This window comes from Drosophila virilis, unplaced genomic scaffold, assembly GCF_030788295.1.
Source record: "Drosophila virilis strain 15010-1051.87 unplaced genomic scaffold, Dvir_AGI_RSII-ME tig00002570, whole genome shotgun sequence".
In the NCBI taxonomy this organism is placed as follows: domain Eukaryota; kingdom Metazoa; phylum Arthropoda; class Insecta; order Diptera; family Drosophilidae; genus Drosophila; species Drosophila virilis.
Window position 1 is genome coordinate 60 of NW_027212939.1, and position 70,127 is coordinate 70,186.

A 70,127-nucleotide genomic window follows, 5' to 3' on the forward strand; every position below is an offset into this window, starting at 1 on the left:
CGGATACTTTATTGGCTGTATTTGATTTAAAGAAATCAGAATACGAAGGAGTATCCCTGACACTGTCTGCGTTCGTAATATACTCAGCGTATGCTAATAATAGTGCACGCTTGTCACTCTTATTCGCTGGCATAGTTGGTGAAATTTGCGCTTAATAGGTCGTTTAATGACCGTATTGGCTTTGGGTGATCCACAGATTCTAGTACCCAACATATCCTCATTTATGGCAGCGATTGTTGCCCACTCGCCTCCAGTTCATTTCTGAAACTTGCATAATTTCAGCTGGCATCATTCCCGCATAATTATTAGGAATTAATTGACTAGCCGATGGAGAGCATCGGCATTATTTTTATTAATTTCCTCCATTCCTGGCTATATGTGACACAGATAATTTCCTGAGTCAGAATTGATTGGGCTATCAGCAAGCATGTTGCTATGAACTTGCGCTCTACAACATGTTGCTGTAGCCCCATACTGTCGCTCTCAACATTTTGTTCGCAGCTCGAGACGAACATGTTGCCATGATCGCTCTCACTACGTTCATAGCTGCTGCTGCTGCTGAATTTGCTCGTGTTCGATGCCGCTCTGCTGCCGACACTCAAAACGCTCGATTGGCGCTCTCTGCCGACGCAAGCGCGACGCGACTGAGCCGTAGAGAGCATTGGCGCTCTCTTGTGCTTCGGCTTCGGCTTTCTTCCGTTTCAGCTGGTTTGGTGTTGTTGCTGCTGCTTGGGTAGCTGGTGCCGTGGCTGGTGTTGAGCTGTAAGCTGCTGCTGCTGATGCTGCAGCTGCAGCTGTATTGGTGCGCCAATGGCGACATTTTCAGCAACAGGTGCCGGGGTATGGGGGGGGGCTATAGCTTTTGTAGCTTTGGATGCAGCAATGGCCGCCGGCTTGGACGCCGCCTTTTCGCGCATTGTTTTCCTTATTTACTTGTCTATGTACTTGCCCTTTTTGCCTTATGTACATATCATTATGTATATATTTATGAGTTTTTTGGCGTAGTTTCCCTCGCTGTCGTCAGGTATCTCGTCTGTGATGGCTTCTTTTGTTAATAGATATTAACAATATGTTGCTGCTCTGCTATATATAAGTATATATACAGCACACAAGTTAGGTTTTATATATTTGGTTTTATTTATTTATTTTATTTTATTGTTTAGCATTTAAAAATGCTGATTGGCCGTATTTAATTTGTTAGAATACTTGATTTTATTAGTTTTTCACTTTTTCTCTCCATTGTGGCTTTATTTAATATTTTTTTTTTTTTTTTAGATTTATTTTTAGCATTTAAAAATGCTGATTGGCAGTTTATTTGTTTAAACTTTATTATTTAAATTGTTTGGCACAAGCATTTTATTTTATTTATTTTATTTTATTTAATTTAATTTTAATTTACTGGCAGAAATAAAGGCACTTGTAAAACTTTTTAGTTGTTCGTCTGGTTGGCCGACCGGGCGCTGTCCGCAAACACGTCCGCTCGCCACGACCGCCACAGAGAGATTTTTATTGTTGCTCATTTCTACATATAGTTTTGCAAACAGAAATTTTAGAACATTTATGGGAGCACTTAAAACTATGCAACGATCTCCAGTTTGCAAGGTGGAGAGGGACATGACGGGGGAGATACATTTAACATTTAATCTCGACTGACCTACATTTAAACATAACATAACATAACAGACTCTGTTCGATTAACATTATTGTCGTAGGTCAGTTCGCTGGGGGAAATTTATGCACGATCAGCTGGCAATGCTGTCGTGTGAATGGCAAGAATAACATAAGTATCAATTGGGCACGCTAAGTACATGTGAGTAGTTGAAAATTTTAAATGTAACAATTTTATGGCTAAATAATCTAATTAATTAATTTATTTTATATCGCACCGCCTTACGATGCGCTGGCCGTCTGCCTCTGGCCTTGCGGTGGACAATTGGCCTCCACCTGGTACCTGGCCGGCTTATTGTCGCATAAATTTGCAATTTGCATTGCGTGATGGCTGCCGCTACAATCTGCTGGAAGTTGCATCGCTTTGGAAGGGCATAACTTCAGCTGCTGGAGCGGGTGACTGGCAATGAGCAACACCATCCACACACCCAGGATCCATGGATAGCGGATCGCCGTGTTATCGCGCCTGTTTTTGCCCGAGGGCGGAGTGATATGCAGCCTGCGCTGCATCATTTTTGCACGTACGGGTGGCGCTGTGTCTGGCCACTCGGCGTCGAGTGGATGACGTTTCGCCGGCTTCCGTGTGTGCTGAGCAGGCCGCTGACGCATTCGCTGGTCCATTTGTGCAGGTAAGTGAATAAATGGCATTTTTTGCAATTTGCATTTTTTAACATTTCTGTTTTTATTGCAGGTACGGCGTCTGCTGGGCTGGATAGATGGCCTCTGGGTAGTCATCCTTCGCCTGCATCTTCGTCGCCGCTCCAATTTGGCAGTTTGTGCCATTTTCAGCTGGATTAGGTGGCATTTATTTGCCGTAGTGACCACCGTCAATTGGTGCGTGTTGTGCAGCTGCGTGTCCGGCTGGGCATTCTGCTCAATTTGGGGTCGCTGCGTCTGGCCAAGGGAGGCCGTTTTGACCACAATGTCCCATTGCTGGAGAAGCTGCTGCCCCTTAAGGACTGGATGATCAATAAGGGGCTGCTTTTTAGTGCCAAGGGAGTCCAGTGAGGACGCCGTCGACTGATGCTGTTGTGTCTGCCTGTACTCAGGTACAGATTGTGCATTTTGAGGCTCGCGCTTGAGCCCGTAGGTGGGCGTGGCGGCTGTCGTCGGCTGCTGTTGCACGTTCGGCTGCAGATTTGGCGGGCGTTGCTGGTGACCATAGGAGGCATTGGAGGCTCCTATTGACCATCGCTGCTGTGCTTGCTGCCCCCATAGACGAGGCTGCAGATTTTGCGGCTGCTGCTGGTGCCCAAATGAGGGCGTGGTGGATGCCGTCGGCTGTTGCTGCGTGCTCAGCTGTCCCCATAGGACGGACCGAGGATTTTGCGGCTGCTCCTGGTGTCCATAGGCGGCACTGGAGGCTCGTATTGACCTTTGCTGCTGGCTTCTGCTGCTCCCATAGGAGGGGCTGCAGATTTTGCGGCTGCTGCTGGTGACCATAGGCGGCACTGGAGGCTCCTATTGACCATCGCTGCTGTTCTTGCTGCTCCCATGGACGAGGCTGCAGATTTTGCGGCTGCTGCTGGTGCCCAAATGAGGGCGTGGTGGATGCCGTCGGCTGTTGCTGCATGCTCGGCTGTCCCCATAGCACGGACTGAGGATTTTGCGGCTGCTGCTGGTATCCATAGGAGGCATTGGAGGCTCCTATAGACCACCGCTGCTGTGCTTGCTGCCCCCATAGACGAGGCTGCAGATTTTGCGGCTGCTGCTGGTGCCCAGAGGAGGGCGTGGTGGGTGCCGTCGGCTGTTGCTGCATGCTCGGCTGTCCCCATAGCACGGACTGAGGATTTTGCGGCTGCTGCTGGTGACCATAGGCGGCACTGGAGGCTCCAATTGACCATCGCTGCTGTTCTTGCTGCTCCCATAGGAGAGGCTGCGGATTTTGCGGCTGCTGCTGGTGACCATAGGCGGCACTGGAGGCTCCAATTGACCATCGCTGCTGTTCTTGCTGCTCCCATAGGGGAGGCTGCGGATTTTGCGGCTGCTGCTGGTGACCATAGGCGGCACTGGAGGCTCCTATTGACCATCGCTGCTGGTTCTGCTGCTCCCATAGGAGAGGCTGCGGATTTTGCGGCTGCTGCTGGTGCCCAAATAAGGGCGTGGTGGATGCCGTCGGCTGCTGTTTCGCCGAATGGAGTTGCTGGTGCTGTGGATGCCCTTCAGGCCGCTGGATAGGCCAATATTGGGTAAGTGAAGTCTGGAATGTATTCAGATTTGAATTAGAGTTTATGTCCGTGGTCGAGTCCGAATTTGTCAGTTTGTATTGTTCTGTCCGACAGTGCTCGCTGTCAGTTAGTGGTTGCTTGGCTTCGTAATTATTACCTAGTTGCATCATACCCTGCAACAGGTTCTCAAGCATAAGTTTTTCGTGCGGGTCCGTATTATCTACGTCCCGTACAAGTTTTTTCTCCAAGACGTTGAAGATATGTTCGACTAGTGGGTCAGCTGGCTGCAGATTGTCAATTTCTAGGTCATCAGTCAGTTGATTTTGTTGCACATTGTGCATGAGTGTCTGTTGAGTAGTTGGTAGTTGAACTTTGTTATCTTTTGGTGTCCATTCTAAGTTGGACACCTGAGTAGACTGCCAATTAGTTTTGGGCACGCTATATTTATTTTTACTACGCGCTATAGGTGCGCGTAGCAGCGTGTGCCCTCTATATTGTTTGACATATGATTTGCCTTTTTGGCTACGGCTGCGTGGGGGAGTATCATGTTGATTATGAGTAAATAATTCATTTAAAAATTCGATTGCATCCTCAGAGTTGAAATTAAATTCAAACTCCAAGGCTGCTTGCATATCATTATATATATGATTGTTTATTTCGTCGATAGATTCTGTATATTCTAGATAGCGTTTTTTAATATTCGCCTTATTAGTGGGCTGGCCGATAGCCAGTTGTTGATCATTGGCATAATTGCCGATGTTTGCAAAGTTAAACGCAGGTAGCCGATTACCTTGTTTTAAGGGATAGGTTGCGGCTCTGCCTGTTTCTAAATTAGTGACTGTTTGTTTGTTCCGAGAGTTTTTTGTGTACTCCCTCACTCGCTGGCCGTTTATCATAGTGTCTCTTGTATTACTCATTTCGAGTATCATTGGCGTCTGAGGAGCTACTAGCCGTTAAACTAGCTAGCGTCCTAGTGGCTGTTCCGTGCAATTTGGTTGCAGGATATGCATTAATTTTATTTTTGGCCACTATTTTCAAAAGTAGTTCAACTACTTGGTCCAATTTCGTGGTCATTTGCATAATTGCAGCCATGTTGCTATTTAAAGCATCAATGGCTGCATTATTGACCGGCTCTTGGCTTTCTTTTTGTTGCCGTTGCTTATTTTTCTGTTGCTTTTGCTGCTGCTGCTGCTGATGATGACTAGCGCCTGTTGTGTTTGAAGCATTCGCTGCTCCCGATTGATTTTTCTGGCGCTCTTCCTCTTGTTCCATCTGAAGTTTCTTCTGGGACTTTAGGAGGTGTTGCATGGCCGGATTATGCATCCGACCAGTATTGACTCGCCCGCTGGTCACCTGACTATAAGTCATCGTCGAGTTGGCAATGTTGCTTTGCATCTTCTGGTTCTTCTGCTGCTGATGTTGTTCACGGTCCTGGTTGGACACCACGTTTTGCGTTCCATGTTGACGCTTATTGACTGATGGCTGCTTGTGCTCGTGCTGGATGGGCATGACTCGTGCCCGGTTTGCTGATAGCCTAGCTCGCTCATCTTTAAAAGCTTTGCAGCCTTTATAATTGGCTACATGCTGGCCCTGACAATTGGCGCACTTTGAAGGCTCGCCTCTTGTCTTGGAGCATGTCGTGGTCGGGTGTCCTTGTCCGCATTTAAGGCATACAAATGGTCGTCGGCAATAGTTTTTACTATGCCCGTATGCCTGGCAACGGTGGCACTGAACAGGATCAGTGCGCTTCCGCTGCCTCTCCACTTTGATTTCCTGGCTGCCAAGTTGTTTCAGTTCCAGTATCTTAGTGTTGTTCTCAGTTTTTCACTAGCTCAATTTCGAACGTATTGATCGGTTTGGCAGTGAAGCGTTGTTTTATCACGCCCACATACCTAACCTCATGCCCCATTCTTCGCAATTCTATGCGTACCCAGTCGCATGGAGTAGTGTGGTGTAAATGGCGAATAATGATTCTAAATCCGCGCTCATTGCGCATTTGATGGGTGTGCCGGTGAACATTAGAGGCATCAAGCAACGCAATTGTTGCATTGTATGCCTCAATGTCCGCACATTGCACTCTCACACCACCTGTCTGCGTACTTTTAGTAGCAAACTTATTAGCACCCACATTATTTGAGATATCTTTGATAATTCTTTGAATATCATCAATATTGGGCAGGTATATGGTGGGCACCTTGACCCGTTGAGCTAGATTCAGCTGCATTGTCTGACCAGAGATCATATTTGGATTGCAATCTGTTGCCTCATCTTCAACTTCCATGATGTCAATGTCATCACTGTCCTCGTTGTTGTTGTCGTTAGCAACGAATGTAGCATTGTTAGTTTTGCCAACATTCGTGCCATTATTTGACTGCGTGCTCTTTCTAGCTTTGGCTGCTGGTATATTATTGTCGCTTGACAGATTGTCGGATACTTTATTGGCTGTATTTGATTTAAAGAAATCAGAATACGAAGGAGTATCCCTGACACTGTCTGCGTTCGTAATATACTCAGCGTATGCTAATAATAGTGCACGCTTGTCACTCTTATTCGCTGGCATAGTTGGTGAGAATTTGCGCTTAATAGGTCGTTTAATGACCGTATTGGCTTTGGGTGATCCACAGATTCTAGTACCCAACATATCCTCATTTATTGGCAGCGATTGTTGCCCACTCGCCTCTAGTTCATTTTCTGAAACTTGCATAATTTCAGCTGGCATCATTCCCGCATAATTATTAGGAATTAATTGGCTAGCCGATGGAGCAGCATCGGCATTATTTTTATTAATTTCCTCCATTTCCTGGCTATGTGTGACACAGATAATTTCTGAGTCAGAATTGGTTGGGCTATCAGCAAGCATGTTGCTATGAACTTGCGCTCTAACAACATGTTGCTGTAGCCCCATACTGTCGCTCTCAACATTTTGTTCGCAGCTCGAGACGAACATGTTGCCATGATCGCTCTCACTACGTTCATAGCTGCTGCTGCTGCTGAATTTGCTCGTGTTCGATGCCGCTCTGCTGCCGACACTCAAACGCTCGATTGGCGCTTCTGCCGACGCAAGCGCCGACAGCGACTGAGCCGTAGAGAGCATTGGCGCTCTCTTGTGCTTCGGCTTCGGCTTTCTCCGTTTCAGCTGGCGTTGATGTTGTTGCTGCTGCTTGGGTAGCTGGTGCCGTTGCTGGTGTTGAGCTGTAAGCTGCTGCTGCTGATGCTGCAGCTGCAGCTGTATTGGTGCGCCAATGGCGACATTTTCAGCAACAGGTGCCGGGGTATGGGGGGGGGCTATAGCTTTTGTAGCTTTGGATGCAGCAATGGCCGCCGGCTTGGACGCCGCCTTTTCGCGCATTTTTTTCCTTATTTACTTGTCTATGTACTTGCCCTTTTTGCCTTATATACATATCATTATGTATATATTTATGAGTTTTTTTTTGGCGTAGTTTTCCCTCGCTGTCGTCAGGTATCTCGTCTGTGATGGCTTCTTTTGTTAATAGAATTAACAATATGTTGCTGCTCTGCTGTATATAAGTATATATACAGCACACAAGTTAGGTTTTATATATTTAATTTTATTTATTTATTTTATTTTATTGTTTAGCATTTAAAAATGCTGATTGGCCGTATTTAATTTGTTAGAATACTTTATTTTATTAGTTTTTGACTTTTTCTCTCCATTGTGGCTTTTATTTAAATTTTTTTTTTTTTGAATTTATTTTTAGCATTTAAAAATGCTGATTGGCAGTTTATTTGTTTAAACTTTATTATTTAAATTGTTTGGCACAAGCATTTTATTTTATTTATTTTATTTTATTTAATTTAATTTTAATTTACTGGCAGAAATAAAGGCACTTGTAAAACTTTTTAGTTGTTCGTCTGGTTGGCCGACCGGGCGCTGTCCGCAAACACGTCCGCTCGCCACGACCGCCACAGAGAGGTTTTTATTGTTGCTCATTTCTACATATAGTTTTGCAAACAGAAATTTTAGAACATTTATGGGAGCACTTAAAACTATGCAACGATCTCCAGTTTGCAAGGTGGAGAGCGACATGACGGGGGAGATACATTTAACATTTAATCTCGACTGACCTACATTTGGACATAACATAACATAACAGACTCTGTTCGATTAACATTATTGTCGTAGGTCAGTTCGCTGGGGGAAATTTCTGCACGATCAGCTGGCAATGCTGTCGTGTGAATGGCAAGAATAACATAAGTATCAATTGGGCACGCTAAGTACATGTGAGTGGACAAAAATTTAAATTTTAACAATTTTATGGCTAAATAATCTAATTGATTAATTTATTTTATATCGCACCGCCTTACGATGCGCTGGCCGCCTGCCTCTGGCCTTGCGGTGGACAATTGGCCTCCACCTGGTACCTGGCCGGCTTATTGTCGCATAAATTTGCAATTTGCATTGCGTGATGGCTGCCGCTACATCTGCTGGAAGTTGCATCGCTATGGAAGGGCATGACTTCAGCTGCTGGAGCGGATGACTGGCAATGAGCAACACCATCCACACACCCAGGATGCATGGATAGCGGATCGCCGTGTTATCGCGCCTGTTTTTGCCCGAGGGCGGAGTGATATGCAGCCTGCGCTGCATCATTTTTGCACGTACGGGTGGCGCTGTGTCTGGCCACTCGGCGTCGAGTGGATGACGTTTCGCCGGCTTCCGTTTGTGCTGAGCAGGCCGCTGACGCGTTCGCTGGTCCATTTGTGCAGGTAAGTGGATACATGGCATTTTTTGGAATTTGCATTTTTTAACATTTCTGTTTTTATTGCAGGTACGGCGTCTGCTGGGCTGGATAGATGGCGTCTGGGTAGTCATCCTACGCCTGCATCTTCGTCGCCGCTCCAATTTGGCAGTTTGTGCCATTTTCAGCTGGATTTGGTGGCATTTATTTGCCGTAGTGACCACCGTCGTGCGGTGCGTGTTGTGCAGATGCATGCCCGGCTGGGCATTCTGCTCAATTTGGAGTCGCTGCGTCTGGCCAAGGGAGGCCGTTTTGACCACAATGTCCCATTGCTGGAGAAGCTGCTGCCCCTTAAGGACTGGATGATCAATAAGGGGCTGCTTTTTAGTGCCAAGGGAGTCCAGTGAAGACGCCGTCGACTGATGCTGTTGTGTCTGCCTGTACTCAGGTACAGATTGTGCATTTTGAGCCTCGTGCTTGAGCCCGAAGGTGGGCGTGGCGGCTGCCGTCGGCTGCTGTTGCACGTTCGGCTGCAGATTTGGCGGGCGTTGCTGGTGACCATAGGAGGCATTGGAGGCTCCTATTGACCATCGCTGCTGTGCTTGCTGCCCCCATAGACGAGGCTGCAGATTTTGCGGCTGCTGCTGGTGCCCAGATGAGGGCGTGGTGGATGCCGTCGGCTGTTGCTGCGTGCTCAGCTGTCCCCATAGGACGGACCGAGGATTTTGCAGCTGCTCCTGGTGTCCATAGGCGGCACTGGAGGCTCCAGTTGACCATCGCTGCTGGTTCTGCTGCCCCCATAGACGAGGCTGCGGATTATGCAGCTGCTGCTGGTGACCATAGGCGGCACTGGAGGCTCCTATTGACCAGCGCTGCTGGTTCTGCTGCCCCCATAGGAGAGGCTGCGGATTTAGCGGCTGCTGCTGGTGCCCAGAGGAGGGCATGATGGATGCCATCGGCTGTAGCTGCGGGAGCTGTTGCTCCATTGGAGAAGGCTGCAGGTGAGGCAATTGTGTTTGTAGCTGCTGTTGCTGGCCAAATGAATCCGGTATGTCCACCGTCGACCATAGCTTCTGTAGCTGCTCTGGTACGTAGGCGTGCAGTTGGATTGGCGGATATGGCTGACAGTCTGTAGAGGCTGTCTTGGTGACCGTCAATCGATTTTTTTGAGGCTGCACGACTATGTATTGGTGCAGCTGTATTGGCTGATTCTTCTGTTGGCCCATGGAGTCCGTTTGGGCCACCATAGACCATTGTCGCTGCAGCTGGTGTCCCCAAAGGTCAGGCTGCTGCAATTTCTGGTCATTTTTGGCCAATGTCGACCACTGTTGCTGGTTCTGATGCCCCCAGATGGCAGTTTGCTGGACTAGTGGATGATGTTGCAGCCCGATGCTCATATTATGCTCAGCAGAGAGCTGCTTATGCTGCTGATGCTGAGCCCGGTGCATGGGCTGGCATATGTATTGGAGTTGGAGATGCTTCTGCTGCTGCCATGTAGGCGGCGGAGTGGGCTGATCTCTAGTGGGATTGTTCTGCAATTTAATAAAATTTTGTATATTATAACAGTCCGTGTTTGTGTCCAGTGTTGTCAGTTTGTTTGTTATTGTCTGTTTGAGGTGAGTAAGTGTTGGTGGCTGCGGTACTTTGTCAGTCAGCAGTTTGTGTTGCACAGAGTGCATTGATGTCTGTTGGGTAAAAGGTAATTGTACTACTTTTGAATTATTTTCAGATGGCAACTCTAAGTTATCCATCTGAGTAACATGCTTGGAATTTTTGGGCACGCTGTGTTTGTTTTTACTACGCGCTATTGATGCGCGTAGCAGCGTGTGCCCTCTGTAATATTTAGCATTTGAGTTGCCTTTTTGGCTACGGCTGAGTGGAGGAGAAACATATTCAGTAGAATACTCTAGTAAGTAATTTGTAGTTTCGATAGCATCCTTGGTGCTAAAATTAAAATAGCTTTCCAAGGCTGCTTGAATGTCATGACTGACGCATTTGCTTAGTAAACAGATAGCTTCTGGGTCCGATAATAGGCATTTTATTATAGTCGCCTTATCTATAGTACGGCTGAAAGCCATTTTTGAGTATATGAATTTTTCGCTGATTTTATCAATATTGAATGCAGTTATCCGATTTGGAGTAAATCTGCTATATTCTGAATTTTTAATGAATTGTATGTTTCGAGAGTTTGTTGTAATCTCCTTCACTCTATGGCCGTATCTCAGCATATTACTTTTTTTACTCATTTCGAGTATCATTGGCGTCTGAGGAGCTACTAGCCGTTAAACTAGCTAGCGTCCTAGTGGCTGTTCCGTGCAATTTGGTTGCAGGATATGCATTAATTTTATTTTTGGCCACTATTTTCAAAAGTAGTTCAACTACTTGGTCCAATTTCGTGGTCATTTGCATAATTGCAGCCATGTTGCTATTTAAAGCATCAATGGCTGCATTATTGACCGGCACTTGGCTTTCTTTTTGTTGCCGTTGCTTATTTTTCTGTTGCTTTTGCTGCTGCTGATGCTGCTGGTGATGTCTAGCGCCTGTTGTGTTTGAAGCATTCGCTGCTCCTGTTTGATTTTTCTGGCGCTCTTCCTCTTGTTCCATCTGAAGCTTCTTCTGGAACTTGAGTAGGTGTTGCATGGCCGGATTATGCATCCGACCAGTATTGACTCGCCCGCTGGTCACCTGACTATAAGTCATCGTCGAGTTGGCAATGTTGCTTTGCATCTTCTGGTTCTTCTGCTGCTGATGTTGTTCACGGTCCTGGTTGGACACCACGTTTTGCGTTCCATGTTGACGCTTATTGACTGATGGCTGCTTGCGCTCGTGCTGGATGGGCATGACTCGTGCCCGGTTTGCTGATAGCCTAGCTCGCTCATCTTTAAAAGCTTTGCAGCCTTTATAATTGGCTACATGCTGGCCCTGACAATTGGCGCACTTTGGAGGCGCTCCTCTTGTCTTGGAGCATGTCGTGGTCGGGTGTCCTTGTCCGCATTTAAGGCATACAAATGGTCGTCGGCAATAGTTTTTACTATGCCCGTATGCCTGGCAACGGTGGCACTGAACAGGATCAGTGCGCTTCCGCTGCCTCTCCACTTTGATTTCCTGGCTGCCAAGTTGTTTCAGTTCCAGTATCTTAGTGTTGTTCTCGTTTTTCACTAGCTCAATTTCGAACGTATTGATCGGTTTGGCAGTGAAGCGTTGTTTTATCACGCCCACATACCTAACCTCATGCCCCAATCTTCGCAATTCCATGCGTACCCAGTCGCATGGAGTAGTGTGGTGTAAATGGCGAATAATGATTCTAAATCCGCGCTCATTGCGCATTTGATGGGTGTGCCGGTGAACATTAGAGGCATCAAGCAACGCAATTGTTGCATTGTATGCCTCAATGTCCGCACATTGCACTCTCACACCACCTGTCTGCGTACTTTTAGTAGCAAACTTATTAGCACCCACATTATTTGAGATATCTTTGATAATTCTTTGAATATCATCAATATTGGGCAGGTATATGGTGGGCACCTTGACCCGTTGAGCTAGATTCAGCTGCATTGTCTGACCAGAGATCATATTTGGATTGCAATCTGTTGCCTCATCTTCAACTTCCATGATGTCAATGTCATCACTGTCCTCGTTGTTGTTGTCGTTAGCAACGAATGTAGCATTGTTAGTTTTGCCAACATTCGTGCCATTATTTGTCTGCGTGCTCTTTCTAGCTTTAGCTGCTGGTATATTATTGTCGCTTGACAGATTGTCGGATACTTTATTGGCTGTATTTGATTTAAAGAAATCAGAATACGAAGGAGTATCCCTGACACTGTCTGCGTTCGTAATATACTCAGCGTATGCTAATAATAGTGCACGCTTGTCACTCTTATTCGCTGGCATAGTTGGTGAAATTTTGCGCTTAATAGGTCGTTTAATGACCGTATTGGCTTTGGGTGATCCACAGATTCTAGTACCCAACATATCCTCATTTATTGGCAGCGATTGTTGCCCACTCGCCTCCAGTTCATTTTCTGAAACTTGCATAATTTCAGCTGGCATCATTCCCGCATAATTATTAGGAATTAATTGACTAGCCGATGGAGTAGCATCGGCATTATTTTTATTAATTTCCTCCATTTCCTGGCTATATGTGACACAGATAATTTCTGAGTCAGAATTGATTGGGCTATCAGCAAGCATGTTGCTATGAACTTGCGCTCTAACAACATGTTGCTGTAGCCCCATACTGTCGCTCTCAACATTTTGTTCGCAGCTCGAGACGAACATGTTGCCATGATCGCTCTCACTACGTTCATAGCTGCTGCTGCTGCTGAATTTGCTCGTGTTCGATGCCGCTCTGCTGCCGACACTCAAACGCTCGATTGGCGCTTCTGCCGACGCAAGCGCCGACAGCGACTGAGCCGTAGAGAGCATTGGCGCTCTCTTGTGCTTCGGCTTCGGCTTTCTCCGTTTCAGCTGGTGTTGGTGTTGTTGCTGCTGCTTGGGTAGCTGGTGCCGTTGCTGGTGTTGAGCTGTAAGCTGCTGCTGCTGATGCTGCAGCTGCAGCTGTATTGGTGCGCCAATGGCGACATTTTCAGCAACAGGTGCCGGGGTATGGGGGGGGGCTATAGCTTTTGTAGCTTTGGATGCAGCAATGGCCGCCGGCTTGGACGCCGCCTTTTCGCGCATTTTTTTCCTTATTTACTTGTCTATGTACTTGCCCTTTTTGCCTTATATACATATCATTATGTATATATTTATGAGTTTTTTTTGGCGTAGTTTTCCCTCGCTGTCGTCAGGTATCTCGTCTGTGATGGCTTCTTTTGTTAATAGTATTAACAATATGTTGCTGCTCTGCTGTATATAAGTATATATACAGCACACAAGTTAGGTTTTATATATTTGGTTTTATTTATTTATTTTATTTTATTGTTTAGCATTTAAAAATGCTGATTGGCCGTATTTAATTTGTTAGAATACTTGATTTTATTAGTTTTTCACTTTTTCTCTCCATTGTGGCTTTAATTTAATAATTTTTTTTTTTTTTTTTTAGTTTATTTTTAGCATTTAAAAATGCTGATTGGCAGTTTATTTGTTTAAACTTTATTATTTAAATTGTTTGGCACAAGCATTTTATTTTATTTATTTTATTTTATTTAATTTAATTTTAATTTACTGGCAGAAATAAAGGCACTTGTAAAACTTTTTAGTTGTTCGTCTGGTTGGCCGACCGGGCGCTGTCCGCAAACACGTCCGCTCGCCACGACCGCCACAGAGAGATTTTTATTGTTGCTCATTTCTACATATAGTTTTGCAAACAGAAATTTTAGAACATTTATGGGAGCACTTAAAACTATGCAACGATCTCCAGTTTGCAAGGTGGAGAGGGACATGACGGGGGAGATACATTTAACATTTAATCTCGACTGACCTACATTTAAACATAACATAACATAACAGACTCTGTTCGATTAACATTATTGTCGTAGGTCAGTTCGCTGGGGGAAATTTATGCACGATCAGCTGGCAATGCTGTCGTGTGAATGGCAAGAATAACATAAGTATCAATTGGGCACGCTAAGTACATGTGAGTAGTTGAAAATTTTAAATGTAACAATTTTATGGCTAAATAATCTAATTAATTAATTTATTTTATATCGCACCGCCTTACGATGCGCTGGCCGTCTGCCTCTGGCCTTGCGGTGGACAATTGGCCTCCACCTGGTACCTGGCCGGCTTATTGTCGCATAAATTTGCAATTTGCATTGCGTGATGGCTGCCGCTACATCTGCTGGAAGTTGCATCGCTTTGGAAGGGCATAACTTCAGCTGCTGGAGCGGGTGACTGGCAATGAGCAACACCATCCACACACCCAGGATCCATGGATAGCGGATCGCCGTGTTATCGCGCCTGTTTTTGCCCGAGGGCGGAGTGATATGCAGCCTGCGCTGCATCATTTTTGCACGTACGGGTGGCGCTGTGTCTGGCCACTCGGCGTCGAGTGGATGACGTTTCGCCGGCTTCCGTGTGTGCTGAGCAGGCCGCTGACGCATTCGCTGGTCCATTTGTGCAGGTAAGTGAATAAATGGCATTTTTTGCAATTTGCATTTTTTAACATTTCTGTTTTTATTGCAGGTACGGCGTCTGCTGGGCTGGATAGATGGCCTCTGGGTAGTCATCCTTCGCCTGCATCTTCGTCGCCGCTCCAATTTGGCAGTTTGTGCCATTTTCAGCTGGATTAGGTGGCATTTATTTGCCGTAGTGACCACCGTCAATTGGTGCGTGTTGTGCAGCTGCGTGTCCGGCTGGGCATTCTGCTCAATTTGGGGTCGCTGCGTCTGGCCAAGGGAGGCCGTTTTGACCACAATGTCCCATTGCTGGAGAAGCTGCTGCCCCTTAAGGACTGGATGATCAATAAGGGGCTGCTTTTTAGTGCCAAGGGAGTCCAGTGAGGACGCCGTCGACTGATGCTGTTGTGTCTGCCTGTACTCAGGTACAGATTGTGCATTTTGAGGCTCGCGCTTGAGCCCGTAGGTGGGCGTGGCGGCTGTCGTCGGCTGCTGTTGCACGTTCGGCTGCAGATTTGGCGGGCGTTGCTGGTGACCATAGGAGGCATTGGAGGCTCCTATTGACCATCGCTGCTGTGCTTGCTGCCCCCATAGACGAGGCTGCAGATTTTGCGGCTGCTGCTGGTGCCCAAATGAGGGCGTGGTGGATGCCGTCGGCTGTTGCTGCGTGCTCAGCTGTCCCCATAGGACGGACCGAGGATTTTGCGGCTGCTCCTGGTGTCCATAGGCGGCACTGGAGGCTCGTATTGACCTTTGCTGCTGGTTCTGCTGCTCCCATAGGAGGGGCTGCAGATTTTGCGGCTGCTGCTGGTGACCATAGGCGGCACTGGAGGCTCCTATTGACCATCGCTGCTGTTCTTGCTGCTCCCATGGACGAGGCTGCAGATTTTGCGGCTGCTGCTGGTGCCCAAATGAGGGCGTGGTGGATGCCGTCGGCTGTTGCTGCATGCTCGGCTGTCCCCATAGCACGGACTGAGGATTTTGCGGCTGCTGCTGGTATCCATAGGAGGCATTGGAGGCTCCTATAGACCACCGCTGCTGTGCTTGCTGCCCCCATAGACGAGGCTGCAGATTTTGCGGCTGCTGCTGGTGCCCAGAGGAGGGCGTGGTGGGTGCCGTCGGCTGTTGCTGCATGCTCGGCTGTCCCCATAGCACGGACTGAGGATTTTGCGGCTGCTGCTGGTGACCATAGGCGGCACTGGAGGCTCCAATTGACCATCGCTGCTGTTCTTGCTGCTCCCATAGGAGAGGCTGCGGATTTTGCGGCTGCTGCTGGTGACCATAGGCGGCACTGGAGGCTCCAATTGACCATCGCTGCTGTTCTTGCTGCTCCCATAGGGGAGGCTGCGGATTTTGCGGCTGCTGCTGGTGACCATAGGCGGCACTGGAGGCTCCTATTGACCATCGCTGCTGGTTCTGCTGCTCCCATAGGAGAGGCTGCGGATTTTGCGGCTGCTGCTGGTGCCCAAATAAGGGCGTGGTGGATGCCGTCGGCTGCTGTTTCGCCGAATGGAGTTGCTGGTGCTGTGGATGCCCTTCAGGCCGCTGGATAGGCCAATATTGGGTAAGTGAAGTCTGGAATGTATTCAGATTTGAATTAGAGTTTATGTCCGTGGTCGAGTCCGAATTTGTCAGTTTGTATTGTTCTGTCCGACAGTGCTCGCTGTCAGTTAGTGGTTGCTTGGCTTCGTAATTATTACCTAGTTGCATCATACCCTGCAACAGGTTCTCAAGCATAAGTTTTTCGTGCGGGTCCGTATTATCTACGTCCCGTACAAGTTTTTTCTCCAAGACGTTGAAGATATGTTCGACTAGTGGGTCAGCTGGCTGCAGATTGTCAATTTCTAGGTCATCAGTCAGTTGATTTTGTTGCACATTGTGCATGAGTGTCTGCTGAGTAGTTGGTAGTTGAACTTTGTTATCTTTTGGTGTCCATTCTAAGTTGGACACCTGAGTAGACTGCCAATTAGTTTTGGGCACGCTATATTTATTTTTACTACGCGCTATAGGTGCGCGTAGCAGCGTGTGCCCTCTATATTGTTTGACATATGATTTGCCTTTTTGGCTACGGCTGCGTGGGGGAGTATCATGTTGATTATGAGTAAATAATTCATTTAAAAATTCGATTGCATCCTCAGAGTTGAAATTAAATTCAAACTCCAAGGCTGCTTGCATATCATTATATATATGATTGTTTATTTCGTCGATAGATTCTGTATATTCTAGATAGCGTTTTTTAATATTCGCCTTATTAGTGGGCTGGCCGATAGCCAGTTGTTGATCATTGGCATAATTGCCGATGTTTGCAAAGTTAAACGCAGGTAGCCGATTACCTTGTTTTAAGGGATAGGTTGCGGCTCTGCCTGTTTCTAAATTAGTGACTGTTTGTTTGTTCCGAGAGTTTTTTGTGTACTCCCTCACTCGCTGGCCGTTTATCATAGTGTCTCTTGTATTACTCATTTCGAGTATCATTGGCGTCTGAGGAGCTACTAGCCGTTAAACTAGCTAGCGTCCTAGTGGCTGTTCCGTGCAATTTGGTTGCAGGATATGCATTAATTTTATTTTTGGCCACTATTTTCAAAAGTAGTTCAACTACTTGGTCCAATTTCGTGGTCATTTGCATAATTGCAGCCATGTTGCTATTTAAAGCATCAATGGCTGCATTATTGACCGGCTCTTGGCTTTCTTTTTGTTGCCGTTGCTTATTTTTCTGTTGCTTTTGCTGCTGCTGCTGCTGATGATGACTAGCGCCTGTTGTGTTTGAAGCATTCGCTGCTCCCGATTGATTTTTCTGGCGCTCTTCCTCTTGTTCCATCTGAAGTTTCTTCTGGAACTTTAGGAGGTGTTGCATGGCCGGATTATGCATCCGACCAGTATTGACTCGCCCGCTGGTCACCTGACTATAAGTCATCGTCGAGTTGGCAATGTTGCTTTGCATCTTCTGGTTCTTCTGCTGCTGATGTTGTTCACGGTCCTGGTTGGACACCACGTTTTGCGTTCCATGTTGACGCTTATTGACTGATGGCTGCTTGTGCTCGTGCTGGATGGGCATGACTCGTGCCCGGTTTGCTGATAGCCTAGCTCGCTCATCTTTAAAAGCTTTGCAGCCTTTATAATTGGCTACATGCTGGCCCTGACAATTGGCGCACTTTGAAGGCTCGCCTCTTGTCTTGGAGCATGTCGTGGTCGGGTGTCCTTGTCCGCATTTAAGGCATACAAATGGTCGTCGGCAATAGTTTTTACTATGCCCGTATGCCTGGCAACGGTGGCACTGAACAGGATCAGTGCGCTTCCGCTGCCTCTCCACTTTGATTTCCTGGCTGCCAAGTTGTTTCAGTTCCAGTATCTTAGTGTTGTTCTCGTTTTTCACTAGCTCAATTTCGAACGTATTGATCGGTTTGGCAGTGAAGCGTTGTTTTATCACGCCCACATACCTAACCTCATGCCCCATTCTTCGCAATTCTATGCGTACCCAGTCGCATGGAGTAGTGTGGTGTAAATGGCGAATAATGATTCTAAATCCGCGCTCATTGCGCATTTGATGGGTGTGCCGGTGAACATTAGAGGCATCAAGCAACGCAATTGTTGCATTGTATGCCTCAATGTCCGCACATTGCACTCTCACACCACCTGTCTGCGTACTTTTAGTAGCAAACTTATTAGCACCCACATTATTTGAGATATCTTTGATAATTCTTTGAATATCATCAATATTGGGCAGGTATATGGTGGGCACCTTGACCCGTTGAGCTAGATTCAGCTGCATTGTCTGACCAGAGATCATATTTGGATTGCAATCTGTTGCCTCATCTTCAACTTCCATGATGTCAATGTCATCACTGTCCTCGTTGTTGTTGTCGTTAGCAACGAATGTAGCATTGTTAGTTTTGCCAACATTCGTGCCATTATTTGACTGCGTGCTCTTTCTAGCTTTGGCTGCTGGTATATTATTGTCGCTTGACAGATTGTCGGATACTTTATTGGCTGTATTTGATTTAAAGAAATCAGAATACGAAGGAGTATCCCTGACACTGTCTGCGTTCGTAATATACTCAGCGTATGCTAATAATAGTGCACGCTTGTCACTCTTATTCGCTGGCATAGTTGGTGAGAATTTGCGCTTAATAGGTCGTTTAATGACCGTATTGGCTTTGGGTGATCCACAGATTCTAGTACCCAACATATCCTCATTTATTGGCAGCGATTGTTGCCCACTCGCCTCTAGTTCATTTTCTGAAACTTGCATAATTTCAGCTGGCATCATTCCCGCATAATTATTAGGAATTAATTGGCTAGCCGATGGAGCAGCATCGGCATTATTTTTATTAATTTCCTCCATTTCCTGGCTATGTGTGACACAGATAATTTCTGAGTCAGAATTGGTTGGGCTATCAGCAAGCATGTTGCTATGAACTTGCGCTCTAACAACATGTTGCTGTAGCCCCATACTGTCGCTCTCAACATTTTGTTCGCAGCTCGAGACGAACATGTTGCCATGATCGCTCTCACTACGTTCATAGCTGCTGCTGCTGCTGAATTTGCTCGTGTTCGATGCCGCTCTGCTGCCGACACTCAAACGCTCGATTGGCGCTTCTGCCGACGCAAGCGCCGACAGCGACTGAGCCGTAGAGAGCATTGGCGCTCTCTTGTGCTTCGGCTTCGGCTTTCTCCGTTTCAGCTGGCGTTGATGTTGTTGCTGCTGCTTGGGTAGCTGGTGCCGTTGCTGGTGTTGAGCTGTAAGCTGCTGCTGCTGATGCTGCAGCTGCAGCTGTATTGGTGCGCCAATGGCGACATTTTCAGCAACAGGTGCCGGGGTATGGGGGGGGGCTATAGCTTTTGTAGCTTTGGATGCAGCAATGGCCGCCGGCTTGGACGCCGCCTTTTCGCGCATTTTTTTCCTTATTTACTTGTCTATGTACTTGCCCTTTTTGCCTTATGTACATATCATTATGTATATATTTATAAGTTCTTTGGCGTAGTTTTTCCCTCGCTGTCGTCAGGTATCTCGTCTGTGATGGCTTCTTTTGTTAATAGAATTAACAATATGTTGCTGCTCTGCTATATATAAGTATATATACAGCACACAAGTTAGGTTTTATATATTTAATTTTATTTATTTATTTTATTTTATTGTTTAGCATTTAAAAATGCTGATTGGCCGTATTTAATTTGTTAGAATACTTTATTTTATTAGTTTTTGACTTTTTCTCTCCATTGTGGCTTTTATTTAAATTTTTTTTTTTTGAATTTATTTTTAGCATTTAAAAATGCTGATTGGCAGTTTATTTGTTTAAACTTTATTATTTAAATTGTTTGGCACAAGCATTTTATTTTATTTATTTTATTTTATTTAATTTAATTTTAATTTACTGGCAGAAATAAAGACACTTGTAAAAGTTTTTTTTTAGTTGTTCGTCTGGTTGGCCGACCGGGCGCTGTCCGCAAACACGTCCGCTCGCCACGACCGCCACAGAGAGATTTTTATTGTTGCTCATTTCTACATATAGTTTTGCAAACAGAAATTTTAGAACATTTATGGGAGCACTTAAAACTATGCAACGATCTCCAGTTTGCAAGGTGGAGAGCGACATGACGGGGGAGATACATTTAACATTTAATCTCGACTGACCTACATTTGGACATAACATAACATAACAGACTCTGTTCGATTAACATTATTGTCGTAGGTCAGTTCGCTGGGGGAAATTTCTGCACGATCAGCTGGCAATGCTGTCGTGTGAATGGCAAGAATAACATAAGTATCAATTGGGCACGCTAAGTACATGTGAGTGGACAAAAATTTAAATTTTAACAATTTTATGGCTAAATAATCTAATTGATTAATTTATTTTATATCGCACCGCCTTACGATGCGCTGGCCGCCTGCCTCTGGCCTTGCGGTGGACAATTGGCCTCCACCTGGTACCTGGCCGGCTTATTGTCGCATAAATTTGCAATTTGCATTGCGTGATGGCTGCCGCTACATCTGCTGGAAGTTGCATCGCTATGGAAGGGCATGACTTCAGCTGCTGGAGCGGATGACTGGCAATGAGCAACACCATCCACACACCCAGGATCCATGGATAGCGGATCGCCGTGTTATCGCGCCTGTTTTTGCCCGAGGGCGGAGTGATATGCAGCCTGCGCTGCATCATTTTTGCACGTACGGGTGGCGCTGTGTCTGGCCACTCGGCGTCGAGTGGATGACGTTTCGCCGGCTTCCGTGTGTGCTGAGCAGGCCGCTGACGCATTCGCTGGTCCATTTGTGCAGGTAAGTGGATACATGGCATTTTTTGCAATTTGCATTTTTTAACTTTTCTGTTTTTATTGCAGGTACGGCGTCTGCTGGGCTGGATAGATGGCCTCTGGGTAGTCATCCTACGCCTGCATCTTCGTCGCCGCTCCAATTTGGCAGTTTGTGCCATTTTCAGCTGGATTTGGTGGCATTTATTTGCCGTAGTGACCACCGTCGTGCGGTGCGTGTTGTGCAGATGCGTGTCCGGCTGGGCATTCTGCTCAATTTGGAGTCGCTGCGTCTGGCCAAGGGAGGCCGTTTTGACCACAATGTCCCATTGCTGGAGAAGCTGCTGCCCCTTAAGGACTGGATGATCAATAAGGGGCTGCTTTTTAGTGTCAAGGGAGTCCAGTGAGGACGCCGTCGACTGATGCTGTTGTGTCTGCCTGTACTCAGGTACAGTTTGTGCAATTTGCAGCTTGTGCATGTGCCCGTAGGTGGGCGTGGCGGCTGCCGTCGGCTGCTGTTGCACGTTCGGCTGTTCTCGCAGGACAGGCTGCAGATTTAGCGGGCGTTGCTGGTGGCCATAGGAGGCTCCTATCAACCATCGCTGCTGTGCTTGCTGCCCCATAAGGACAGGCTGCGGATTTAGCGGGCGTTGCAGGTGCCCAAATAAGGGCGTGGTGGATGCCGTCGGCTGTTGCTGCATGCTCGGCTGTCCCCATAGCACTGACTGAGGATTTTGCGACTGCTCCTGGTATCCATAGGCGGCACTGGAGGCTCCTATTGACCTTTGCTGCTGGTTCTGCTGCTCCCATAGGAGAGGCTGCGGATTTTGCGGCTGCTGCTGATGCCCAAATAAGGGCGTGGTGGATGCCGTCGGCTGCTGCTTCGCCGAATGGAGTTGCTGGTGCTGTGGATGCCCTTCAGGCCGCTGGATAGGCCAATATTGGGTAAGTGAAGTCTGGAATGTATTCAGATTTGAATTAGAGTTTATGTCCGTGGTCGAGTCCGAATTTGTCAGTTTGTATTGTTCTGTCCGACAGTGCTCGCTGTCAGTTAGTGGTTGCTTGGCTTCGTAATTATTACCTAGTTGCATCATACCCTGCAACAGGTTCTCAAGCATAAGTTTTTCGTGCGGGTCCGTATTATCTACGTCCCGTACAAGTTTTTTCTCCAAGACGTTGAAGATATGTTCGACTAGTGGGTCAGCTGGCTGCAGATTGTCAATTTCTAGGTCATCAGTCAGTTGATTTTGTTGCACATTGTGCATGAGTGTCTGTTGAGTAGTTGGCAGTTGAACTTTGTTATCTTTTGGTGTCCATTCTAAGTTGGACACCTGAGTAGACTGCCAATTAGTTTTGGGCACGCTATATTTATTTTTACTACGCGCTATAGGTGCGCGTAGCAGCGTGTGCCCTCTATATTGTTTGACATATGATTTGCCTTTTTGGCTACGGCTGCGTGGGGGAGTATCATGTTGATTATGATTAAATAATTCATTTAAAAATTCGATTGCATCCTCAGAGTTGAAGTTAAATTCAAACTCCAAGGCTGCTTGCATATCATTATATATATGATTGTTTATTTCGTCGATAGATTCTGTATATTCTAGATAGCGTTTTTTAATATTCGCCTTATTAGTGGGCTGGCCGATAGCCAGTTGTTGATCATTGGCATAATTGCCGATGTTTGCAAAGTTAAACGCAGGTAGCCGATTACCTTGTTTTAAGGGATAGGTTGCGGCTCTGCCTGTTTCTAAATTAGTGACTGTTTGTTTGTTCCGAGAGCTTTTTGTGTACTCCCTCACTCGCTGGCCGTTTATCATAGTGTCTCTTGTATTACTCATTTCGAGTATCATTGGCGTCTGAGGAGCTACTAGCCGTTAAGCTAGCTAGCGTCCTAGTGGCTGTTCCGTGCAATTTGGTTGCAGGATATGCATTGATATTATTTTTGGCCACTATTTTCAAAAGTAGTTCAACTACTTGGTCCAATTTCGTGGTCATTTGCATAATTGCAGCCATGTTGCTATTTAAAGCATCAATGGCTGCATTATTGACCGGCTCTTGGCTTTCTTTTTGTTGCCGTTGCTTATTTTTCTGTTGCTTTTGCTGCTGCTGATGCTGCTGGTGATGTCTAGCGCCTGTTGTGTTTGAAGCATTCGCTGCTCCTGTTTGATTTTTCTGGCGCTCTTCCTCTTGTTCCATCTGAAGCTTCTTCTGGAACTTGAGTAGGTGTTGCATGGCCGGATTATGCATCCGACCAGTATTGACTCGCCCGCTGGTCACCTGACTATAAGTCATCGTCGAGTTGGCAATGTTGCTTTGCATCTTCTGGTTCTTCTGCTGCTGATGTTGTTCACGGTCCTGGTTGGACACCACGTTTTGCGTTCCATGTTGACGCTTATTGACTGATGGCTGCTTGCGCTCGTGCTGGATGGGCATGACTCGTGCCCGGTTTGCTGATAGCCTAGCTCGCTCATCTTTAAAAGCTTTGCAGCCTTTATAATTGGCTACATGCTGGCCCTGACAATTGGCGCACTTTGAAGGCTCGCCTCTTGTCTTGGAGCATGTCGTGGTCGGGTGTCCTTGTCCGCATTTAAGGCATACAAATGGTCGTCGGCAATAGTTTTTACTATGCCCGTATGCCTGGCAACGGTGGCACTGAACAGGATCAGTGCGCTTCCGCTGCCTCTCCACTTTGATTTCCTGGCTGCCAAGTTGTTTCAGTTCCAGTATCTTAGTGTTGTTCTCGTTTTTCACTAGCTCAATTTCAAACGTATTGATCGGTTTGGCAGTGAAGCGTTGTTTTATCACGCCCACATACCTAACCTCATGCCCCAATCTTCGCAATTCCATGCGTACCCAGTCGCATGGAGTTGTGTGGTGTAAATGGCGAATAATGATTCTAAATCCGCGCTCATTGCGCATTTGATGGGTGTGCCGGTGAACATTAGAGGCATCAAGCAACGCAATTGTTGCATTGTATGCCTCAATGTCCGCACATTGCACTCTCACACCACCTGTCTGCGTACTTTTAGTAGCAAACTTATTAGCACCCACATTATTTGAGATATCTTTGATAATTCTTTGAATATCATCAATATTGGGCAGGTATATGGTGGGCACCTTGACCCGTTGAGCTAGATTCAGCTGCATTGTCTGACCAGAGATCATATTTGGATTGCAATCTGTTGCCTCATCTTCAACTTCCATGATGTCAATGTCATCACTGTCCTCGTTGTTGTTGTCGTTAGCAACGAATGTAGCATTGTTAGTTTTGCCAACATTCGTGCCATTATTTGTCTGCGTGCTCTTTCTAGCTTTAGCTGCTGGTATATTATTGTCGCTTGACAGATTGTCGGATACTTTATTGGCTGTATTTGATTTAAAGAAATCAGAATACGAAGGAGTATCCCTGACACTGTCTGCGTTCGTAATATACTCAGCGTATGCTAATAATAGTGCACGCTTGTCACTCTTATTCGCTGGCATAGTTGGTGAAATTTTGCGCTTAATAGGTCGTTTAATGACCGTATTGGCTTTGGGTGATCCACAGATTCTAGTACCCAACATATCCTCATTTATTGGCAGCGATTGTTGCCCACTCGCCTCCAGTTCATTTTCTGAAACTTGCATAATTTCAGCTGGCATCATTCCCGCATAATTATTAGGAATTAATTGACTAGCCGATGGAGTAGCATCGGCATTATTTTTATTAATTTCCTCCATTTCCTGGCTATATGTGACACAGATAATTTCTGAGTCAGAATTGATTGGGCTATCAGCAAGCATGTTGCTATGAACTTGCGCTCTAACAACATGTTGCTGTAGCCCCATACTGTCGCTCTCAACATTTTGTTCGCAGCTCGAGACGAACATGTTGCCATGATCGCTCTCACTACGTTCATAGCTGCTGCTGCTGCTGAATTTGCTCGTGTTCGATGCCGCTCTGCTGCCGACACTCAAACGCTCGATTGGCGCTTCTGCCGACGCAAGCGCCGACAGCGACTGAGCCGTAGAGAGCATTGGCGCTCTCTTGTGCTTCGGCTTCGGCTTTCTCCGTTTCAGCTGGTGTTGGTGTTGTTGCTGCTGCTTGGGTAGCTGGTGCCGTTGCTGGTGTTGAGCTGTAAGCTGCTGCTGCTGATGCTGCAGCTGCAGCTGTATTGGTGCGCCAATGGCGACATTTTCAGCAACAGGTGCCGGGGTATGGGGGGGGGCTATAGCTTTTGTAGCTTTGGATGCAGCAATGGCCGCCGGCTTGGACGCCGCCTTTTCGCGCATTTTTTTCCTTATTTACTTGTCTATGTACTTGCCCTTTTTGCCTTATATACATATCATTATGTATATATTTATGAGTTTTTTTGGCGTAGTTTTCCCTCGCTGTCGTCAGGTATCTCGTCTGTGATGGCTTCTTTTGTTAATAGTATTAACAATATGTTGCTGCTCTGCTGTATATAAGTATATATACAGCACACAAGTTAGGTTTTATATATTTGGTTTTATTTATTTATTTTATTTTATTGTTTAGCATTTAAAAATGCTGATTGGCCGTATTTAATTTGTTAGAATACTTGATTTTATTAGTTTTTCACTTTTTCTCTCCATTGTGGCTTTAATTTAATAATTTTTTTTTTTTTTTTTTAGTTTATTTTTAGCATTTAAAAATGCTGATTGGCAGTTTATTTGTTTAAACTTTATTATTTAAATTGTTTGGCACAAGCATTTTATTTTATTTATTTTATTTATTTAATTTAATTTTAATTTACTGGCAGAAATAAAGGCACTTGTAAAACTTTTTAGTTGTTCGTCTGGTTGGCCGACCGGGCGCTGTCCGCAAACACGTCCGCTCGCCACGACCGCCACAGAGAGATTTTTATTGTTGCTCATTTCTACATATAGTTTTGCAAACAGAAATTTTAGAACATTTATGGGAGCACTTAAAACTATGCAACGATCTCCAGTTTGCAAGGTGGAGAGGGACATGACGGGGGAGATACATTTAACATTTAATCTCGACTGACCTACATTTAAACATAACATAACATAACAGACTCTGTTCGATTAACATTATTGTCGTAGGTCAGTTCGCTGGGGGAAATTTATGCACGATCAGCTGGCAATGCTGTCGTGTGAATGGCAAGAATAACATAAGTATCAATTGGGCACGCTAAGTACATGTGAGTAGTTGAAAATTTTAAATGTAACAATTTTATGGCTAAATAATCTAATTAATTAATTTATTTTATATCGCACCGCCTTACGATGCGCTGGCCGTCTGCCTCTGGCCTTGCGGTGGACAATTGGCCTCCACCTGGTACCTGGCCGGCTTATTGTCGCATAAATTTGCAATTTGCATTGCGTGATGGCTGCCGCTACATCTGCTGGAAGTTGCATCGCTTTGGAAGGGCATAACTTCAGCTGCTGGAGCGGGTGACTGGCAATGAGCAACACCATCCACACACCCAGGATCCATGGATAGCGGATCGCCGTGTTATCGCGCCTGTTTTTGCCCGAGGGCGGAGTGATATGCAGCCTGCGCTGCATCATTTTTGCACGTACGGGTGGCGCTGTGTCTGGCCACTCGGCGTCGAGTGGATGACGTTTCGCCGGCTTCCGTGTGTGCTGAGCAGGCCGCTGACGCATTCGCTGGTCCATTTGTGCAGGTAAGTGAATAAATGGCATTTTTTGCAATTTGCATTTTTTAACATTTCTGTTTTTATTGCAGGTACGGCGTCTGCTGGGCTGGATAGATGGCCTCTGGGTAGTCATCCTTCGCCTGCATCTTCGTCGCCGCTCCAATTTGGCAGTTTGTGCCATTTTCAGCTGGATTAGGTGGCATTTATTTGCCGTAGTGACCACCGTCAATTGGTGCGTGTTGTGCAGCTGCGTGTCCGGCTGGGCATTCTGCTCAATTTGGGGTCGCTGCGTCTGGCCAAGGGAGGCCGTTTTGACCACAATGTCCCATTGCTGGAGAAGCTGCTGCCCCTTAAGGACTGGATGATCAATAAGGGGCTGCTTTTTAGTGCCAAGGGAGTCCAGTGAGGACGCCGTCGACTGATGCTGTTGTGTCTGCCTGTACTCAGGTACAGATTGTGCATTTTGAGGCTCGCGCTTGAGCCCGTAGGTGGGCGTGGCGGCTGTCGTCGGCTGCTGTTGCACGTTCGGCTGCAGATTTGGCGGGCGTTGCTGGTGACCATAGGAGGCATTGGAGGCTCCTATTGACCATCGCTGCTGTGCTTGCTGCCCCCATAGACGAGGCTGCAGATTTTGCGGCTGCTGCTGGTGCCCAAATGAGGGCGTGGTGGATGCCGTCGGCTGTTGCTGCGTGCTCAGCTGTCCCCATAGGACGGACCGAGGATTTTGCGGCTGCTCCTGGTGTCCATAGGCGGCACTGGAGGCTCGTATTGACCTTTGCTGCTGGTTCTGCTGCTCCCATAGGAGGGGCTGCAGATTTTGCGGCTGCTGCTGGTGACCATAGGCGGCACTGGAGGCTCCTATTGACCATCGCTGCTGTTCTTGCTGCTCCCATGGACGAGGCTGCAGATTTTGCGGCTGCTGCTGGTGCCCAAATGAGGGCGTGGTGGATGCCGTCGGCTGTTGCTGCATGCTCGGCTGTCCCCATAGCACGGACTGAGGATTTTGCGGCTGCTGCTGGTATCCATAGGAGGCATTGGAGGCTCCTATAGACCACCGCTGCTGTGCTTGCTGCCCCCATAGACGAGGCTGCAGATTTTGCGGCTGCTGCTGGTGCCCAGAGGAGGGCGTGGTGGGTGCCGTCGGCTGTTGCTGCATGCTCGGCTGTCCCCATAGCACGGACTGAGGATTTTGCGGCTGCTGCTGGTGACCATAGGCGGCACTGGAGGCTCCAATTGACCATCGCTGCTGTTCTTGCTGCTCCCATAGGAGAGGCTGCGGATTTTGCGGCTGCTGCTGGTGACCATAGGCGGCACTGGAGGCTCCAATTGACCATCGCTGCTGTTCTTGCTGCTCCCATAGGGGAGGCTGCGGATTTTGCGGCTGCTGCTGGTGACCATAGGCGGCACTGGAGGCTCCTATTGACCATCGCTGCTGGTTCTGCTGCTCCCATAGGAGAGGCTGCGGATTTTGCGGCTGCTGCTGGTGCCCAAATAAGGGCGTGGTGGATGCCGTCGGCTGCTGTTTCGCCGAATGGAGTTGCTGGTGCTGTGGATGCCCTTCAGGCCGCTGGATAGGCCAATATTGGGTAAGTGAAGTCTGGAATGTATTCAGATTTGAATTAGAGTTTATGTCCGTGGTCGAGTCCGAATTTGTCAGTTTGTATTGTTCTGTCCGACAGTGCTCGCTGTCAGTTAGTGGTTGCTTGGCTTCGTAATTATTACCTAGTTGCATCATACCCTGCAACAGGTTCTCAAGCATAAGTTTTTCGTGCGGGTCCGTATTATCTACGTCCCGTACAAGTTTTTTTCTCCAAGACGTTGAAGATATGTTCGACTAGTGGGTCAGCTGGCTGCAGATTGTCAATTTCTAGGTCATCAGTCAGTTGATTTTGTTGCACATTGTGCATGAGTGTCTGTTGAGTAGTTGGTAGTTGAACTTTGTTATCTTTTGGTGTCCATTCTAAGTTGGACACCTGAGTAGACTGCCAATTAGTTTTGGGCACGCTATATTTATTTTTACTACGCGCTATAGGTGCGCGTAGCAGCGTGTGCCCTCTATATTGTTTGACATATGATTTGCCTTTTTGGCTACGGCTGCGTGGGGGAGTATCATGTTGATTATGAGTAAATAATTCATTTAAAAATTCGATTGCATCCTCAGAGTTGAAATTAAATTCAAACTCCAAGGCTGCTTGCATATCATTATATATATGATTGTTTATTTCGTCGATAGATTCTGTATATTCTAGATAGCGTTTTTTAATATTCGCCTTATTAGTGGGCTGGCCGATAGCCAGTTGTTGATCATTGGCATAATTGCCGATGTTTGCAAAGTTAAACGCAGGTAGCCGATTACCTTGTTTTAAGGGATAGGTTGCGGCTCTGCCTGTTTCTAAATTAGTGACTGTTTGTTTGTTCCGAGAGTTTTTTGTGTACTCCCTCACTCGCTGGCCGTTTATCATAGTGTCTCTTGTATTACTCATTTCGAGTATCATTGGCGTCTGAGGAGCTACTAGCCGTTAAACTAGCTAGCGTCCTAGTGGCTGTTCCGTGCAATTTGGTTGCAGGATATGCATTAATTTTATTTTTGGCCACTATTTTCAAAAGTAGTTCAACTACTTGGTCCAATTTCGTGGTCATTTGCATAATTGCAGCCATGTTGCTATTTAAAGCATCAATGGCTGCATTATTGACCGGCTCTTGGCTTTCTTTTTGTTGCCGTTGCTTATTTTTCTGTTGCTTTTGCTGCTGCTGCTGCTGATGATGACTAGCGCCTGTTGTGTTTGAAGCATTCGCTGCTCCCGATTGATTTTTCTGGCGCTCTTCCTCTTGTTCCATCTGAAGTTTCTTCTGGACTTTAGGAGGTGTTGCATGGCCGGATTATGCATCCGACCAGTATTGACTCGCCCGCTGGTCACCTGACTATAAGTCATCGTCGAGTTGGCAATGTTGCTTTGCATCTTCTGGTTCTTCTGCTGCTGATGTTGTTCACGGTCCTGGTTGGACACCACGTTTTGCGTTCCATGTTGACGCTTATTGACTGATGGCTGCTTGTGCTCGTGCTGGATGGGCATGACTCGTGCCCGGTTTGCTGATAGCCTAGCTCGCTCATCTTTAAAAGCTTTGCAGCCTTTATAATTGGCTACATGCTGGCCCTGACAATTGGCGCACTTTGAAGGCTCGCCTCTTGTCTTGGAGCATGTCGTGGTCGGGTGTCCTTGTCCGCATTTAAGGCATACAAATGGTCGTCGGCAATAGTTTTTACTATGCCCGTATGCCTGGCAACGGTGGCACTGAACAGGATCAGTGCGCTTCCGCTGCCTCTCCACTTTGATTTCCTGGCTGCCAAGTTGTTTCAGTTCCAGTATCTTAGTGTTGTTCTCGTTTTTCACTAGCTCAATTTCGAACGTATTGATCGGTTTGGCAGTGAAGCGTTGTTTTATCACGCCCACATACCTAACCTCATGCCCCATTCTTCGCAATTCTATGCGTACCCAGTCGCATGGAGTAGTGTGGTGTAAATGGCGAATAATGATTCTAAATCCGCGCTCATTGCGCATTTGATGGGTGTGCCGGTGAACATTAGAGGCATCAAGCAACGCAATTGTTGCATTGTATGCCTCAATGTCCGCACATTGCACTCTCACACCACCTGTCTGCGTACTTTTAGTAGCAAACTTATTAGCACCCACATTATTTGAGATATCTTTGATAATTCTTTGAATATCATCAATATTGGGCAGGTATATGGTGGGCACCTTGACCCGTTGAGCTAGATTCAGCTGCATTGTCTGACCAGAGATCATATTTGGATTGCAATCTGTTGCCTCATCTTCAACTTCCATGATGTCAATGTCATCACTGTCCTCGTTGTTGTTGTCGTTAGCAACGAATGTAGCATTGTTAGTTTTGCCAACATTCGTGCCATTATTTGACTGCGTGCTCTTTCTAGCTTTGGCTGCTGGTATATTATTGTCGCTTGACAGATTGTCGGATACTTTATTGGCTGTATTTGATTTAAAGAAATCAGAATACGAAGGAGTATCCCTGACACTGTCTGCGTTCGTAATATACTCAGCGTATGCTAATAATAGTGCACGCTTGTCACTCTTATTCGCTGGCATAGTTGGTGAGAATTTGCGCTTAATAGGTCGTTTAATGACCGTATTGGCTTTGGGTGATCCACAGATTCTAGTACCCAACATATCCTCATTTATTGGCAGCGATTGTTGCCCACTCGCCTCTAGTTCATTTTCTGAAACTTGCATAATTTCAGCTGGCATCATTCCCGCATAATTATTAGGAATTAATTGGCTAGCCGATGGAGCAGCATCGGCATTATTTTTATTAATTTCCTCCATTTCCTGGCTATGTGTGACACAGATAATTTCTGAGTCAGAATTGGTTGGGCTATCAGCAAGCATGTTGCTATGAACTTGCGCTCTAACAACATGTTGCTGTAGCCCCATACTGTCGCTCTCAACATTTTGTTCGCAGCTCGAGACGAACATGTTGCCATGATCGCTCTCACTACGTTCATAGCTGCTGCTGCTGCTGAATTTGCTCGTGTTCGATGCCGCTCTGCTGCCGACACTCAAACGCTCGATTGGCGCTTCTGCCGACGCAAGCGCCGACAGCGACTGAGCCGTAGAGAGCATTGGCGCTCTCTTGTGCTTCGGCTTCGGCTTTCTCCGTTTCAGCTGGCGTTGATGTTGTTGCTGCTGCTTGGGTAGCTGGTGCCGTTGCTGGTGTTGAGCTGTAAGCTGCTGCTGCTGATGCTGCAGCTGCAGCTGTATTGGTGCGCCAATGGCGACATTTTCAGCAACAGGTGCCGGGGTATGGGGGGGGGCTATAGCTTTTGTAGCTTTGGATGCAGCAATGGCCGCCGGCTTGGACGCCGCCTTTTCGCGCATTTTTTTCCTTATTTACTTGTCTATGTACTTGCCCTTTTTGCCTTATGTACATATCATTATGTATATATTTATAAGTTCTTTGGCGTAGTTTTTCCCTCGCTGTCGTCAGGTATCTCGTCTGTGATGGCTTCTTTTGTTAATAGAATTAACAATATGTTGCTGCTCTGCTATATATAAGTATATATACAGCACACAAGTTAGGTTTTATATATTTAATTTTATTTATTTATTTTATTTTATTGTTTAGCATTTAAAAATGCTGATTGGCCGTATTTAATTTGTTAGAATACTTTATTTTATTAGTTTTTGACTTTTTCTCTCCATTGTGGCTTTTATTTAAATTTTTTTTTTTTTGAATTTATTTTTAGCATTTAAAAATGCTGATTGGCAGTTTATTTGTTTAAACTTTATTATTTAAATTGTTTGGCACAAGCATTTTATTTTATTTATTTTATTTTATTTAATTTAATTTTAATTTACTGGCAGAAATAAAGACACTTGTAAAAGTTTTTTTTTAGTTGTTCGTCTGGTTGGCCGACCGGGCGCTGTCCGCAAACACGTCCGCTCGCCACGACCGCCACAGAGAGATTTTTATTGTTGCTCATTTCTACATATAGTTTTGCAAACAGAAATTTTAGAACATTTATGGGAGCACTTAAAACTATGCAACGATCTCCAGTTTGCAAGGTGGAGAGCGACATGACGGGGGAGATACATTTAACATTTAATCTCGACTGACCTACATTTGGACATAACATAACATAACAGACTCTGTTCGATTAACATTATTGTCGTAGGTCAGTTCGCTGGGGGAAATTTCTGCACGATCAGCTGGCAATGCTGTCGTGTGAATGGCAAGAATAACATAAGTATCAATTGGGCACGCTAAGTACATGTGAGTGGACAAAAATTTAAATTTTAACAATTTTATGGCTAAATAATCTAATTGATTAATTTATTTTATATCGCACCGCCTTACGATGCGCTGGCCGCCTGCCTCTGGCCTTGCGGTGGACAATTGGCCTCCACCTGGTACCTGGCCGGCTTATTGTCGCATAAATTTGCAATTTGCATTGCGTGATGGCTGCCGCTACATCTGCTGGAAGTTGCATCGCTATGGAAGGGCATGACTTCAGCTGCTGGAGCGGATGACTGGCAATGAGCAACACCATCCACACACCCAGGATCCATGGATAGCGGATCGCCGTGTTATCGCGCCTGTTTTTGCCCGAGGGCGGAGTGATATGCAGCCTGCGCTGCATCATTTTTGCACGTACGGGTGGCGCTGTGTCTGGCCACTCGGCGTCGAGTGGATGACGTTTCGCCGGCTTCCGTGTGTGCTGAGCAGGCCGCTGACGCATTCGCTGGTCCATTTGTGCAGGTAAGTGGATACATGGCATTTTTTGCAATTTGCATTTTTTAACATTTCTGTTTTTATTGCAGGTACGGCGTCTGCTGGGCTGGATAGATGGCCTCTGGGTAGTCATCCTACGCCTGCATCTTCGTCGCCGCTCCAATTTGGCAGTTTGTGCCATTTTCAGCTGGATTTGGTGGCATTTATTTGCCGTAGTGACCACCGTCGTGCGGTGCGTGTTGTGCAGATGCGTGTCCGGCTGGGCATTCTGCTCAATTTGGAGTCGCTGCGTCTGGCCAAGGGAGGCCGTTTTGACCACAATGTCCCATTGCTGGAGAAGCTGCTGCCCCTTAAGGACTGGATGATCAATAAGGGGCTGCTTTTTAGTGCCAAGGGAGTCCAGTGAGGACGCCGTCGACTGATGCTGTTGTGTCTGCCTGTACTCAGGTACAGATTTGTGCAATTTTGCAGCTTGTGCATGTAGCCCGTAGGTGGGCGTGGCGGCTGCCGTCGGCTGCTGTTGCACGTTCGGCTGTTCTCGCAGGACAGGCTGCAGATTTAGCGGGCGTTGCTGGTGACCATAGGAGGCATTGGAGGCTCCTATTGACCATCGCTGCTGTGCTTGCTGCCCCCATAGACGAGGCTGCAGATTTTGCGGCTGCTGCTGGTGCCCAAATGAGGGCGTGGTGGATGCCGTCGGCTGTTGCTGCGTGCTCAGCTGTCCCCATAGGACGGACCGAGGATTTTGCGGCTGCTCCTGGTGTCCATAGGCGGCACTGGAGGCTCGTATTGACCTTTGCTGCTGGTTCTGCTGCTCCCATAGGAGGGGCTGCAGATTTTGCGGCTGCTGCTGGTGACCATAGGCGGCACTGGAGGCTCCTATTGACCATCGCTGCTGTTCTTGCTGCTCCCATGGACGAGGCTGCAGATTTTGCGGCTGCTGCTGGTGCCCAAATGAGGGCGTGGTGGATGCCGTCGGCTGTTGCTGCATGCTCGGCTGTCCCCATAGCACGGACTGAGGATTTTGCGGCTGCTGCTGGTATCCATAGGAGGCATTGGAGGCTCCTATAGACCACCGCTGCTGTGCTTGCTGCCCCCATAGACGAGGCTGCAGATTTTGCGGCTGCTGCTGGTGCCCAGAGGAGGGCGTGGTGGGTGCCGTCGGCTGTTGCTGCATGCTCGGCTGTCCCCATAGCACGGACTGAGGATTTTGCGGCTGCTGCTGGTGACCATAGGCGGCACTGGAGGCTCCAATTGACCATCGCTGCTGTTCTTGCTGCTCCCATAGGAGAGGCTGCGGATTTTGCGGCTGCTGCTGGTGACCATAGGCGGCACTGGAGGCTCCAATTGACCATCGCTGCTGTTCTTGCTGCTCCCATAGGGGAGGCTGCGGATTTTGCGGCTGCTGCTGGTGACCATAGGCGGCACTGGAGGCTCCTATTGACCATCGCTGCTGGTTCTGCTGCTCCCATAGGAGAGGCTGCGGATTTTGCGGCTGCTGCTGGTGCCCAAATAAGGGCGTGGTGGATGCCGTCGGCTGCTGTTTCGCCGAATGGAGTTGCTGGTGCTGTGGATGCCCTTCAGGCCGCTGGATAGGCCAATATTGGGTAAGTGAAGTCTGGAATGTATTCAGATTTGAATTAGAGTTTATGTCCGTGGTCGAGTCCGAATTTGTCAGTTTGTATTGTTCTGTCCGACAGTGCTCGCTGTCAGTTAGTGGTTGCTTGGCTTCGTAATTATTACCTAGTTGCATCATACCCTGCAACAGGTTCTCAAGCATAAGTTTTTCGTGCGGGTCCGTATTATCTACGTCCCGTACAAGTTTTTTCTCCAAGACGTTGAAGATATGTTCGACTAGTGGGTCAGCTGGCTGCAGATTGTCAATTTCTAGGTCATCAGTCAGTTGATTTTGTTGCACATTGTGCATGAGTGTCTGTTGAGTAGTTGGTAGTTGAACTTTGTTATCTTTTGGTGTCCATTCTAAGTTGGACACCTGAGTAGACTGCCAATTAGTTTTGGGCACGCTATATTTATTTTTACTACGCGCTATAGGTGCGCGTAGCAGCGTGTGCCCTCTATATTGTTTGACATATGATTTGCCTTTTTGGCTACGGCTGCGTGGGGGAGTATCATGTTGATTATGAGTAAATAATTCATTTAAAAATTCGATTGCATCCTCAGAGTTGAAGTTAAATTCAAACTCCAAGGCTGCTTGCATATCATTATATATATGATTGTTTATTTCGTCGATAGATTCTGTATATTCTAGATAGCGTTTTTTAATATTCGCCTTATTAGTGGGCTGGCCGATAGCCAGTTGTTGATCATTGGCATAATTGCCGATGTTTGCAAAGTTAAACGCAGGTAGCCGATTACCTTGTTTTAAGGGATAGGTTGCGGCTCTGCCTGTTTCTAAATTAGTGACTGTTTGTTTGTTCCGAGAGCTTTTTGTGTACTCCCTCACTCGCTGGCCGTTTATCATAGTGTCTCTTGTATTACTCATTTCGAGTATCATTGGCGTCTGAGGAGCTACTAGCCGTTAAACTAGCTAGCGTCCTAGTGGCTGTTCCGTGCAATTTGGTTGCAGGATATGCATTGATATTATTTTTGGCCACTATTTTCAAAAGTAGTTCAACTACTTGGTCCAATTTCGTGGTCATTTGCATAATTGCAGCCATGTTGCTATTTAAAGCATCAATGGCTGCATTATTGACCGGCTCTTGGCTTTCTTTTTGTTGCCGTTGCTTATTTTTCTGTTGCTTTTGCTGCTGCTGCTGCTGATGATGACTAGCGCCTGTTGTGTTTGAAGCATTCGCTGCTCCCGATTGATTTTTCTGGCGCTCTTCCTCTTGTTCCATCTGAAGTTTCTTCTGGGACTTTAGGAGGTGTTGCATGGCCGGATTATGCATCCGACCAGTATTGACTCGCCCGCTGGTCACCTGACTATAAGTCATCGTCGAGTTGGCAATGTTGCTTTGCATCTTCTGGTTCTTCTGCTGCTGATGTTGTTCACGGTCCTGGTTGGACACCACGTTTTGCGTTCCATGTTGACGCTTATTGACTGATGGCTGCTTGTGCTCGTGCTGGATGGGCATGACTCGTGCCCGGTTTGCTGATAGCCTAGCTCGCTCATCTTTAAAAGCTTTGCAGCCTTTATAATTGGCTACATGCTGGCCCTGACAATTGGCGCACTTTGAAGGCTCGCCTCTTGTCTTGGAGCATGTCGTGGTCGGGTGTCCTTGTCCGCATTTAAGGCATACAAATGGTCGTCGGCAATAGTTTTTACTATGCCCGTATGCCTGGCAACGGTGGCACTGAACAGGATCAGTGCGCTTCCGCTGCCTCTCCACTTTGATTTCCTGGCTGCCAAGTTGTTTCAGTTCCAGTATCTTAGTGTTGTTCTCGTTTTTCACTAGCTCAATTTCGAACGTATTGATCGGTTTGGCAGTGAAGCGTTGTTTTATCACGCCCACATACCTAACCTCATGCCCCATTCTTCGCAATTCTATGCGTACCCAGTCGCATGGAGTAGTGTGGTGTAAATGGCGAATAATGATTCTAAATCCGCGCTCATTGCGCATTTGATGGGTGTGCCGGTGAACATTAGAGGCATCAAGCAACGCAATTGTTGCATTGTATGCCTCAATGTCCGCACATTGCACTCTCACACCACCTGTCTGCGTACTTTTAGTAGCAAACTTATTAGCACCCACATTATTTGAGATATCTTTGATAATTCTTTGAATATCATCAATATTGGGCAGGTATATGGTGGGCACCTTGACCCGTTGAGCTAGATTCAGCTGCATTGTCTGACCAGAGATCATATTTGGATTGCAATCTGTTGCCTCATCTTCAACTTCCATGATGTCAATGTCATCACTGTCCTCGTTGTTGTTGTCGTTAGCAACGAATGTAGCATTGTTAGTTTTGCCAACATTCGTGCCATTATTTGACTGCGTGCTCTTTCTAGCTTTGGCTGCTGGTATATTATTGTCGCTTGACAGATTGTCGGATACTTTATTGGCTGTATTTGATTTAAAGAAATCAGAATACGAAGGAGTATCCCTGACACTGTCTGCGTTCGTAATATACTCAGCGTATGCTAATAATAGTGCACGCTTGTCACTCTTATTCGCTGGCATAGTTGGTGAGAATTTGCGCTTAATAGGTCGTTTAATGACCGTATTGGCTTTGGGTGATCCACAGATTCTAGTACCCAACATATCCTCATTTATTGGCAGCGATTGTTGCCCACTCGCCTCTAGTTCATTTTCTGAAACTTGCATAATTTCAGCTGGCATCATTCCCGCATAATTATTAGGAATTAATTGGCTAGCCGATGGAGCAGCATCGGCATTATTTTTATTAATTTCCTCCATTTCCTGGCTATGTGTGACACAGATAATTTCTGAGTCAGAATTGGTTGGGCTATCAGCAAGCATGTTGCTATGAACTTGCGCTCTAACAACATGTTGCTGTAGCCCCATACTGTCGCTCTCAACATTTTGTTCGCAGCTCGAGACGAACATGTTGCCATGATCGCTCTCACTACGTTCATAGCTGCTGCTGCTGCTGAATTTGCTCGTGTTCGATGCCGCTCTGCTGCCGACACTCAAACGCTCGATTGGCGCTTCTGCCGACGCAAGCGCCGACAGCGACTGAGCCGTAGAGAGCATTGGCGCTCTCTTGTGCTTCGGCTTCGGCTTTCTCCGTTTCAGCTGGCGTTGATGTTGTTGCTGCTGCTTGGGTAGCTGGTGCCGTTGCTGGTGTTGAGCTGTAAGCTGCTGCTGCTGATGCTGCAGCTGCAGCTGTATTGGTGCGCCAATGGCGACATTTTCAGCAACAGGTGCCGGGGTATGGGGGGGGGCTATAGCTTTTGTAGCTTTGGATGCAGCAATGGCCGCCGGCTTGGACGCCGCCTTTTCGCGCATTTTTTTCCTTATTTACTTGTCTATGTACTTGCCCTTTTTGCCTTATATACATATCATTATGTATATATTTATGAGTTTTTTTGGCGTAGTTTTTCCCTCGCTGTCGTCAGGTATCTCGTCTGTGATGGCTTCTTTTGTTAATAGAATTAACAATATGTTGCTGCTCTGCTATATATAAGTATATATACAGCACACAAGTTAGGTTTTATATATTTAATTTTATTTATTTATTTTATTTTATTGTTTAGCATTTAAAAATGCTGATTGGCCGTATTTAATTTGCTAGAATACTTTATTTTATTAGTTTTTGACTTTTTCTCTCCATTGTGGCTTTTATTTAAAATTTTTTTTGAGATTATTTTTAGCATTTAAAAATGCTGATTGGCAGTTTATTTGTTTAAACTTTATTATTTTAATTGTTTGGCACAAGCATTTTATTTTATTTAATTTTTATTGAATTTAATTTTAATTTACTGGCAGAAATAAAGACACTTGTAAAAGTTTTTTTTTAGTTGTTCGTCTGGTTGGCCGACCGGGCGCTGTCCGCAAACACGTCCGCTCGCCACGACCGCCACAGAGAGATTTTTATTGTTGCTCATTTCTACATATAGTTTTGCAAACAGAAATTTTAGAACATTTATGGGAGCACTTAAAACTATGCAACGATCTCCAGTTTGCAAGGTGGAGAGCGACATGACGGGGGAGATACATTTAACATTTAATCTCGACTGACCTACATTTGGACATAACATAACATAACAGACTCTGTTCGATTAACATTATTGTCGTAGGTCAGTTCGCTGGGGGAAATTTCTGCACGATCAGCTGGCAATGCTGTCGTGTGAATGGCAAGAATAACATAAGTATCAATTGGGCACGCTAAGTACATGTGAGTGGACAAAAATTTAAATTTTAACAATTTTATGGCTAAATAATCTAATTGATTAATTTATTTTATATCGCACCGCCTTACGATGCGCTGGCCGCCTGCCTCTGGCCTTGCGGTGGACAATTGGCCTCCACCTGGTACCTGGCCGGCTTATTGTCGCATAAATTTGCAATTTGCATTGCGTGATGGCTGCCGCTACATCTGCTGGAAGTTGCATCGCTATGGAAGGGCATGACTTCAGCTGCTGGAGCGGATGACTGGCAATGAGCAACACCATCCACACACCCAGGATGCATGGATAGCGGATCGCCGTGTTATCGCGCCTGTTTTTGCCCGAGGGCGGAGTGATATGCAGCCTGCGCTGCATCATTTTTGCACGTACGGGTGGCGCTGTGTCTGGCCACTCGGCGTCGAGTGGATGACGTTTCGCCGGCTTCCGTTTGTGCTGAGCAGGCCGCTGACGCGTTCGCTGGTCCATTTGTGCAGGTAAGTGGATACATGGCATTTTTTGGAATTTGCATTTTTTAACATTTCTGTTTTTATTGCAGGTACGGCGTCTGCTGGGCTGGATAGATGGCGTCTGGGTAGTCATCCTACGCCTGCATCTTCGTCGCCGCTCCAATTTGGCAGTTTGTGCCATTTTCAGCTGGATTTGGTGGCATTTATTTGCCGTAGTGACCACCGTCGTGCGGTGCGTGTTGTGCAGATGCATGCCCGGCTGGGCATTCTGCTCAATTTGGAGTCGCTGCGTCTGGCCAAGGGAGGCCGTTTTGACCACAATGTCCCATTGCTGGAGAAGCTGCTGCCCCTTAAGGACTGGATGATCAATAAGGGGCTGCTTTTTAGTGCCAAGGGAGTCCAGTGAAGACGCCGTCGACTGATGCTGTTGTGTCTGCCTGTACTCAGGTACAGATTGTGCATTTTGAGCCTCGTGCTTGAGCCCGAAGGTGGGCGTGGCGGCTGCCGTCGGCTGCTGTTGCACGTTCGGCTGCAGATTTGGCGGGCGTTGCTGGTGACCATAGGAGGCATTGGAGGCTCCTATTGACCATCGCTGCTGTGCTTGCTGCCCCCATAGACGAGGCTGCAGATTTTGCGGCTGCTGCTGGTGCCCAGATGAGGGCGTGGTGGATGCCGTCGGCTGTTGCTGCGTGCTCAGCTGTCCCCATAGGACGGACCGAGGATTTTGCAGCTGCTCCTGGTGTCCATAGGCGGCACTGGAGGCTCCAGTTGACCATCGCTGCTGGTTCTGCTGCCCCCATAGACGAGGCTGCGGATTATGCAGCTGCTGCTGGTGACCATAGGCGGCACTGGAGGCTCCTATTGACCAGCGCTGCTGGTTCTGCTGCCCCCATAGGAGAGGCTGCGGATTTAGCGGCTGCTGCTGGTGCCCAGAGGAGGGCATGATGGATGCCATCGGCTGTAGCTGCGGGAGCTGTTGCTCCATTGGAGAAGGCTGCAGGTGAGGCAATTGTGTTTGTAGCTGCTGTTGCTGGCCAAATGAATCCGGTATGTCCACCGTCGACCATAGCTTCTGTAGCTGCTCTGGTACGTAGGCGTGCAGTTGGATTGGCGGATATGGCTGACAGTCTGTAGAGGCTGTCTTGGTGACCGTCAATCGATTTTTTTGAGGCTGCACGACTATGTATTGGTGCAGCTGTATTGGCTGATTCTTCTGTTGGCCCATGGAGTCCGTTTGGGCCACCATAGACCATTGTCGCTGCAGCTGGTGTCCCCAAAGGTCAGGCTGCTGCAATTTCTGGTCATTTTTGGCCAATGTCGACCACTGTTGCTGGTTCTGATGCCCCCAGATGGCAGTTTGCTGGACTAGTGGATGATGTTGCAGCCCGATGCTCATATTATGCTCAGCAGAGAGCTGCTTATGCTGCTGATGCTGAGCCCGGTGCATGGGCTGGCATATGTATTGGAGTTGGAGATGCTTCTGCTGCTGCCATGTAGGCGGCGGAGTGGGCTGATCTCTAGTGGGATTGTTCTGCAATTTAATAAAATTTTGTATATTATAACAGTCCGTGTTTGTGTCCAGTGTTGTCAGTTTGTTTGTTATTGTCTGTTTGAGGTGAGTAAGTGTTGGTGGCTGCGGTACTTTGTCAGTCAGCAGTTTGTGTTGCACAGAGTGCATTGATGTCTGTTGGGTAAAAGGTAATTGTACTACTTTTGAATTATTTTCAGATGGCAACTCTAAGTTATCCATCTGAGTAACATGCTTGGAATTTTTGGGCACGCTGTGTTTGTTTTTACTACGCGCTATTGATGCGCGTAGCAGCGTGTGCCCTCTGTAATATTTAGCATTTGAGTTGCCTTTTTGGCTACGGCTGAGTGGAGGAGAAACATATTCAGTAGAATACTCTAGTAAGTAATTTGTAGTTTCGATAGCATCCTTGGTGCTAAAATTAAAATAGCTTTCCAAGGCTGCTTGAATGTCATGACTGACGCATTTGCTTAGTAAACAGATAGCTTCTGGGTCCGATAATAGGCATTTTGTTATAGTCGCCTTATCTATAGTACGGCTGAAAGCCATTTTTGAGTATATGAATTTTTCGCTGATTTTATCAATATTGAATGCAGTTATCCGATTTGGAGTAAATCTGCTATATTCTGAATTTTTAATGAATTGTATGTTTCGAGAGTTTGTTGTAATCTCCTTCACTCTATGGCCGTATCTCAGCATATTACTTTTTTTACTCATTTCGAGTATCATTGGCGTCTGAGGAGCTACTAGCCGTTAAACTAGCTAGCGTCCTAGTGGCTGTTCCGTGCAATTTGGTTGCAGGATATGCATTAATTTTATTTTTGGCCACTATTTTCAAAAGTAGTTCAACTACTTGGTCCAATTTCGTGGTCATTTGCATAATTGCAGCCATGTTGCTATTTAAAGCATCAATGGCTGCATTATTGACCGGCACTTGGCTTTCTTTTTGTTGCCGTTGCTTATTTTTCTGTTGCTTTTGCTGCTGCTGATGCTGCTGGTGATGTCTAGCGCCTGTTGTGTTTGAAGCATTCGCTGCTCCTGTTTGATTTTTCTGGCGCTCTTCCTCTTGTTCCATCTGAAGCTTCTTCTGGAACTTGAGTAGGTGTTGCATGGCCGGATTATGCATCCGACCAGTATTGACTCGCCCGCTGGTCACCTGACTATAAGTCATCGTCGAGTTGGCAATGTTGCTTTGCATCTTCTGGTTCTTCTGCTGCTGATGTTGTTCACGGTCCTGGTTGGACACCACGTTTTGCGTTCCATGTTGACGCTTATTGACTGATGGCTGCTTGCGCTCGTGCTGGATGGGCATGACTCGTGCCCGGTTTGCTGATAGCCTAGCTCGCTCATCTTTAAAAGCTTTGCAGCCTTTATAATTGGCTACATGCTGGCCCTGACAATTGGCGCACTTTGGAGGCGCTCCTCTTGTCTTGGAGCATGTCGTGGTCGGGTGTCCTTGTCCGCATTTAAGGCATACAAATGGTCGTCGGCAATAGTTTTTACTATGCCCGTATGCCTGGCAACGGTGGCACTGAACAGGATCAGTGCGCTTCCGCTGCCTCTCCACTTTGATTTCCTGGCTGCCAAGTTGTTTCAGTTCCAGTATCTTAGTGTTGTTCTCGTTTTTCACTAGCTCAATTTCGAACGTATTGATCGGTTTGGCAGTGAAGCGTTGTTTTATCACGCCCACATACCTAACCTCATGCCCCAATCTTCGCAATTCCATGCGTACCCAGTCGCATGGAGTAGTGTGGTGTAAATGGCGAATAATGATTCTAAATCCGCGCTCATTGCGCATTTGATGGGTGTGCCGGTGAACATTAGAGGCATCAAGCAACGCAATTGTTGCATTGTATGCCTCAATGTCCGCACATTGCACTCTCACACCACCTGTCTGCGTACTTTTAGTAGCAAACTTATTAGCACCCACATTATTTGAGATATCTTTGATAATTCTTTGAATATCATCAATATTGGGCAGGTATATGGTGGGCACCTTGACCCGTTGAGCTAGATTCAGCTGCATTGTCTGACCAGAGATCATATTTGGATTGCAATCTGTTGCCTCATCTTCAACTTCCATGATGTCAATGTCATCACTGTCCTCGTTGTTGTTGTCGTTAGCAACGAATGTAGCATTGTTAGTTTTGCCAACATTCGTGCCATTATTTGTCTGCGTGCTCTTTCTAGCTTTAGCTGCTGGTATATTATTGTCGCTTGACAGATTGTCGGATACTTTATTGGCTGTATTTGATTTAAAGAAATCAGAATACGAAGGAGTATCCCTGACACTGTCTGCGTTCGTAATATACTCAGCGTATGCTAATAATAGTGCACGCTTGTCACTCTTATTCGCTGGCATAGTTGGTGAAATTTTGCGCTTAATAGGTCGTTTAATGACCGTATTGGCTTTGGGTGATCCACAGATTCTAGTACCCAACATATCCTCATTTATTGGCAGCGATTGTTGCCCACTCGCCTCCAGTTCATTTTCTGAAACTTGCATAATTTCAGCTGGCATCATTCCCGCATAATTATTAGGAATTAATTGACTAGCCGATGGAGTAGCATCGGCATTATTTTTATTAATTTCCTCCATTTCCTGGCTATATGTGACACAGATAATTTCTGAGTCAGAATTGATTGGGCTATCAGCAAGCATGTTGCTATGAACTTGCGCTCTAACAACATGTTGCTGTAGCCCCATACTGTCGCTCTCAACATTTTGTTCGCAGCTCGAGACGAACATGTTGCCATGATCGCTCTCACTACGTTCATAGCTGCTGCTGCTGCTGAATTTGCTCGTGTTCGATGCCGCTCTGCTGCCGACACTCAAACGCTCGATTGGCGCTTCTGCCGACGCAAGCGCCGACAGCGACTGAGCCGTAGAGAGCATTGGCGCTCTCTTGTGCTTCGGCTTCGGCTTTCTCCGTTTCAGCTGGTGTTGGTGTTGTTGCTGCTGCTTGGGTAGCTGGTGCCGTTGCTGGTGTTGAGCTGTAAGCTGCTGCTGCTGATGCTGCAGCTGCAGCTGTATTGGTGCGCCAATGGCGACATTTTCAGCAACAGGTGCCGGGGTATGGGGGGGGGGCTATAGCTTTTGTAGCTTTGGATGCAGCAATGGCCGCCGGCTTGGACGCCGCCTTTTCGCGCATTTTTTTCCTTATTTACTTGTCTATGTACTTGCCCTTTTTGCCTTATATACATATCATTATGTATATATTTATGAGTTTTTTTTGGCGTAGTTTTCCCTCGCTGTCGTCAGGTATCTCGTCTGTGATGGCTTCTTTTGTTAATAGTATTAACAATATGTTGCTGCTCTGCTGTATATAAGTATATATACAGCACACAAGTTAGGTTTTATATATTTGGTTTTATTTATTTATTTTATTTTATTGTTTAGCATTTAAAAATGCTGATTGGCCGTATTTAATTTGTTAGAATACTTGATTTTATTAGTTTTTCACTTTTTCTCTCCATTGTGGCTTTAATTTAATAATTTTTTTTTTTTTTTTTTTAGTTTATTTTTAGCATTTAAAAATGCTGATTGGCAGTTTATTTGTTTAAACTTTATTATTTAAATTGTTTGGCACAAGCATTTTATTTTATTTATTTTATTTTATTTAATTTAATTTTAATTTACTGGCAGAAATAAAGGCACTTGTAAAACTTTTTAGTTGTTCGTCTGGTTGGCCGACCGGGCGCTGTCCGCAAACACGTCCGCTCGCCACGACCGCCACAGAGAGATTTTTATTGTTGCTCATTTCTACATATAGTTTTGCAAACAGAAATTTTAGAACATTTATGGGAGCACTTAAAACTATGCAACGATCTCCAGTTTGCAAGGTGGAGAGGGACATGACGGGGGAGATACATTTAACATTTAATCTCGACTGACCTACATTTAAACATAACATAACATAACAGACTCTGTTCGATTAACATTATTGTCGTAGGTCAGTTCGCTGGGGGAAATTTATGCACGATCAGCTGGCAATGCTGTCGTGTGAATGGCAAGAATAACATAAGTATCAATTGGGCACGCTAAGTACATGTGAGTAGTTGAAAATTTTAAATGTAACAATTTTATGGCTAAATAATCTAATTAATTAATTTATTTTATATCGCACCGCCTTACGATGCGCTGGCCGTCTGCCTCTGGCCTTGCGGTGGACAATTGGCCTCCACCTGGTACCTGGCCGGCTTATTGTCGCATAAATTTGCAATTTGCATTGCGTGATGGCTGCCGCTACATCTGCTGGAAGTTGCATCGCTTTGGAAGGGCATAACTTCAGCTGCTGGAGCGGGTGACTGGCAATGAGCAACACCATCCACACACCCAGGATCCATGGATAGCGGATCGCCGTGTTATCGCGCCTGTTTTTGCCCGAGGGCGGAGTGATATGCAGCCTGCGCTGCATCATTTTTGCACGTACGGGTGGCGCTGTGTCTGGCCACTCGGCGTCGAGTGGATGACGTTTCGCCGGCTTCCGTGTGTGCTGAGCAGGCCGCTGACGCATTCGCTGGTCCATTTGTGCAGGTAAGTGAATAAATGGCATTTTTTGCAATTTGCATTTTTTAACATTTCTGTTTTTATTGCAGGTACGGCGTCTGCTGGGCTGGATAGATGGCCTCTGGGTAGTCATCCTTCGCCTGCATCTTCGTCGCCGCTCCAATTTGGCAGTTTGTGCCATTTTCAGCTGGATTAGGTGGCATTTATTTGCCGTAGTGACCACCGTCAATTGGTGCGTGTTGTGCAGCTGCGTGTCCGGCTGGGCATTCTGCTCAATTTGGGGTCGCTGCGTCTGGCCAAGGGAGGCCGTTTTGACCACAATGTCCCATTGCTGGAGAAGCTGCTGCCCCTTAAGGACTGGATGATCAATAAGGGGCTGCTTTTTAGTGCCAAGGGAGTCCAGTGAGGACGCCGTCGACTGATGCTGTTGTGTCTGCCTGTACTCAGGTACAGATTGTGCATTTTGAGGCTCGCGCTTGAGCCCGTAGGTGGGCGTGGCGGCTGTCGTCGGCTGCTGTTGCACGTTCGGCTGCAGATTTGGCGGGCGTTGCTGGTGACCATAGGAGGCATTGGAGGCTCCTATTGACCATCGCTGCTGTGCTTGCTGCCCCCATAGACGAGGCTGCAGATTTTGCGGCTGCTGCTGGTGCCCAAATGAGGGCGTGGTGGATGCCGTCGGCTGTTGCTGCGTGCTCAGCTGTCCCCATAGGACGGACCGAGGATTTTGCGGCTGCTCCTGGTGTCCATAGGCGGCACTGGAGGCTCGTATTGACCTTTGCTGCTGGTTCTGCTGCTCCCATAGGAGGGGCTGCAGATTTTGCGGCTGCTGCTGGTGACCATAGGCGGCACTGGAGGCTCCTATTGACCATCGCTGCTGTTCTTGCTGCTCCCATGGACGAGGCTGCAGATTTTGCGGCTGCTGCTGGTGCCCAAATGAGGGCGTGGTGGATGCCGTCGGCTGTTGCTGCATGCTCGGCTGTCCCCATAGCACGGACTGAGGATTTTGCGGCTGCTGCTGGTATCCATAGGAGGCATTGGAGGCTCCTATAGACCACCGCTGCTGTGCTTGCTGCCCCCATAGACGAGGCTGCAGATTTTGCGGCTGCTGCTGGTGCCCAGAGGAGGGCGTGGTGGGTGCCGTCGGCTGTTGCTGCATGCTCGGCTGTCCCCATAGCACGGACTGAGGATTTTGCGGCTGCTGCTGGTGACCATAGGCGGCACTGGAGGCTCCAATTGACCATCGCTGCTGTTCTTGCTGCTCCCATAGGAGAGGCTGCGGATTTTGCGGCTGCTGCTGGTGACCATAGGCGGCACTGGAGGCTCCAATTGACCATCGCTGCTGTTCTTGCTGCTCCCATAGGGGAGGCTGCGGATTTTGCGGCTGCTGCTGGTGACCATAGGCGGCACTGGAGGCTCCTATTGACCATCGCTGCTGGTTCTGCTGCTCCCATAGGAGAGGCTGCGGATTTTGCGGCTGCTGCTGGTGCCCAAATAAGGGCGTGGTGGATGCCGTCGGCTGCTGTTTCGCCGAATGGAGTTGCTGGTGCTGTGGATGCCCTTCAGGCCGCTGGATAGGCCAATATTGGGTAAGTGAAGTCTGGAATGTATTCAGATTTGAATTAGAGTTTATGTCCGTGGTCGAGTCCGAATTTGTCAGTTTGTATTGTTCTGTCCGACAGTGCTCGCTGTCAGTTAGTGGTTGCTTGGCTTCGTAATTATTACCTAGTTGCATCATACCCTGCAACAGGTTCTCAAGCATAAGTTTTTCGTGCGGGTCCGTATTATCTACGTCCCGTACAAGTTTTTTCTCCAAGACGTTGAAGATATGTTCGACTAGTGGGTCAGCTGGCTGCAGATTGTCAATTTCTAGGTCATCAGTCAGTTGATTTTGTTGCACATTGTGCATGAGTGTCTGTTGAGTAGTTGGTAGTTGAACTTTGTTATCTTTTGGTGTCCATTCTAAGTTGGACACCTGAGTAGACTGCCAATTAGTTTTGGGCACGCTATATTTATTTTTACTACGCGCTATAGGTGCGCGTAGCAGCGTGTGCCCTCTATATTGTTTGACATATGATTTGCCTTTTTGGCTACGGCTGCGTGGGGGAGTATCATGTTGATTATGAGTAAATAATTCATTTAAAAATTCGATTGCATCCTCAGAGTTGAAATTAAATTCAAACTCCAAGGCTGCTTGCATATCATTATATATATGATTGTTTATTTCGTCGATAGATTCTGTATATTCTAGATAGCGTTTTTTAATATTCGCCTTATTAGTGGGCTGGCCGATAGCCAGTTGTTGATCATTGGCATAATTGCCGATGTTTGCAAAGTTAAACGCAGGTAGCCGATTACCTTGTTTTAAGGGATAGGTTGCGGCTCTGCCTGTTTCTAAATTAGTGACTGTTTGTTTGTTCCGAGAGTTTTTTGTGTACTCCCTCACTCGCTGGCCGTTTATCATAGTGTCTCTTGTATTACTCATTTCGAGTATCATTGGCGTCTGAGGAGCTACTAGCCGTTAAACTAGCTAGCGTCCTAGTGGCTGTTCCGTGCAATTTGGTTGCAGGATATGCATTAATTTTATTTTTGGCCACTATTTTCAAAAGTAGTTCAACTACTTGGTCCAATTTCGTGGTCATTTGCATAATTGCAGCCATGTTGCTATTTAAAGCATCAATGGCTGCATTATTGACCGGCTCTTGGCTTTCTTTTTGTTGCCGTTGCTTATTTTTCTGTTGCTTTTGCTGCTGCTGCTGCTGATGATGACTAGCGCCTGTTGTGTTTGAAGCATTCGCTGCTCCCGATTGATTTTTCTGGCGCTCTTCCTCTTGTTCCATCTGAAGTTTCTTCTGGGACTTTAGGAGGTGTTGCATGGCCGGATTATGCATCCGACCAGTATTGACTCGCCCGCTGGTCACCTGACTATAAGTCATCGTCGAGTTGGCAATGTTGCTTTGCATCTTCTGGTTCTTCTGCTGCTGATGTTGTTCACGGTCCTGGTTGGACACCACGTTTTGCGTTCCATGTTGACGCTTATTGACTGATGGCTGCTTGTGCTCGTGCTGGATGGGCATGACTCGTGCCCGGTTTGCTGATAGCCTAGCTCGCTCATCTTTAAAAGCTTTGCAGCCTTTATAATTGGCTACATGCTGGCCCTGACAATTGGCGCACTTTGAAGGCTCGCCTCTTGTCTTGGAGCATGTCGTGGTCGGGTGTCCTTGTCCGCATTTAAGGCATACAAATGGTCGTCGGCAATAGTTTTTACTATGCCCGTATGCCTGGCAACGGTGGCACTGAACAGGATCAGTGCGCTTCCGCTGCCTCTCCACTTTGATTTCCTGGCTGCCAAGTTGTTTCAGTTCCAGTATCTTAGTGTTGTTCTCGTTTTTCACTAGCTCAATTTCGAACGTATTGATCGGTTTGGCAGTGAAGCGTTGTTTTATCACGCCCACATACCTAACCTCATGCCCCATTCTTCGCAATTCTATGCGTACCCAGTCGCATGGAGTAGTGTGGTGTAAATGGCGAATAATGATTCTAAATCCGCGCTCATTGCGCATTTGATGGGTGTGCCGGTGAACATTAGAGGCATCAAGCAACGCAATTGTTGCATTGTATGCCTCAATGTCCGCACATTGCACTCTCACACCACCTGTCTGCGTACTTTTAGTAGCAAACTTATTAGCACCCACATTATTTGAGATATCTTTGATAATTCTTTGAATATCATCAATATTGGGCAGGTATATGGTGGGCACCTTGACCCGTTGAGCTAGATTCAGCTGCATTGTCTGACCAGAGATCATATTTGGATTGCAATCTGTTGCCTCATCTTCAACTTCCATGATGTCAATGTCATCACTGTCCTCGTTGTTGTTGTCGTTAGCAACGAATGTAGCATTGTTAGTTTTGCCAACATTCGTGCCATTATTTGACTGCGTGCTCTTTCTAGCTTTGGCTGCTGGTATATTATTGTCGCTTGACAGATTGTCGGATACTTTATTGGCTGTATTTGATTTAAAGAAATCAGAATACGAAGGAGTATCCCTGACACTGTCTGCGTTCGTAATATACTCAGCGTATGCTAATAATAGTGCACGCTTGTCACTCTTATTCGCTGGCATAGTTGGTGAGAATTTGCGCTTAATAGGTCGTTTAATGACCGTATTGGCTTTGGGTGATCCACAGATTCTAGTACCCAACATATCCTCATTTATTGGCAGCGATTGTTGCCCACTCGCCTCTAGTTCATTTTCTGAAACTTGCATAATTTCAGCTGGCATCATTCCCGCATAATTATTAGGAATTAATTGGCTAGCCGATGGAGCAGCATCGGCATTATTTTTATTAATTTCCTCCATTTCCTGGCTATGTGTGACACAGATAATTTCTGAGTCAGAATTGGTTGGGCTATCAGCAAGCATGTTGCTATGAACTTGCGCTCTAACAACATGTTGCTGTAGCCCCATACTGTCGCTCTCAACATTTTGTTCGCAGCTCGAGACGAACATGTTGCCATGATCGCTCTCACTACGTTCATAGCTGCTGCTGCTGCTGAATTTGCTCGTGTTCGATGCCGCTCTGCTGCCGACACTCAAACGCTCGATTGGCGCTTCTGCCGACGCAAGCGCCGACAGCGACTGAGCCGTAGAGAGCATTGGCGCTCTCTTGTGCTTCGGCTTCGGCTTTCTCCGTTTCAGCTGGCGTTGATGTTGTTGCTGCTGCTTGGGTAGCTGGTGCCGTTGCTGGTGTTGAGCTGTAAGCTGCTGCTGCTGATGCTGCAGCTGCAGCTGTATTGGTGCGCCAATGGCGACATTTTCAGCAACAGGTGCCGGGGTATGGGGGGGGGCTATAGCTTTTGTAGCTTTGGATGCAGCAATGGCCGCCGGCTTGGACGCCGCCTTTTCGCGCATTTTTTTCCTTATTTACTTGTCTATGTACTTGCCCTTTTTGCCTTATATACATATCATTATGTATATATTTATGAGTTTTTTTTTGGCGTAGTTTTCCCTCGCTGTCGTCAGGTATCTCGTCTGTGATGGCTTCTTTTGTTAATAGAATTAACAATATGTTGCTGCTCTGCTGTATATAAGTATATATACAGCACACAAGTTAGGTTTTATATATTTGGTTTTATTTATTTATTTTATTTTATTGTTTAGCATTTAAAAATGCTGATTGGCCGTATTTAATTTGCTAGAATACTTTATTTTATTAGTTTTTGACTTTTTCTCTCCATTGTGGCTTTTATTTAAAATTTTTTTTGAGATTATTTTTAGCATTTAAAAATGCTGATTGGCAGTTTATTTGTTTAAACTTTATTATTTTAATTGTTTGGCACAAGCATTTTATTTTATTTAATTTTTATTGAATTTAATTTTAATTTACTGGCAGAAATAAAGACACTTGTAAAAGTTTTTTTTTTAGTTGTTCGTCTGGTTGGCCGACCGGGCGCTGTCCGCAAACACGTCCGCTCGCCACGACCGCCACAGAGAGATTTTTATTGTTGCTCATTTCTACATATAGTTTTGCAAACAGAAATTTTAGAACATTTATGGGAGCACTTAAAACTATGCAACGATCTCCAGTTTGCAAGGTGGAGAGCGACATGACGGGGGAGATACATTTAACATTTAATCTCGACTGACCTACATTTGGACATAACATAACATAACAGACTCTGTTCGATTAACATTATTGTCGTAGGTCAGTTCGCTGGGGGAAATTTCTGCACGATCAGCTGGCAATGCTGTCGTGTGAATGGCAAGAATAACATAAGTATCAATTGGGCACGCTAAGTACATGTGAGTGGACAAAAATTTAAATTTTAACAATTTTATGGCTAAATAATCTAATTGATTAATTTATTTTATATCGCACCGCCTTACGATGCGCTGGCCGCCTGCCTCTGGCCTTGCGGTGGACAATTGGCCTCCACCTGGTACCTGGCCGGCTTATTGTCGCATAAATTTGCAATTTGCATTGCGTGATGGCTGCCGCTACATCTGCTGGAAGTTGCATCGCTATGGAAGGGCATGACTTCAGCTGCTGGAGCGGATGACTGGCAATGAGCAACACCATCCACACACCCAGGATCCATGGATAGCGGATCGCCGTGTTATCGCGCCTGTTTTTGCCCGAGGGCGGAGTGATATGCAGCCTGCGCTGCATCATTTTTGCACGTACGGGTGGCGCTGTGTCTGGCCACTCGGCGTCGAGTGGATGACGTTTCGCCGGCTTCCGTGTGTGCTGAGCAGGCCGCTGACGCATTCGCTGGTCCATTTGTGCAGGTAAGTGGATACATGGCATTTTTTGCAATTTGCATTTTTTAACTTTTCTGTTTTTATTGCAGGTACGGCGTCTGCTGGGCTGGATAGATGGCCTCTGGGTAGTCATCCTACGCCTGCATCTTCGTCGCCGCTCCAATTTGGCAGTTTGTGCCATTTTCAGCTGGATTTGGTGGCATTTATTTGCCGTAGTGACCACCGTCGTGCGGTGCGTGTTGTGCAGATGCGTGTCCGGCTGGGCATTCTGCTCAATTTGGAGTCGCTGCGTCTGGCCAAGGGAGGCCGTTTTGACCACAATGTCCCATTGCTGGAGAAGCTGCTGCCCCTTAAGGACTGGATGATCAATAAGGGGCTGCTTTTTAGTGTCAAGGGAGTCCAGTGAGGACGCCGTCGACTGATGCTGTTGTGTCTGCCTGTACTCAGGTACAGTTTGTGCAATTTGCAGCTTGTGCATGTGCCCGTAGGTGGGCGTGGCGGCTGCCGTCGGCTGCTGTTGCACGTTCGGCTGTTCTCGCAGGACAGGCTGCAGATTTAGCGGGCGTTGCTGGTGGCCATAGGAGGCTCCTATCAACCATCGCTGCTGTGCTTGCTGCCCCATAAGGACAGGCTGCGGATTTAGCGGGCGTTGCAGGTGCCCAAATAAGGGCGTGGTGGATGCCGTCGGCTGTTGCTGCATGCTCGGCTGTCCCCATAGCACTGACTGAGGATTTTGCGACTGCTCCTGGTATCCATAGGCGGCACTGGAGGCTCCTATTGACCTTTGCTGCTGGTTCTGCTGCTCCCATAGGAGAGGCTGCGGATTTTGCGGCTGCTGCTGATGCCCAAATAAGGGCGTGGTGGATGCCGTCGGCTGCTGCTTCGCCGAATGGAGTTGCTGGTGCTGTGGATGCCCTTCAGGCCGCTGGATAGGCCAATATTGGGTAAGTGAAGTCTGGAATGTATTCAGATTTGAATTAGAGTTTATGTCCGTGGTCGAGTCCGAATTTGTCAGTTTGTATTGTTCTGTCCGACAGTGCTCGCTGTCAGTTAGTGGTTGCTTGGCTTCGTAATTATTACCTAGTTGCATCATACCCTGCAACAGGTTCTCAAGCATAAGTTTTTCGTGCGGGTCCGTATTATCTACGTCCCGTACAAGTTTTTTCTCCAAGACGTTGAAGATATGTTCGACTAGTGGGTCAGCTGGCTGCAGATTGTCAATTTCTAGGTCATCAGTCAGTTGATTTTGTTGCACATTGTGCATGAGTGTCTGTTGAGTAGTTGGTAGTTGAACTTTGTTGTCTTTTGGTGTCCATTCTAAGTTGGACACCTGAGTAGACTGCCAATTAGTTTTGGGCACGCTATATTTATTTTTACTACGCGCTATAGGTGCGCGTAGCAGCGTGTGCCCTCTATATTGTTTGACATATGATTTGCCTTTTTGGCTACGGCTGCGTGGGGGAGTATCATGTTGATTATGATTAAATAATTCATTTAAAAATTCGATTGCATCCTCAGAGTTGAAGTTAAATTCAAACTCCAAGGCTGCTTGCATATCATTATATATATGATTGTTTATTTCGTCGATAGATTCTGTATATTCTAGATAGCGTTTTTTAATATTCGCCTTATTAGTGGGCTGGCCGATAGCCAGTTGTTGATCATTGGCATAATTGCCGATGTTTGCAAAGTTAAACGCAGGTAGCCGATTACCTTGTTTTAAGGGATAGGTTGCGGCTCTGCCTGTTTCTAAATTAGTGACTGTTTGTTTGTTCCGAGAGCTTTTTGTGTACTCCCTCACTCGCTGGCCGTTTATCATAGTGTCTCTTGTATTACTCATTTCGAGTATCATTGGCGTCTGAGGAGCTACTAGCCGTTAAACTAGCTAGCGTCCTAGTGGCTGTTCCGTGCAATTTGGTTGCAGGATATGCATTGATATTATTTTTGGCCACTATTTTCAAAAGTAGTTCAACTACTTGGTCCAATTTCGTGGTCATTTGCATAATTGCAGCCATGTTGCTATTTAAAGCATCAATGGCTGCATTATTGACCGGCTCTTGGCTTTCTTTTTGTTGCCGTTGCTTATTTTTCTGTTGCTTTTGCTGCTGCTGCTGCTGATGATGACTAGCGCCTGTTGTGTTTGAAGCATTCGCCGCTCCTGATTGATTTTTCTGGCGCTCTTCCTCTTGTTCCATCTGAAGTTTCTTCTGGAACTTTAGGAGGTGTTGCATGGCCGGATTATGCATCCGACCAGTATTGACTCGCCCGCTGGTCACCTGACTATAAGTCATCGTCGAGTTGGCAATGTTGCTTTGCATCTTCTGGTTCTTCTGCTGCTGATGTTGTTCACGGTCCTGGTTGGACACCACGTTTTGCGTTCCATGTTGACGCTTATTGACTGATGGCTGCTTGTGCTCGTGCTGGATGGGCATGACTCGTGCCCGGTTTGCTGATAGCCTAGCTCGCTCATCTTTAAAAGCTTTGCAGCCTTTATAATTGGCTACATGCTGGCCCTGACAATTGGCGCACTTTGAAGGCTCGCCTCTTGTCTTGGAGCATGTCGTGGTCGGGTGTCCTTGTCCGCATTTAAGGCATACAAATGGTCGTCGGCAATAGTTTTTACTATGCCCGTATGCCTGGCAACGGTGGCACTGAACAGGATCAGTGCGCTTCCGCTGCCTCTCCACTTTGATTTCCTGGCTGCCAAGTTGTTTCAGTTCCAGTATCTTAGTGTTGTTCTCGTTTTTCACTAGCTCAATTTCGAACGTATTGATCGGTTTGGCAGTGAAGCGTTGTTTTATCACGCCCACATACCTAACCTCATGCCCCATTCTTCGCAATTCTATGCGTACCCAGTCGCATGGAGTAGTGTGGTGTAAATGGCGAATAATGATTCTAAATCCGCGCTCATTGCGCATTTGATGGGTGTGCCGGTGAACATTAGAGGCATCAAGCAACGCAATTGTTGCATTGTATGCCTCAATGTCCGCACATTGCACTCTCACACCACCTGTCTGCGTACTTTTAGTAGCAAACTTATTAGCACCCACATTATTTGAGATATCTTTGATAATTCTTTGAATATCATCAATATTGGGCAGGTATATGGTGGGCACCTTGACCCGTTGAGCTAGATTCAGCTGCATTGTCTGACCAGAGATCATATTTGGATTGCAATCTGTTGCCTCATCTTCAACTTCCATGATGTCAATGTCATCACTGTCCTCGTTGTTGTTGTCGTTAGCAACGAATGTAGCATTGTTAGTTTTGCCAACATTCGTGCCATTATTTGTCTGCGTGCTCTTTCTAGCTTTAGCTGCTGGTATATTATTGTCGCTTGACAGATTGTCGGATACTTTATTGGCTGTATTTGATTTAAAGAAATCAGAATACGAAGGAGTATCCCTGACACTGTCTGCGTTCGTAATATACTCAGCGTATGCTAATAATAGTGCACGCTTGTCACTCTTATTCGCTGGCATAGTTGGTGAAATTTTGCGCTTAATAGGTCGTTTAATGACCGTATTGGCTTTGGGTGATCCACAGATTCTAGTACCCAACATATCCTCATTTATTGGCAGCGATTGTTGCCCACTCGCCTCCAGTTCATTTTCTGAAACTTGCATAATTTCAGCTGGCATCATTCCCGCATAATTATTAGGAATTAATTGACTAGCCGATGGAGTAGCATCGGCATTATTTTTATTAATTTCCTCCATTTCCTGGCTATATGTGACACAGATAATTTCTGAGTCAGAATTGATTGGGCTATCAGCAAGCATGTTGCTATGAACTTGCGCTCTAACAACATGTTGCTGTAGCCCCATACTGTCGCTCTCAACATTTTGTTCGCAGCTCGAGACGAACATGTTGCCATGATCGCTCTCACTACGTTCATAGCTGCTGCTGCTGCTGAATTTGCTCGTGTTCGATGCCGCTCTGCTGCCGACACTCAAACGCTCGATTGGCGCTTCTGCCGACGCAAGCGTCGACAGCGACTGAGCCGTAGAGAGCATTGGCGCTCTCTTGTGCTTCGGCTTCGGCTTTCTCCGTTTCAGCTGGCGTTGATGTTGTTGCTTGGGTAGCTGGTGCCGTTGCTGGTGTTGAGCTGTAAGCTGCTGCTGCTGCAGCTGCAGCTGTATTGGTGCGCCAATGGCGACATTTTCAGCAACAGGTGCCGGGGTATGGGGGGGGGCTATAGCTTTTGTAGCTTTGGATGCAGCAATGGCCGCCGGCTTGGACGCCGCCTTTTCGCGCATTTTTTTCCTTATTTACTTGTCTATGTACTTGCCCTTTTTTGCCTTATATACATATCATTATGTATATATTTATGAGTTTTTTTTGGCGTAGTTTTCCCTCGCTGTCGTCAGGTATCTCGTCTGTGATGGCTTCTTTTGTTAATAGTATTAACAATATGTTGCTGCTCTGCTGTATATAAGTATATATACAGCACACAAGTTAGGTTTTATATATTTGGTTTTATTTATTTATTTTATTTTATTGTTTAGCATTTAAAAATGCTGATTGGCCGTATTTAATTTGTTAGAATACTTGATTTTATTAGTTTTTCACTTTTTCTCTCCATTGTGGCTTTTATTTAAATTTTTTTTGAGTTTATTTTTAGCATTTAAAAATGCTGATTGGCAGTTTATTTGTTTAAACTTTATTATTTTAAATTGTTTGGCACAAGCATTTTATTTAATTTAATTTTAATTTTAATTTACTGGCAGAAATAAAGACACTTGTAAAAATTTTTTTAGTTGTTCGTCTGGTTGGCCGACCGGGCGCTGTCCGCAAACACGTCCGCTCGCCACGACCGCCACAGAGAGATTTTTATTGTTGCTCATTTCTACATATAGTTTTGCAAACAGAAATTTTAGAACATTTATGGGAGCACTTAAAACTATGCAACGATCTCCAGTTTGCAAGGTGGAGAGGGACATGACGGGGGAGATACATTTAACATTTAATCTCGACTGACCTACATTTAAACATAACATAACATAACAGACTCTGTTCGATTAACATTATTGTCGTAGGTCAGTTCGCTGGGGGAAATTTATGCACGATCAGCTGGCAATGCTGTCGTGTGAATGGCAAGAATAACATAAGTATCAATTGGGCACGCTAAGTACATGTGAGTGGACAAAAATTTAAATTTTAACAATTTTATGGCTAAATAATCTAATTGATTAATTTATTTTATATCGCACCGCCTTACGATGCGCTGGCCGCCTGCCTCTGGCCTTGCGGTGGACAATTGGCCTCCACCTGGTACCTGGCCGGCTTATTGTCGCATAAATTTGCAATTTGCATTGCGTGATGGCTGCCGCTACATCTGCTGGAAGTTGCATCGCTTTGGAAGGGCATAACTTCAGCTGCTGGAGCGGGTGACTGGCAATGAGCAACACCATCCACACACCCAGGATCCATGGATAGCGGATCGCCGTGTTATCGCGCCTGTTTTTGCCCGAGGGCGGAGTGATATGCAGCCTGCGCTGCATCATTTTTGCACGTACGGGTGGCGCTGTGTCTGGCCACTCGGCGTCGAGTGGATGACGTTTCGCCGGCTTCCGTGTGTGCTGAGCAGGCCGCTGACGCATTCGCTGGTCCATTTGTGCAGGTAAGTGAATAAATGGCATTTTTTGCAATTTGCATTTTTTAACATTTCTGTTTTTATTGCAGGTACGGCGTCTGCTGGGCTGGATAGATGGCCTCTGGGTAGTCATCCTACGCCTGCATCTTCGTCGCCGCTCCAATTTGGCAGTTTGTGCCATTTTCAGCTGGATTAGGTGGCATTTATTTGCCGTAGTGACCACCGTCAATTGGTGCGTGTTGTGCAGCTGCGTGTCCGGCTGGGCATTCTGCTCAATTTGGGGTCGCTGCGTCTGGCCAAGGGAGGCCGTTTTGACCACAATGTCCCATTGCTGGAGAAGCTGCTGCCCCTTAAGGACTGGATGATCAATAAGGGGCTGCTTTTTAGTGCCAAGGGAGTCCAGTGAGGACGCCGTCGACTGATGCTGTTGTGTCTGCCTGTACTCAGGTACAGATTGTGCATTTTGAGGCTCGCGCTTGAGCCCGTAGGTGGGCGTGGCGGCTGTCGTCGGCTGCTGTTGCACGTTCGGCTGCAGATTTGGCGGGCGTTGCTGGTGACCATAGGAGGCATTGGAGGCTCCTATTGACCATCGCTGCTGTGCTTGCTGCCCCCATAGACGAGGCTGCAGATTTTGCGGCTGCTGCTGGTGCCCAAATGAGGGCGTGGTGGATGCCGTCGGCTGTTGCTGCGTGCTCAGCTGTCCCCATAGGACGGACCGAGGATTTTGCGGCTGCTCCTGGTGTCCATAGGCGGCACTGGAGGCTCGTATTGACCTTTGCTGCTGGTTCTGCTGCTCCCATAGGAGGGGCTGCAGATTTTGCGGCTGCTGCTGGTGACCATAGGCGGCACTGGAGGCTCCTATTGACCATCGCTGCTGTTCTTGCTGCTCCCATGGACGAGGCTGCAGATTTTGCGGCTGCTGCTGGTGCCCAAATGAGGGCGTGGTGGATGCCGTCGGCTGTTGCTGCATGCTCGGCTGTCCCCATAGCACGGACTGAGGATTTTGCGGCTGCTGCTGGTATCCATAGGAGGCATTGGAGGCTCCTATAGACCACCGCTGCTGTGCTTGCTGCCCCCATAGACGAGGCTGCAGATTTTGCGGCTGCTGCTGGTGCCCAGAGGAGGGCGTGGTGGGTGCCGTCGGCTGTTGCTGCATGCTCGGCTGTCCCCATAGCACGGACTGAGGATTTTGCGGCTGCTGCTGGTGACCATAGGCGGCACTGGAGGCTCCAATTGACCATCGCTGCTGTTCTTGCTGCTCCCATAGGAGAGGCTGCGGATTTTGCGGCTGCTGCTGGTGACCATAGGCGGCACTGGAGGCTCCAATTGACCATCGCTGCTGTTCTTGCTGCTCCCATAGGGGAGGCTGCGGATTTTGCGGCTGCTGCTGGTGACCATAGGCGGCACTGGAGGCTCCTATTGACCATCGCTGCTGGTTCTGCTGCTCCCATAGGAGAGGCTGCGGATTTTGCGGCTGCTGCTGGTGCCCAAATAAGGGCGTGGTGGATGCCGTCGGCTGCTGTTTCGCCGAATGGAGTTGCTGGTGCTGTGGATGCCCTTCAGGCCGCTGGATAGGCCAATATTGGGTAAGTGAAGTCTGGAATGTATTCAGATTTGAATTAGAGTTTATGTCCGTGGTCGAGTCCGAATTTGTCAGTTTGTATTGTTCTGTCCGACAGTGCTCGCTGTCAGTTAGTGGTTGCTTGGCTTCGTAATTATTACCTAGTTGCATCATACCCTGCAACAGGTTCTCAAGCATAAGTTTTTCGTGCGGGTCCGTATTATCTACGTCCCGTACAAGTTTTTTCTCCAAGACGTTGAAGATATGTTCGACTAGTGGGTCAGCTGGCTGCAGATTGTCAATTTCTAGGTCATCAGTCAGTTGATTTTGTTGCACATTGTGCATGAGTGTCTGCTGAGTAGTTGGTAGTTGAACTTTGTTATCTTTTGGTGTCCATTCTAAGTTGGACACCTGAGTAGACTGCCAATTAGTTTTGGGCACGCTATATTTATTTTTACTACGCGCTATAGGTGCGCGTAGCAGCGTGTGCCCTCTATATTGTTTGACATATGATTTGCCTTTTTGGCTACGGCTGCGTGGGGGAGTATCATGTTGATTATGAGTAAATAATTCATTTAAAAATTCGATTGCATCCTCAGAGTTGAAATTAAATTCAAACTCCAAGGCTGCTTGCATATCATTATATATATGATTGTTTATTTCGTCGATAGATTCTGTATATTCTAGATAGCGTTTTTTAATATTCGCCTTATTAGTGGGCTGGCCGATAGCCAGTTGTTGATCATTGGCATAATTGCCGATGTTTGCAAAGTTAAACGCAGGTAGCCGATTACCTTGTTTTAAGGGATAGGTTGCGGCTCTGCCTGTTTCTAAATTAGTGACTGTTTGTTTGTTCCGAGAGTTTTTTGTGTACTCCCTCACTCGCTGGCCGTTTATCATAGTGTCTCTTGTATTACTCATTTCGAGTATCATTGGCGTCTGAGGAGCTACTAGCCGTTAAACTAGCTAGCGTCCTAGTGGCTGTTCCGTGCAATTTGGTTGCAGGATATGCATTAATTTTATTTTTGGCCACTATTTTCAAAAGTAGTTCAACTACTTGGTCCAATTTCGTGGTCATTTGCATAATTGCAGCCATGTTGCTATTTAAAGCATCAATGGCTGCATTATTGACCGGCTCTTGGCTTTCTTTTTGTTGCCGTTGCTTATTTTTCTGTTGCTTTTGCTGCTGCTGCTGCTGATGATGACTAGCGCCTGTTGTGTTTGAAGCATTCGCTGCTCCCGATTGATTTTTCTGGCGCTCTTCCTCTTGTTCCATCTGAAGTTTCTTCTGGAACTTTAGGAGGTGTTGCATGGCCGGATTATGCATCCGACCAGTATTGACTCGCCCGCTGGTCACCTGACTATAAGTCATCGTCGAGTTGGCAATGTTGCTTTGCATCTTCTGGCTCTTCTGCTGCTGATGTTGTTCACGGTCCTGGTTGGACACCACGTTTTGCGTTCCATGTTGACGCTTATTGACTGATGGCTGCTTGCGCTCGTGCTGGATGGGCATGACTCGTGCCCGGTTTGCTGATAGCCTAGCTCGCTCATCTTTAAAAGCTTTGCAGCCTTTATAATTGGCTACATGCTGGCCCTGACAATTGGCGCACTTTGAAGGCTCGCCTCTTGTCTTGGAGCATGTCGTGGTCGGGTGTCCTTGTCCGCATTTAAGGCATACAAATGGTCGTCGGCAATAGTTTTTACTATGCCCGTATGCCTGGCAACGGTGGCACTGAACAGGATCAGTGCGCTTCCGCTGCCTCTCCACTTTGATTTCCTGGCTGCCAAGTTGTTTCAGTTCCAGTATCTTAGTGTTGTTCTCGTTTTTCACTAGCTCAATTTCAAACGTATTGATCGGTTTGGCAGTGAAGCGTTGTTTTATCACGCCCACATACCTAACCTCATGCCCCATTCTTCGCAATTCTATGCGTACCCAGTCGCATGGAGTAGTGTGGTGTAAATGGCGAATAATGATTCTAAATCCGCGCTCATTGCGCATTTGATGGGTGTGCCGGTGAACATTAGAGGCATCAAGCAACGCAATTGTTGCATTGTATGCCTCAATGTCCGCACATTGCACTCTCACACCACCTGTCTGCGTACTTTTAGTAGCAAACTTATTAGCACCCACATTATTTGAGATATCTTTGATAATTCTTTGAATATCATCAATATTGGGCAGGTATATGGTGGGCACCTTGACCCGTTGAGCTAGATTCAGCTGCATTGTCTGACCAGAGATCATATTTGGATTGCAATCTGTTGCCTCATCTTCAACTTCCATGATGTCAATGTCATCACTGTCCTCGTTGTTGTTGTCGTTAGCAACGAATGTAGCATTGTTAGTTTTGCCAACATTCGTGCCATTATTTGACTGCGTGCTCTTTCTAGCTTTGGCTGCTGGTATATTATTGTCGCTTGACAGATTGTCGGATACTTTATTGGCTGTATTTGATTTAAAGAAATCAGAATACGAAGGAGTATCCCTGACACTGTCTGCGTTCGTAATATACTCAGCGTATGCTAATAATAGTGCACGCTTGTCACTCTTATTCGCTGGCATAGTTGGTGAGAATTTGCGCTTAATAGGTCGTTTAATGACCGTATTGGCTTTGGGTGATCCACAGATTCTAGTACCCAACATATCCTCATTTATTGGCAGCGATTGTTGCCCACTCGCCTCTAGTTCATTTTCTGAAACTTGCATAATTTCAGCTGGCATCATTCCCGCATAATTATTAGGAATTAATTGGCTAGCCGATGGAGCAGCATCGGCATTATTTTTATTAATTTCCTCCATTTCCTGGCTATGTGTGACACAGATAATTTCTGAGTCAGAATTGGTTGGGCTATCAGCAAGCATGTTGCTATGAACTTGCGCTCTAACAACATGTTGCTGTAGCCCCATACTGTCGCTCTCAACATTTTGTTCGCAGCTCGAGACGAACATGTTGCCATGATCGCTCTCACTACGTTCATAGCTGCTGCTGCTGCTGAATTTGCTCGTGTTCGATGCCGCTCTGCTGCCGACACTCAAACGCTCGATTGGCGCTTCTGCCGACGCAAGCGCCGACAGCGACTGAGCCGTAGAGAGCATTGGCGCTCTCTTGTGCTTCGGCTTCGGCTTTCTCCGTTTCAGCTGGCGTTGATGTTGTTGCTGCTGCTTGGGTAGCTGGTGCCGTTGCTGGTGTTGAGCTGTAAGCTGCTGCTGCTGATGCTGCAGCTGCAGCTGTATTGGTGCGCCAATGGCGACATTTTCAGCAACAGGTGCCGGGGTATGGGGGGGGGCTATAGCTTTTGTAGCTTTGGATGCAGCAATGGCCGCCGGCTTGGACGCCGCCTTTTCGCGCATTTTTTTCCTTATTTACTTGTCTATGTACTTGCCCTTTTTGCCTTATGTACATATCATTATGTATATATTTATAAGTTCTTTGGCGTAGTTTTTCCCTCGCTGTCGTCAGGTATCTCGTCTGTGATGGCTTCTTTTGTTAATAGAATTAACAATATGTTGCTGCTCTGCTATATATAAGTATATATACAGCACACAAGTTAGGTTTTATATATTTAATTTTATTTATTTATTTTATTTTATTGTTTAGCATTTAAAAATGCTGATTGGCCGTATTTAATTTGTTAGAATACTTTATTTTATTAGTTTTTGACTTTTTCTCTCCATTGTGGCTTTTATTTAAATTTTTTTTTTTTTGAATTTATTTTTAGCATTTAAAAATGCTGATTGGCAGTTTATTTGTTTAAACTTTATTATTTAAATTGTTTGGCACAAGCATTTTATTTTATTTATTTTATTTTATTTAATTTAATTTTAATTTACTGGCAGAAATAAAGACACTTGTAAAAGTTTTTTTTTAGTTGTTCGTCTGGTTGGCCGACCGGGCGCTGTCCGCAAACACGTCCGCTCGCCACGACCGCCACAGAGAGATTTTTATTGTTGCTCATTTCTACATATAGTTTTGCAAACAGAAATTTTAGAACATTTATGGGAGCACTTAAAACTATGCAACGATCTCCAGTTTGCAAGGTGGAGAGGGACATGACGGGGGAGATACATTTAACATTTAATCTCGACTGACCTACATTTAAACATAACATAACATAACAGACTCTGTTCGATTAACATTATTGTCGTAGGTCAGTTCGCTGGGGGAAATTTATGCACGATCAGCTGGCAATGCTGTCGTGTGAATGGCAAGAATAACATAAGTATCAATTGGGCACGCTAAGTACATGTGAGTAGTTGAAAATTTTAAATGTAACAATTTTATGGCTAAATAATCTAATTAATTAATTTATTTTATATCGCACCGCCTTACGATGCGCTGGCCGTCTGCCTCTGGCCTTGCGGTGGACAATTGGCCTCCACCTGGTACCTGGCCGGCTTATTGTCGCATAAATTTGCAATTTGCATTGCGTGATGGCTGCCGCTACATCTGCTGGAAGTTGCATCGCTTTGGAAGGGCATAACTTCAGCTGCTGGAGCGGGTGACTGGCAATGAGCAACACCATCCACACACCCAGGATCCATGGATAGCGGATCGCCGTGTTATCGCGCCTGTTTTTGCCCGAGGGCGGAGTGATATGCAGCCTGCGCTGCATCATTTTTGCACGTACGGGTGGCGCTGTGTCTGGCCACTCGGCGTCGAGTGGATGACGTTTCGCCGGCTTCCGTGTGTGCTGAGCAGGCCGCTGACGCATTCGCTGGTCCATTTGTGCAGGTAAGTGAATAAATGGCATTTTTTGCAATTTGCATTTTTTAACATTTCTGTTTTTATTGCAGGTACGGCGTCTGCTGGGCTGGATAGATGGCCTCTGGGTAGTCATCCTTCGCCTGCATCTTCGTCGCCGCTCCAATTTGGCAGTTTGTGCCATTTTCAGCTGGATTAGGTGGCATTTATTTGCCGTAGTGACCACCGTCAATTGGTGCGTGTTGTGCAGCTGCGTGTCCGGCTGGGCATTCTGCTCAATTTGGGGTCGCTGCGTCTGGCCAAGGGAGGCCGTTTTGACCACAATGTCCCATTGCTGGAGAAGCTGCTGCCCCTTAAGGACTGGATGATCAATAAGGGGCTGCTTTTTAGTGCCAAGGGAGTCCAGTGAGGACGCCGTCGACTGATGCTGTTGTGTCTGCCTGTACTCAGGTACAGATTGTGCATTTTGAGGCTCGCGCTTGAGCCCGTAGGTGGGCGTGGCGGCTGTCGTCGGCTGCTGTTGCACGTTCGGCTGCAGATTTGGCGGGCGTTGCTGGTGACCATAGGAGGCATTGGAGGCTCCTATTGACCATCGCTGCTGTGCTTGCTGCCCCCATAGACGAGGCTGCAGATTTTGCGGCTGCTGCTGGTGCCCAAATGAGGGCGTGGTGGATGCCGTCGGCTGTTGCTGCGTGCTCAGCTGTCCCCATAGGACGGACCGAGGATTTTGCGGCTGCTCCTGGTGTCCATAGGCGGCACTGGAGGCTCGTATTGACCTTTGCTGCTGGTTCTGCTGCTCCCATAGGAGGGGCTGCAGATTTTGCGGCTGCTGCTGGTGACCATAGGCGGCACTGGAGGCTCCTATTGACCATCGCTGCTGTTCTTGCTGCTCCCATGGACGAGGCTGCAGATTTTGCGGCTGCTGCTGGTGCCCAAATGAGGGCGTGGTGGATGCCGTCGGCTGTTGCTGCATGCTCGGCTGTCCCCATAGCACGGACTGAGGATTTTGCGGCTGCTGCTGGTATCCATAGGAGGCATTGGAGGCTCCTATAGACCACCGCTGCTGTGCTTGCTGCCCCCATAGACGAGGCTGCAGATTTTGCGGCTGCTGCTGGTGCCCAGAGGAGGGCGTGGTGGGTGCCGTCGGCTGTTGCTGCATGCTCGGCTGTCCCCATAGCACGGACTGAGGATTTTGCGGCTGCTGCTGGTGACCATAGGCGGCACTGGAGGCTCCAATTGACCATCGCTGCTGTTCTTGCTGCTCCCATAGGAGAGGCTGCGGATTTTGCGGCTGCTGCTGGTGACCATAGGCGGCACTGGAGGCTCCAATTGACCATCGCTGCTGTTCTTGCTGCTCCCATAGGGGAGGCTGCGGATTTTGCGGCTGCTGCTGGTGACCATAGGCGGCACTGGAGGCTCCTATTGACCATCGCTGCTGGTTCTGCTGCTCCCATAGGAGAGGCTGCGGATTTTGCGGCTGCTGCTGGTGCCCAAATAAGGGCGTGGTGGATGCCGTCGGCTGCTGTTTCGCCGAATGGAGTTGCTGGTGCTGTGGATGCCCTTCAGGCCGCTGGATAGGCCAATATTGGGTAAGTGAAGTCTGGAATGTATTCAGATTTGAATTAGAGTTTATGTCCGTGGTCGAGTCCGAATTTGTCAGTTTGTATTGTTCTGTCCGACAGTGCTCGCTGTCAGTTAGTGGTTGCTTGGCTTCGTAATTATTACCTAGTTGCATCATACCCTGCAACAGGTTCTCAAGCATAAGTTTTTCGTGCGGGTCCGTATTATCTACGTCCCGTACAAGTTTTTTCTCCAAGACGTTGAAGATATGTTCGACTAGTGGGTCAGCTGGCTGCAGATTGTCAATTTCTAGGTCATCAGTCAGTTGATTTTGTTGCACATTGTGCATGAGTGTCTGTTGAGTAGTTGGTAGTTGAACTTTGTTATCTTTTGGTGTCCATTCTAAGTTGGACACCTGAGTAGACTGCCAATTAGTTTTGGGCACGCTATATTTATTTTTACTACGCGCTATAGGTGCGCGTAGCAGCGTGTGCCCTCTATATTGTTTGACATATGATTTGCCTTTTTGGCTACGGCTGCGTGGGGGAGTATCATGTTGATTATGAGTAAATAATTCATTTAAAAATTCGATTGCATCCTCAGAGTTGAAATTAAATTCAAACTCCAAGGCTGCTTGCATATCATTATATATATGATTGTTTATTTCGTCGATAGATTCTGTATATTCTAGATAGCGTTTTTTAATATTCGCCTTATTAGTGGGCTGGCCGATAGCCAGTTGTTGATCATTGGCATAATTGCCGATGTTTGCAAAGTTAAACGCAGGTAGCCGATTACCTTGTTTTAAGGGATAGGTTGCGGCTCTGCCTGTTTCTAAATTAGTGACTGTTTGTTTGTTCCGAGAGTTTTTTGTGTACTCCCTCACTCGCTGGCCGTTTATCATAGTGTCTCTTGTATTACTCATTTCGAGTATCATTGGCGTCTGAGGAGCTACTAGCCGTTAAACTAGCTAGCGTCCTAGTGGCTGTTCCGTGCAATTTGGTTGCAGGATATGCATTAATTTTATTTTTGGCCACTATTTTCAAAAGTAGTTCAACTACTTGGTCCAATTTCGTGGTCATTTGCATAATTGCAGCCATGTTGCTATTTAAAGCATCAATGGCTGCATTATTGACCGGCTCTTGGCTTTCTTTTTGTTGCCGTTGCTTATTTTTCTGTTGCTTTTGCTGCTGCTGCTGCTGATGATGACTAGCGCCTGTTGTGTTTGAAGCATTCGCTGCTCCCGATTGATTTTTCTGGCGCTCTTCCTCTTGTTCCATCTGAAGTTTCTTCTGGGACTTTAGGAGGTGTTGCATGGCCGGATTATGCATCCGACCAGTATTGACTCGCCCGCTGGTCACCTGACTATAAGTCATCGTCGAGTTGGCAATGTTGCTTTGCATCTTCTGGTTCTTCTGCTGCTGATGTTGTTCACGGTCCTGGTTGGACACCACGTTTTGCGTTCCATGTTGACGCTTATTGACTGATGGCTGCTTGTGCTCGTGCTGGATGGGCATGACTCGTGCCCGGTTTGCTGATAGCCTAGCTCGCTCATCTTTAAAAGCTTTGCAGCCTTTATAATTGGCTACATGCTGGCCCTGACAATTGGCGCACTTTGAAGGCTCGCCTCTTGTCTTGGAGCATGTCGTGGTCGGGTGTCCTTGTCCGCATTTAAGGCATACAAATGGTCGTCGGCAATAGTTTTTACTATGCCCGTATGCCTGGCAACGGTGGCACTGAACAGGATCAGTGCGCTTCCGCTGCCTCTCCACTTTGATTTCCTGGCTGCCAAGTTGTTTCAGTTCCAGTATCTTAGTGTTGTTCTCGTTTTTCACTAGCTCAATTTCGAACGTATTGATCGGTTTGGCAGTGAAGCGTTGTTTTATCACGCCCACATACCTAACCTCATGCCCCATTCTTCGCAATTCTATGCGTACCCAGTCGCATGGAGTAGTGTGGTGTAAATGGCGAATAATGATTCTAAATCCGCGCTCATTGCGCATTTGATGGGTGTGCCGGTGAACATTAGAGGCATCAAGCAACGCAATTGTTGCATTGTATGCCTCAATGTCCGCACATTGCACTCTCACACCACCTGTCTGCGTACTTTTAGTAGCAAACTTATTAGCACCCACATTATTTGAGATATCTTTGATAATTCTTTGAATATCATCAATATTGGGCAGGTATATGGTGGGCACCTTGACCCGTTGAGCTAGATTCAGCTGCATTGTCTGACCAGAGATCATATTTGGATTGCAATCTGTTGCCTCATCTTCAACTTCCATGATGTCAATGTCATCACTGTCCTCGTTGTTGTTGTCGTTAGCAACGAATGTAGCATTGTTAGTTTTGCCAACATTCGTGCCATTATTTGACTGCGTGCTCTTTCTAGCTTTGGCTGCTGGTATATTATTGTCGCTTGACAGATTGTCGGATACTTTATTGGCTGTATTTGATTTAAAGAAATCAGAATACGAAGGAGTATCCCTGACACTGTCTGCGTTCGTAATATACTCAGCGTATGCTAATAATAGTGCACGCTTGTCACTCTTATTCGCTGGCATAGTTGGTGAGAATTTGCGCTTAATAGGTCGTTTAATGACCGTATTGGCTTTGGGTGATCCACAGATTCTAGTACCCAACATATCCTCATTTATTGGCAGCGATTGTTGCCCACTCGCCTCTAGTTCATTTTCTGAAACTTGCATAATTTCAGCTGGCATCATTCCCGCATAATTATTAGGAATTAATTGGCTAGCCGATGGAGCAGCATCGGCATTATTTTTATTAATTTCCTCCATTTCCTGGCTATGTGTGACACAGATAATTTCTGAGTCAGAATTGGTTGGGCTATCAGCAAGCATGTTGCTATGAACTTGCGCTCTAACAACATGTTGCTGTAGCCCCATACTGTCGCTCTCAACATTTTGTTCGCAGCTCGAGACGAACATGTTGCCATGATCGCTCTCACTACGTTCATAGCTGCTGCTGCTGCTGAATTTGCTCGTGTTCGATGCCGCTCTGCTGCCGACACTCAAACGCTCGATTGGCGCTTCTGCCGACGCAAGCGCCGACAGCGACTGAGCCGTAGAGAGCATTGGCGCTCTCTTGTGCTTCGGCTTCGGCTTTCTCCGTTTCAGCTGGCGTTGATGTTGTTGCTGCTGCTTGGGTAGCTGGTGCCGTTGCTGGTGTTGAGCTGTAAGCTGCTGCTGCTGATGCTGCAGCTGCAGCTGTATTGGTGCGCCAATGGCGACATTTTCAGCAACAGGTGCCGGGGTATGGGGGGGGGCTATAGCTTTTGTAGCTTTGGATGCAGCAATGGCCGCCGGCTTGGACGCCGCCTTTTCGCGCATTTTTTTCCTTATTTACTTGTCTATGTACTTGCCCTTTTTGCCTTATGTACATATCATTATGTATATATTTATAAGTTCTTTGGCGTAGTTTTTCCCTCGCTGTCGTCAGGTATCTCGTCTGTGATGGCTTCTTTTGTTAATAGAATTAACAATATGTTGCTGCTCTGCTATATATAAGTATATATACAGCACACAAGTTAGGTTTTATATATTTAATTTTATTTTTGTTTACCGTTCGACACAAGGGAACAAACGCAATGTCGGTCTGGATTCCAGAGCCCAGCTCCATGCCTGGTTGACAGACAGAGAAGTGGGGACTGGGATCCAGACTGTTGTTTTTATTCATTTAATACCCAGAGTATTTACAATGAATTAAGTGACATGTTATATACAAATCAAGTAAAGTTGCCCAGCCTTGGCATGGGGATTGCTGTCAAATTATTATTTGAGGACTGGGAAAATTCCCAATTGTCTGGAAGCTACCCAGTCTGATAGCCGTTGCATCTGAATAAGCTGGAGTCTCCAGCGTGACCACTGTTGATCCTGTCGCCAGATGTCATTAGTATGGGTGCTTGAGAAACGAAGCATCAAGGCCTTTTTCCATTGTATGGGATGTCGCAGTCTAAATTTCTGTAAGTAGGCAACCCTTTGACAACGAGTTGTATGGAGCCATCTGAGTGGTTCGTTAGCGTAACGCGATCTTTGTTTTATCTGCCTTTCAGCCATTCGCAATTGGATGAGTTGCCGTGTCCTGCAAATAGTCCTAGTCTTAGGCCCTCGCTGTGGTACTAGTACATAGAGGTTGGCTGCCATAATGAATAGTGTAGCAAGTGTGCACATGGTGTTGCACACTGCTTCATGATTCGCACCGGTGGCCACGTCCCGCTGCGTCTGTGGATTTGGATGCGAGCTTGGTGTCTCTGGACTGGGAGGAATGAGGGCTCCTGGCCTTGTAGGGGCAGCGAGAGTTGAGCACAGCTGCATATGAGACGGGCTGCTTCGTTCATCCTGGAGGTTGTTGGGCTGCACCACTGTTTGACTCAGCAGTTCTTGTATGTCAAATACAAGGTAGTATCTGAGGCTGGGTGGGCGCTGGAGCGGACCCGACTGCCCTTGAGAAGGTAGCTCCCGCTGCTGGACCTGCTGTGATCGCTGCTGCTGTGCTAGGCGACCCAGAGGTAGGTGTTTCCGAAGCATTTCAGCGTATCTTCTTCTGACACCTAGGTGACGTTGTGGGAGTCTTGCTTTAAGGGCAATATTTTTGGCTTCTTCGTTGCTGTGGTTACTGAGCCGAGCCCAGTACCTGGAGCAAGCATCCTGGTACACTTTTTCCACCGGCACGACCTTCAGATCAGTGTGGATGCTTTGGTTCCGCACGTACCAAGGTGCTCCAGCAATGGTTCGCAATATCTTATTTTGCGCAACTTGAATACGTTCAAATTGGCCTTCGCATAGAAGTGATCCCCAGACCGGAAGTGCGAACTGCCATATTGGGGCTATGAGCTGCTTATAAAGTGTTACCTTGCATTTTAATGGCAGCTTGCTCCTTTCTGATATTAACCAGTGCAGCTTTTTGGCCCTGTCTCTAACCCTGGCGACAATGGTGGTGACGTGGCTGCTCAAAAGAAGCTTTTTATCGACTTGTACTCCCAGGTATGAGATCCTTTCTTCTGTGGTAAGTCGTTGATCCAAAATTCTTGGGGAAAGAATTGGCATCTGCAAGTTTCTTTTTAAATTGCTGCGCATGCGTGCGCTACGGCGAACTTCTAGCGATTAAGCTAGTAGTCGCATTTTATTGTCTTTTTCATTGCTTAATTCTAGTTCACAATGCAATATATGAGACAGAATTGGAACGAAATAGGTCTAATTGTGGAACGGACTAGCTGACAAATTACTGGCATGTATGACATATTTTAACAAAATTTTACATGCATATCACAACATAAAAGAAAATTGTGACGAATTACGATAAATAAACATTTAACAATTATTTTTTACATTTAACATTACTTAATACTATGCTTGGCAGGCTT

The 70,127-nt window shown here is 46.6% G+C and overlaps 3 protein-coding genes across 3 annotated transcripts; all 3 read right to left on the reverse strand.

The window, feature by feature from the left end:
* Window positions 1-2,490: 2,490 nt before the first annotated feature.
* Window positions 2,491-3,111, reverse strand: LOC138911750 (uncharacterized; the record flags this gene model as incomplete). The annotated part of the gene is made up of 1 exon (XM_070211132.1): window positions 2,491-3,111. A coding segment is annotated over exon 1 (621 nt), but the record flags the coding sequence as incomplete, so codon positions are not given.
* A 719-nt stretch (window positions 3,112-3,830) lies between these two features.
* LOC138911751 (uncharacterized) lies at window positions 3,831-53,750 on the reverse strand. Its single transcript, XM_070211133.1, has 40 exons — window positions 53,295-53,750; window positions 51,539-52,273; window positions 49,527-49,845; window positions 48,748-49,061; window positions 47,674-48,117; window positions 46,047-46,310; window positions 45,276-45,884; window positions 43,255-43,573; window positions 42,476-42,789; window positions 41,399-41,845; window positions 39,238-40,548; window positions 37,228-37,546; window positions 36,449-36,762; window positions 35,375-35,818; window positions 33,748-34,011; window positions 32,956-33,585; window positions 30,940-31,258; window positions 30,161-30,474; window positions 29,392-29,530; window positions 29,088-29,323; window positions 27,460-27,723; window positions 26,689-27,297; window positions 24,672-24,990; window positions 23,893-24,206; window positions 22,816-23,262; window positions 21,060-21,794; window positions 19,045-19,363; window positions 18,266-18,579; window positions 17,192-17,635; window positions 15,565-15,828; window positions 14,794-15,402; window positions 12,775-13,093; window positions 11,996-12,309; window positions 10,919-11,365; window positions 8,758-10,068; window positions 6,744-7,062; window positions 5,965-6,278; window positions 4,890-5,333; window positions 4,009-4,183; window positions 3,831-3,868 (listed from the first exon to the last, which is right to left on the reverse strand). Exons 1-40 carry the CDS (start codon window positions 53,748-53,750, stop codon window positions 3,831-3,833), a joined length of 16,830 nt encoding a protein of 5,609 aa, XP_070067234.1.
* A 1,462-nt stretch (window positions 53,751-55,212) lies between these two features.
* On the reverse strand, window positions 55,213-68,094 carry LOC138911752 (putative uncharacterized protein DDB_G0271606). Its single transcript, XM_070211134.1, has 11 exons — window positions 67,653-68,094; window positions 66,874-67,187; window positions 65,800-66,243; window positions 64,173-64,436; window positions 63,402-64,010; window positions 61,386-61,704; window positions 60,607-60,920; window positions 59,533-59,976; window positions 57,906-58,169; window positions 57,053-57,743; window positions 55,213-55,454 (listed from the first exon to the last, which is right to left on the reverse strand). Exons 1-11 carry the CDS (start codon window positions 68,092-68,094, stop codon window positions 55,213-55,215), a joined length of 4,347 nt encoding a protein of 1,448 aa, XP_070067235.1.
* Window positions 68,095-70,127: the final 2,033 nt, after the last annotated feature.

Excerpts from the sequence above, each read along its gene's own strand:
- LOC138911751 (XM_070211133.1), bottom strand. The coding sequence starts at position 53,750 with ATGCCCATCCAGCACGAGCACAAGCAGCCATCAGTCAATAAGCGTCAA. Across the intron at positions 27,298-27,459 it reads AGCCGCAAAATCCTCAGTCC|CAGCAGCCGCAAAATCTGCA; the intron begins GTGCTATGGGGA and ends TATGGTCACCAG. Across the intron at positions 7,063-8,757 it reads ACACGCACCGCACGACGGTG|CTGCAGCTGCAGCATCAGCA; the intron begins GTCACTACGGCA and ends GCACCAATACAG.
- LOC138911752 (XM_070211134.1), bottom strand. The coding sequence starts at position 68,094 with ATGCGCGAAAAGGCGGCGTCCAAGCCGGCGGCCATTGCTGCATCCAAA. Across the intron at positions 67,188-67,652 it reads ACAAAATGTTGAGAGCGACA|CCAATAAAGTATCCGACAAT; the intron begins GTATGGGGCTAC and ends AATCAAATACAG. Across the intron at positions 57,744-57,905 it reads AGCCGCAAAATCCTCAGTCC|CAGCAGCCGCAAAATCTGCA; the intron begins GTGCTATGGGGA and ends TATGGTCACCAG.